Source organism: Choloepus didactylus, chromosome 2, assembly GCF_015220235.1.
Source record: "Choloepus didactylus isolate mChoDid1 chromosome 2, mChoDid1.pri, whole genome shotgun sequence".
Classification (NCBI taxonomy): Eukaryota; Metazoa; Chordata; class Mammalia; order Pilosa; family Megalonychidae; genus Choloepus; species Choloepus didactylus.
Window position 1 is genome coordinate 53,129,427 of NC_051308.1, and position 72,089 is coordinate 53,201,515.

The following is a 72,089-nucleotide window of genomic DNA, read 5'->3' on the forward strand; positions in this document are numbered from 1 at the left end:
CAGAGTAAAGACACTCAAGGTGAAAAACTATTCTCTCCTCAGTGAAGCTTCACTATTGGAGACATGCATACACATCATCCAGCAAACCCATATTACTCAGAATTTATAGCCTTGGCTAACATGAACATTCTAGAATACTGCCTTACTTCATCTGTCCCTCTGAAGTCTCACTAACTGAGAAAGGGTAGTGTTCCAAAGGCCAGGTATGTTTTTTAGTTTTCATCAGTTTCCATTAGGCTATCTTCCAAGACAGTATTGCAAGAAAATTTACTTTTATCATATCACTTATTACACTTCTTTTTTTTTTATATATCTGAGGTTGTTCTTTCAAGGATCTGATATTATCCTTTCAGGTTATTTTCAACGGAGCAGTGGAAGAAGCTAGAATGTAGTGGGCTGAGGAAAAGAAAATAGGAGATGATTCTCAGCCTTCCATCACATGCTCTCAGAATATCTGTCTCAATGCTACTCCTTTTTGCAATTATCTCTGGTCATCCTGGTTTCTCTCTCATCCTTTGAAAGTTTTAGCTCCTCACCCATGGCCAGTTTCTCCACTATTATTCCTGTCACAGTCTTTGGTGATTTCAGTATCCATATAGATGGTATTTTAAATATTTGGCCTTTCAGCTCCTTGGCCTCTTCTCTGACCATGACTTTGTCCTCCACTCTACTCTCCTAGACCTTGTCATCACTGCAACTTCTCCATAGGAGGAGTTGCAACAACTCCTATCCTTTATGTTCTTCCCTAGTACCGTGACTCCAATATCTTTGTATCTATCAGTACCTACAACCCATTGATCCTACCTTACTTTTTCATCTCCTTCTTTTCATGTCCTCACTTTCATGCTCACCCAGATTAAATTCCATGGTCCATCATTATACTCACTGCCTTCCACAGATCTTCAGCTCAGTTGTCTATTGCTCACTTTATTATGTTTGCTATACAAAACAATAATCCTGGTTAGATTCAATTCTCCATTACTATGTCCCTATCTATGCAGCTGAATGTGGCTGGAGGAAAACATAGCCTTCAATTAGTCTTCCTTTAATGATCACGCATTTCAAGTGGACCATTATCATGCCCTATATTTCTCTTATATTTGCCTAGTCTATTTACTCTCCCATTCATCTAAATGACTATTTCATATTTTCAGCCTGACATTGAACTTCTGGCACCTCCACCACTATTCTCAATCCTGTTTATAATTAGTTGAGAAAATAGAAGCAATCAAAGAGAAGTTCCTCCAATTTTCATTATCACTCCATCCAAATATCTGTATCTGGCCAAAGTACAGTTAGTATGGTAATACTGTTCACACTCTATTATCTAAAGTTAACCTCTCCATTTGTAACCTAGATCCAGTCTGCTTTCGCTTGTTCAGGACCATCACTCCAGGAATTCTCTCTCTCCAGCATCATCATTTTCCTCCTCTCTAATAGATTTTACCATTAGAATGCAGACAAGTCATTTCTCCAAATATAGTAGACACATTCTTTGTTCAGTGTTTTTTTCCCACTTAACATTCCTTTTCCTTGAAATGCTCTTTGCCCACATCAAAGAACTCATTTGACCTTCTTAATGAAGGCTTCCTTGACTACTATTTAAAATTGAACATCTATTCAGAACTTCTTTTCCTCTATCCCTGCTTTATAAAATTTTTTAATTTGTATTTGTCATTTTATTGCCATCTGACAATCTGCTTATTGTCTCTCTCCCATCTAGAACAAAAGCTGCATGAGGGCATATCTGTGTATGGCTGTCAGTTTATCACTGCTGTATCGCATGACCTAGAACAATGTTTGATGCACAGAAGGTTTTCCATAATTATTTGTTGAGTGAATGACTGAAGTGGTGGGACAGTTAAGGTCAACCATGCTTTCATAAAATTTGGTAGTAAAGAGGATGGAGACAGTTTTAAAGGGAAACATGGATGTTTTCAGGGAGGATTTGTTCTTTTTAGATGGAGGGTATGGCAAACGTCTGTCACTTTAACTGGGCTCCTTCCCCTGAGAATTGGTTCCAGTTTTTCCTTTGGGGAATCCTCTGTTTTCCATTCTGTGCATGTGGTTCAGGTAGGTTTGTCAACCTTGACACTTTTGACATTTGGATGGGATGATGCTTTGTTTTGGGTGGGGAATGAGGGCTGTCCTGTGCACTGAAGGATATTTAGGAGAATTCCTGGCCTATACCCACTAGATACCAGGCATTTCTGACTGTCTTCTTGGGGGCAAAATTGTCCCAGTTGAGAACCACTGAAGTAGACCAATCCTACCCCCAGTTCCAAGGCTTGGAGGTAACTCAGACATTGCCATCTGCTCATTCCAATGTCCTGGCCCTAGTGCTTGGTTCCAACTGGAGCATGTGTCCCTATATGGACAAAGCAGAACAAATGAAGGGAATTTTGAAGGAGTTACTAGACAAGAGAAGCCCTTTGTGCTAGAATGCTAAGTTGAGTGGATGTATTTAGCATTGCCAGCAGATATTTTGCCACTTTGTAGAGAATGCCTGCCAGAGAATGAAGGCAGCAAGGGAAAAACAGGAGATAGATTCCTGAGGACATGATTTGAACATCTGAATCCCATTTTGCCTCGGCCAACTATACCCTTGGACTTTTCTGTCATGTCATACAATAAAACCCCTTTTCAATCTAAGCCAGTGTGTGATGGATTTAAGTTACTTGCAGCTGAACAGATCCTGGTCCAGACGGTTTGTAGAAGGACAGAAAGAGCCAGTGAAGGGAGAAGGTATAACTGATGGAGCAATGTCCTGGAAGAGGCAGAAAGGAATGAAAAGAGAACTGCAAGCCCATAGAAAGTGGTAGGGAGACATGAAATAAGGATGAATGAATATAGATAAGCTTGCAGGTAGAGGGAAAAGAAGTTGAGGAAATTGCCTCTTGAGATTTTCATCATTTGCTAAGAAGGAGGGATGATGGTAGAATAGAGACCTTGAAAGTTAGTTAGCAGTATGTAGGGGAATGAAAAGGGCACTGAATGTGAATGAATAAAAGATTGAACAACATAAATAGCCTAGAGAAGGTGGGGAGAATAAACACATGGTAGCTAGTCAACAATATTTTCTCAATAGGTAAAATATTGGAATTGAGAGAAAGGACATCTGGATTTAGGGTATTGGGAGAAGAAGAGTGGGCTGGGGGAAGGTGTTGGCTGAACAAATATAAGAGAAAGTCTTGAGGGTGAAGGAATTGAGTTTGTAGGTTGAGAATTTGGCTAAAATGACAGTGTGGAAACTAGAATGAATAACTGTTAAGTAAGTAATAAATCCTAAACCCTAAGACTATGTAAGTTATTCAAGAGTTCATTGACTTCAGAAAAAACATATAAGGCAAATGCTTTTTTAAGGATAGAATTTATTTGATTGGTTAATATATACATTATTAAATGAAATTTTACAAGCAACTAAAACTGACAAAACTGGCAAGAAAACATCCAAAACCTGACCTGTATACCAAAAGTTCTGACTCATAAATTTCAAAATAAATTTGTACAGGTAACTTGTGCAAATTGCAATTACTGAGTGATCATGGAAACACAAAGTATATATTGTGAGAAAAACTCAAACCATGAGGGGATCAAAGGGGAATGTTCAATCATGTCACAGAAGGAAGCTACTATTTAAAATAAAGGCAGACTTCCCAAGCAAAGCAGTAGGCACAAGAATCACCATTTTACTAGAGTAACAATTCCTCTAGTATATGGTAACAGTAAGTTTGCTGTAAAAATAACAAAAAAGGGGGGCCGGCTAGGTATGAGGAAAGAGGTAAGAAGGACAGCACTGTTAACGCCTTCCTTAAAAGTAGGTGTCACTTTCAGAGCCGCATGTTGTTTGTAGCCACAGCCCGGCTCCAGGCACATTACAAATGAGGCTTCAGAATGTCCTTGAAGAGCAAGTGGCAGTGAAACTCGGCTCCCATCTTTACGATCAAGCAAAATTTCTTTGTTCTGCTTGAGAATAAGGGACAAGTAAATACTTATAGGAAGTTATAGCTTATGAAATCATTTGAGTGATTTGAGGCCAGATAAATAGGCTTGTTGATTTGAGAGTGGCTTCTTTCCAATGATGTACAGTTGGATTCCAAGCAACAAGAAGCACTGAAAGAGAGAATTGCTGTTGAGGAGGCAGCATGAATAGCAGCTGGACAGCACACACTTTAATACAAGGGTTAACATTCTTTTTTCTCTCTCTTCATAATGATAAGTAATATAAATATAATTCTATAATACATCATATATAAATAAAATTCACTCTCTAAAGAAATTATATTTCATATATAGATATAATTCATTCTTAGAAATTATAACTCCTGCACCCAATCATATCACTGATTAACATACCATTAAGACCTTCAGGCAACATGACCTGGAGCAAATAGTAACTGTCATATTGGCAGATATGAATTAAAATAAATGAGGGAGAAATGGAGGCAGGGCTCTCATTCTTAGTCATTCATGTCTTCATTCAACAAATGCTTAAGCAATAGCTTTACCTTGGGCAACCCCTGGTTTGGATTTAGAGATCACTGGCATGGTCTCCCCCATCCTTCCTTTTCCCTCTTTCTGTGACTCACCAACAGCAAGTAACCTTTCCGTCCTCATGCCATGGCAGTTTTTCTGTACTTTGTTTATGGTAGTTATTCTGATATGTATGACTTTATTTTTCTTATTAAAATAAGTTCCAAGAGGACAGCAGTGGTAGGTCACATCTATCAAAATGTTTTGTTTGTGTCTCAGCATCTCTGAGCTCCTCGCCTCAACACTCACCTTTGGCCTAGTTAACAAGCAGCCCCGGGACATAAACTCGCCCAGGGCCCACCCCACATCTGCAGCTACCACCCACGACCCCTCACCCCAAACCCACAGCTGTTAATAAATGATAAACAAACTATCCCCACTGCCCCCAGACCCCTCAGTCCCTTCACTTTTTTGTGCGTGTTTGCTTTAAACTAACCAATCCTTGACTCCAGCAAGAGCTCTACTAACCTCCACCCCTAGACCCCAGTAAAGGCACCAGCCCTCGAGTCCCTCTCACGCTGCCTATGTGCTGCCCACCTGCCAGATGAGCTACCTGAGCCGATGGCACTTCCTGTCGACCCCACACGGCACCCCTCTCTCTCTGGGATCTGTGAGTACCAAGTATTTTTTCTCATGCATCATGGCCTCAGTTTCCCGTTGTGTCACACCTGACGTCAACCTGGACCCAAATTTAAAATCTAACTTAACTAATTTGAAGCAAGTGATGCAGTGAGCAGGCTGTGTTGGTCACAACCATGGGGAATGAAGCATACTGCCTTTTGGCTTCTCTTGCCTCTAACTGCTCTGTTAGATAGCTAATATTATCTGGGAAGGGTCCATGGCTTGCTGAAATACATCCACGTTGCTTTGTGCTGCCGCCAGACACCTCTGCTGGGTGTTGCCGCAGCCTTGCTCCCCCAATTGGTGGTCCTGCTGATAGGTGTCCTCCCCAGGGCAAATGGCCAGCCCTACTATGGCCAGAGTTCTCTCCTGTACGGGAGAAAACTGGCATTGGGTGACAATGACACAGAGCAACATTGGCTACATAACAGAGGTCTTGTTGCAGTTCCCACGGCAGGAGCCCCCAGCAAGGCAGGAGGCGGGCACCCCCCAACCCAAGCTGGGACTCCTGAGTGAGGCGACTAGGGCTACATGCACATGGACCCACAGGGAAAGTGCTAGACCTCCCGGCACCACCACTGCAGCCAGAAGATTACTGTGGGAGATCCAACTACTGTATCTGTGGACCCAGCTTCTAGCTGGAGCGTTATCCCCTCCACAGGAAGCACAATGGCACCCCACAAGCAATGGTGCTATAAGGGTCTATGATCCTTATGTTGTCTCTGTCTCCACTGCTATTGCTCTTTATCCCCTGATCCCATGGGATTGAGAGGAACTAACCCCTGGTGTGAGGTGGCTAAGGAACAACCAGGCAAAAAAGAAGGGGCTTGAGCCTATTGTGCCAGCACCCATTGAAACACCAGAGGAAGTTTCTAAGTTGCTCAGTTGCTTAAGAAATGTAAGACTCCCAAGCAATGTGCATGGTCCCCACTCACTGCTGCTGCTTATCAACACGCCAAAGCCCTGGTGTGGTGCTCCCGTGCTCTGGGGCCATGCCTAATGATCCCGCCACCATCATGGAAGTGAAACAAACCCCAACACCCACGAGGTTGTTTGGGACACCCCAGGGAGAGAGATGGTTGCCTATGGGTCCAGTCTGCAAGAACCACAAACCTTCCCCGTCACCATGTGTGAGGTCAAGCAGGGCCCCCAAAGGGAGACCAAATTGGAAACTAAAACTCAAAATTTTACTTGATTGGCAATTTGAACCATACTAAAAATTTTGTTCAAGGGGGAAGGAGAAAGGGCAGATTGGTTGTGGAGAATCTTCAATGTGGAGTTCTAGTTGCTACTCTCATCCCAATAAATGAGGCAGCCGGCTAGTATCACTAAAGACTCTAAGCCTCTCCCCTACTAACTTAAATATTTATAGCTAAAAAAAAAAAAAAAAAAGACACAGGGCAGATGACCACTGGCAAACAAAGAGACCCGAATACTTAACAAGACTAAGATAATGCAATGGGCATAGCATTTCTTTGAACATTCAGATAAGAGACCAGGAGCTCATCTCCAGCTCTGAGGATGCCCCCTTTGATACTGAGTCATGGAAAATATTTTTACAGGGTGCCCTCTCCCCCCATATTACTGGGCAGCCTTGCTCAACCTTATAGGCCTTGAGTGAGGGCTACCCGTGAGGGTATGGATGGGGTGGAGCTACTGGCAGGACATGAGGGGGGCTCACATCAGAGTCACAGATCCTGGCTTATCAGGCTGGGGTGGCCACCCTACAGGGGCCCCCACCTCCTCCAGCATAGCAAAGACCCTGTTCCCAGGGCCCCTGGGAGTTGTGACTATTGGAACAATTTGTATTAAACAGCTAACAGAAGTGGTGGCACCTTGTACTCTTACTTTCTCCACTAAAGGTAAAGGTATTGAAGCTTTAGCATGTGGCTTGGAATAAAATCACATCTTTGGCTCCTTTGGTGGGCCATGCCAAAAGGGGCTCCGATGGAACTGCCTCTGCTAATCAAAGTGATAATTACTGCAGTATCACCTGAAACAAGGTAGTGCGGGGCTTTGGCCTATAATCCAAGATCACCTACAAGAGGAAATCACTATACTTACCATCTCCCCATACAACAGCCTTACTTGGCCAGTTCTTAAAGCCTTCACCAATGAAGGGCAGTGAACCATCAATTATGCCAAACTTAATGCACAAGTTCTGCCCATCAAAGCTCCTATTCCTGACATAATCTAATTAATAAAAGATATACACAGGGGCATGGGCAATTGTGACTGACTTGGCTGACATATTTTACTCAGTGTAAATACCAAACGAAACAAAACAACAACAACAAAAAACCCAACTGTTGTTGCTACCAAGACCTTAATACAATGGTCTTAAAAAAAAAAAACAAAAAACAAAAAGAAGACTTAATACTGGCACTATATAGCTGACATCTGATCAAGGGGCAACTCTAAAGAGGGCCATCTTCAACCCTTGGCTTCCTACAGCCTATTTTCAACACAGCAGTTCAGGTGATCATGCCACTTTTCTGCTTAAAACCCTCCAATGGTTCCCATCTCAGAATAACTGCCAAGTTCATAACAGTGATCCACCATGGCCTATAGAATCTTCCCCTCACCCCCCGTTATTTCTCTGATCTCATCTCCTACCAATTTCTCCTTGGTCAGTCCACTTGCGGCCACACTGGCCTCCTTGCTGTACCTCCAACACACCAGGCACACGCCACCTTAGTGTCTTTTCACTTACTCCTCTCCTTTCCTGGAATGTCCTTGCTCCATGTGGAAACATGGCTAGCTCTAGACTCTGCTCAAATGCCATTTTCTTAGTGAGCACTTGCCTTGCCATCACCCTGCTCTCCCTACCCCCTGCCTGCTTTATTTCTCTTCATAGTACTTATAATCTTCTTTATTTTATTATTTAGCTTGCTATCTATTTAAACATTTGTTGAATAGATGAATGGTTAAAAAAAAAAACCAGGTATCTAAGTTGGCAATATGAAGTGGGTAAGTTAACAACTGCTATGCCTGATTACTAAAGACATGTGCAACAGTCAGAACCATGTATATTTAGTTCTTTGCTTATTGATAAACATAAACTGAAGGAGATTTTGACATGTAAGTTAATAAGAATATTTTAATTTCATTAGATACCGGTTTGTCTTCTGGTTAGCTTGCTGGGTCGTATAGATCAAGAGAATATACTTCTCGTGTTTCTGGATGAAAAGTTCCTTTTTTAGGGCCTGCGTTTGTATAATAATTGCTAAATGAAGAAGGAAACAAAAAGGAAATCTTTACCCATTGACCATGAATACTATGAAGATGTAACAGTTGTTGGCCTACCATGAGTCCCAACACATGGATTATCTCACTTTATCCTCTTAAATGTCCTATGAAGTAAATGTTATACCCCCCATTGTTTTAGAAAGGCACATACAAGTAAATAACTTGCCCAGCTTATATGTGTCAAGTCAAAAGTTGACACTTGGCAGCTTTAATCCAGATTCAGCGCTTTTAATGACTAAACGCTTTGACCCTCAAATACAAAAAAAAAAAAAAAAAAATGGAAAAGAAACTTTTATTCTAGGATTTGACCATAAATTTAACCTTTTAGACAATCTTTCAATCCTACTTAAGAGGAATATTTTCTATTTGAGGATGTTTTCACTTTTATTCTTGGGAAGCATTTATTTACTGTGCTTCTAAAACTACTGACACAATGGTGAAAGATAATAAAATGTGATTATACCATCACATAGAGCTATGAAATAAAGTATTATATCTTACTGGGGAAGGAAGATTGCAGCTAATGTCACTTATAGCATGTCATTCACTACCATATTTAAGAGATCAATTTATAGAAAGATACATTAATGTATATTAAGAATATTATAAAATGTAAATTTGAGATCAAGCTGAGACTTAACTTTATTAAAATATATTAAATGGCTAGAAAATAATAGCAACTCTTTGGATGGCTTTTAAAAGTATTTGATTTTGTAACCATACGATCATTTTAAAATGATTTATTACTCAACTTAATTACAAAAAGTATTTAAGGTAACTCAAATATCTATAAAAATTATAGAAAAATAGGTTAGAAAATGGAAATAAGTGAATGATACGTAGGAATTTAGTTTAACGTATTTGTTCTTATCAATTGAGGTGCTTAAATATAGTCTATGATATAATTAAGTTAATATATTTAATAATTATACTGGAACATTATTAATTATTTGAGCTTATAAGCATTCCCAAAGTTTGCAAATTTTCCTACACATGCAATGGCAATACTCTGATAACAAACTTAGTAGCATGAAGGAAAAAGAGAGAGAAAGACCACATTTCCTATTTATTTAAGTTTCTAATTACTCTTGGCTAAAATTATCTTCTAACTTCCTCTGAGAAAGGACCATGAATATGATATCCAACTTTTTTTTTTTTTGAGACCCTTTTCTCATGACTTCTGTGAATCTACTCTCCTCTAGATTCCATCCTACTTCTGACTGTTCGTACCCTTCCTGCGTTTTCAACTTTATGCTCCCTCTGAGGTCTTTTCTCATCCCTGTTTTTGCCAAAATGTTCTTTTTGGTCCATGGAGTCAATTGTGATTTAAGTGTCACCTACCTGAGTGCAGGCTCCTCTCCTAAGTCTACATCACGGGTGCCTCAAAGGAACAAGCCAGAACTGAACTCATCATCCTTCCCCACAAAACTGCCCCCTCTTCCTTTAGTGAACCACTGGGTCCACTCACATTCAGCAAGTTATTAGACTTTAAAATCCTCTCTTCTTAATATGGAAGATACTTCTTATATTTGTTCCATCCTCTTGGTCCCTTCCACTACTTTTGTTGAGGCCCCACTCTTGCCCTATCTTCTGAAAATGCAAATCTGAACACATTATTTCCTTGCTTAAAGTCCTATAGGATAAAGGCCAAACTTCTTGTCATGGCAATGATGGCCTCTGATGATCTACCACCTTTCTAGATTTCCCCAAATATGTTAAATGGAGCATCAGTACCCTGGGATGTAAAAGCTTTAAGTGAGAAAAAGAGCTCTGTAGTCCAATTCGTTTGGGAAACTCTGGTTTTCAAAAAAAAAAAAAAAAAAAAAAAAAAATCAAACAAGCTTCTTTACTGTAAAACATTAAATATCCTAATGATTATTGTGAATCACAACAAGAAAAATCTGGTATGTAGTGTTTCCCAATCTTATTTGCCATAGAATTCCCTTTCCCCTGAAGCCACTCACAAAACCAGGGTTGTGTGGCATACATTCTATTAAACACTATAAAGCACATTTCCCATTGTAAACCGTGGCTCAACCTGCCGCACTTAGACCCTCTTTGGCCTAAAACGAACAGCTCAGGTTCATAGATGCTGTCATTACTTAGTTTCAATGTATAGCCAGAAGAAATGATATAACAATAATTTTTAGAAAATATAAGTTTCCTACTTAGAAGACTTGATAACTCACTGAAAAACTACTCAAATTAGTAATTGCATGAACATAAGCTTTCCTGGATATCTTCTGAAATTAATTACAAGACATCACCAAAAAATAATCCTATTTAAAAGAGCAAGAAAAAGAAGATACTTAGAAATTTATGTGGCCTATATGAAGTGAACCATTTAAATGAGAGATGCAAAACAACAACTTGAATCAGTCAAGCATATTTCAGGAAGGGAATATTGAATGGTTTGAACAGGTCAGTTCTTCCCAATTACATCTAAGGTACTTCCCATCAAAATTCAAACATTTTTGGGTGGGAAGAATGAATGATTCTATAGTTTATCTGTAAAAATGAACAAAAGAAAACTTCAAAATAGTCTAAAAAGGGAAAAAACTGAACTCAAAACTATTATGAAGATATAATTGTAAATAGAATATTCCTGGCCCATAGAGACAGGACATCAGTGGAACATAATCTGTTCCAAATCTATGTTAGATATCTCTGACATCAATCCCATTTTAAGGAGGAATTGAATGGGGAAAATTTATTTGGTAAAGGAAATTTTATATATCAATGGTAAAGGCATTGTTTACTTAAAATAGGTTTTGGAAAAATTGTATAGGAAAAAAAATGCAAAGTGAGTTTATATCACACACCATAGCACAAAATAAATTCCAGATGGATTCAGATGTTAAAAAAATAAATTAAAAAATAAATGTAGGAATATATCGTATTTCTGGATAAGAAAACATTACGTAACAAAACACTGAAATCTAGTAATTATTTAAGTAATCATCAAAACAACATCTGAGTGAGAGAAAAGATTACTTGAACAAATGGAAAGGCCTACTAGGTTTGTGAGAGAGAAAACAGTGTAGTGAAGAAGTCATTTTCTCACAAATTAAAGATATAAATGCAGTCACGACATGTTTGCTTTTAGGAAATGACAAATGATTCTAAAAGTCATTGGTAAGAGCAAAAAGAGGAGACCAGAGGGGAAAAATTGTAAGATATTATGGTGAGGGGATTCTTGCCCTACCAGATACTATGGTAGAATTAAGCAATACTAACTGAACACGGAGATTTGTGATGGAAGATCAATGGAGCAGAAAAAGGGGTCCAGGACACAACATATCAAATATATTAATTATTTGATGCGTGATCAAGTTAGAAAAAACTGGAAAGGCACTTGGCAATATTTATCAGGCATCTTAAATACTCATATACTTTGCCGTAATTTAGCAATCTATCCTAAGAGATAGGAAGTGGCCAGAGATTGGGCAATTGATGTGTAAGGAGTACAGAGTGTTCCATAAGGTTGATTGTAAAGGTTCAGAGATGGATAGCACAATAATGTGTCATAGGAGCACAATACTGTAAGTGTACTTAACAAAGCTGAGTGTGAGTATGGTTGAAAGAGGAAAGCTAGAGTTGTGTATGTCACCAGAAGGAAAGCTAGAGGTAAAAACTGGGACTGTATAACTTAGCAAAACCCAGAATGGATAATGATGGTGGTTAATTGTATAAATATAGGAGAGTTCTCACATGAACTAGAACAAATGTACACCACTATTACAATGTGTTAATAATAGGGTGTTATATGGGAAAAATACAATGAGTGTAAACTACATTCTATAGTTATCAGTAACATTGTAACACTGTTTCATTAATTGTAACAAAGGCACTATACTAAAGCTAAATATCCACAATAGGGGGATATGAGGGGTATGGGATTTTTTTCTTCGGAAGAAATGAGAATGTTCTCGCATTGACTATAGTGGTGAATGCATAACTATGTGATTATACCAAGAGCCACTGATTGTACACTTAGGATGGATTGTATAGTATGTGAATAAAACTGTTTATGATTTTTAAAAAAAGAATCTATCCTAAGAAAATAACTAGAGGTTGGAAAAGGTTTATTCAAAGGTGTTCCATATAGCTTTATCTATTATCAAAATAAACATGGAAGCAACCTAAAAATTCCTCAACACAGACATGTATATATTTTGAATAAGATGTTATTAAATAACAAAAAAGACAACATGCTTAAAGTCATGAGAAATACATGCATTAGGCTAAATAAAAACCTTAAGATAGGAAATTATAATACAAATATTCAGTTTAAAAAGAGGAAAAGAAAGAATAAAGAGAAAAGATCAGATGGAGATATACCAAAATATTTGTAGTATGACAACAAGGATTTAATTCTTTTTTCCTTTTCCTTTCAGGATATATATCTTTTTCCAATTGTCATCATTGCAATATTCATTTCCTATAACATGTGCTTCTGTGTTTAGTTTCAGGCAAGAAGCCAAAAAACTTTTGTGCATTTTGGCCAAGGATACATTCGAACTTACCGTTCTTTGGATTTTAATAGCATCCATAAAGTGACAATAACCAAGAGGATAAGAAATACTGAACCTGCAGATATACCTAGAAAAGAAAAAGTGAATATCACATGCCAGAAAAGCATGCCCTATATTGTTTTGGTGGGGAAAATGTTACAGGACATTTACACTTAAATCATTTCTCAGCCATAAATACTGAATTTCTGAATGATCATATTTGGGCTTAGGGTTTGCCTGATTTGATCTTGTCTATATATAATCTAAAGCATCAAGTATATGACCACGGGGTTCCAATCAAGTTTCTGTTGAGCTTTTCTGTTCCTTTCAGTAACATTCTTGTCACTGAGGTGGAATTAGGAGCACAGGACACCAGCATCCGATGGTTCTAGAAAATATACATTTGACTCTCAATTGTGAAATATATTCTGCTACAGCATTGAATAAACCAATGTCTTATGATCATACCGAATACAAAGAGTTAATGGAAACTAACCTTTCAATTAAACAATTGGGAATAGCTGCATGTTTTAATCATTTACCCAACTTTACCCAAAAAGTGACATTTTAAAAGTATAAAGTGCACATAAAAAATACCCTGAAAATGACAAAAATTATAATTTTTAATGAATTAAAGTGAAAAAAAAATAGTACCTGAGTAGGATATAGGGATCTAATTATATATTTTATAAAATACCATGAGAGGTTTTCTCAAGTATTTAAGAAGACTTACCAGCAAGAAGAAGAGTAACTGGGCCTAAGGAGAATACAAAATCATGAAAGCATCAGTCTAGTAGCATAACTCAATACAGCCCAAAGTTAGCACTCAGCTCCCTTTTGAATCTATTTATAAAAACTTACTGGAACCCTGGGTTGTACCCACTTATATAATAATACACTATACTGTTTTTTTATGTCACTTTAATTAGATGTTTTAGGGTAGTCATGTATGGAAAAACCCAACATATTTCTAGCTTTATTATCAGTGAGTTCTCAGGTTAGAATGCAAATATTAACTATTATAACAGGCTAGTTAACATATTTTTGGAGCCCCCTGCCAAATCAGTAAGGACTTATAAATCAAGATTCAGCAATAAGGGAAGTCTCAGCAGCAACTCCTGTAAAAATGTAAGGTTTTAGTTTTGCATTTGTGCCCCTCTTAAGTTAGTGCTCCTGTCTATTTTCTTTTCTTTTACTTATTTCCCCTGTCCTCAGAAAGTTTCGCTTTTTCTAGACTAGACGACTGACTTAAAATTTTTTATTTTATTGGTCCACTGGTCACACGCCTATCTCAATTTAAAACCCAGGAGTCCCCAGCCTCAAGAGGAACCCCATCATTCTCTTCTTTTCAGTGGGACAGGTAAAGGCTGCAGCTTCCCACTCGAAGCCCTTGCACTCACGGGATTTGCAGACAGCCAGGGGAGGGCTCCATCGTTGATCCTCCTGGCACTGGCTCTGGGGACTTCCTTCCAGAGTATACCCATCTTCACACTCCAAGGTGACAGTAGCTCCATACTGATACATTTTCCCAGGCTCCAGCCCCTTCTGGATTCCATTCATAGACTCGGGGGAGCTACAGTTTACCTCTGAAATTAAAGAAGACTGATTGAAGCTGTGTCACATTTTGACTTTTTATCAAGGAAGAGAACCTGCCCTTAATGGAAAGATTTATGAGATCAACGCATTTCATTCACAATAAGTAAGACCTCACTGAAATACCATAAGACAAGCTCCTAGACACACAGTCTTTTGTTGTCAGCCATCTAGCTCAATCATTCCTAGATAACTTAAGCCAGATTATTTTCCTGCTTTGTGTTTCCGTTTCAATGCTAACAGTGTGGGATAATTTTAATACTTTCTTAGAGAAATGGTGAGGATTGGATGGGTAAATATTATGTATTCTAAACTACTGTTTCATCTGCTTTTACTCTTACTCTCTAAGTCTTCATACATACTTATGCTTCCTCTTAGTTTGAATCCTGACTCTAGCTCTTCCCAGCTATGTGACTCTGGGTAAGTTACAAAACTTTCCAGGCCTCCGGGACCTCAACTGCAAAATATGGATAATAATGGCACCAATCTCATATGGCTCTTATGAAGATTAAATGAGATAATGCATGTCAAGTGCTGTGCACAGTAGGTGGCCTACAGTAAAATGCTCAATAAATGTTAGCTTACTACTCATATTTCATTTGTATTGTTTATGATATCGAAAACAACACTGAAACTTTTATAAAATATTTACCCATAATCCCACCACCACTCAGAGGAAATACAATCCAAAGATCTTTGTGCTTTTATTAGTATTTTGTCAAATGCACACTGACCCTAACTATAGCCCCAGTGTAAATACAATTAGTTGTCACATTTACATAAGCACTTCAACTTTTTATATTTAAATGACTACATAAGCGATCACTCACCAGAAAAAATATAGCCTAAGCCATTTTCCTATTTTGGGGGTGTTCTGATGCCTTCCAATTAATATATTTCTTTGGCTATTTTAAGTTAATAGCACCTGACTGGATATCTGGATATATTTATTTGGGACTAAATTTGACTTAGAAATAGGAAAAGAAAATAGACAAAGCACCTTTACAATAAGGAGCAGATGGGCTCCAGGTTCCCTCATGGGTGCAAAGGAGACGGGCCTCTCCCTCCAGCAGGTAGCCTTGGTTACAGCTGTACAGGATCGACATTCCAGGGGAAAATCGAGCAATGTGTTCACCACTGTGATGCCCATTGGGGATCTTATGTGGAAGCTGACACCCTAAGACAGCTTAGACACCAATAAGAAAAGATCTTTAATTCAGCACAGAGGAACGCATAGCAAACACTATCTCTAGTTGTGAGGGATACACAAAGAAGGCACACAACAAGCCAACTAATTAGTATCTTGAAACAGCCCATCATTCCACCCAGACCCAGTAGAACTGGACAGGGATCTGCATTTCCTACCTCTCTCATATATGATCAAAAGAAAATTGCCAAAAGTGCGACAATGAAACATCAGTAGATGCAGCCCACAGTTTTACTCTATCAACCAGCAGTATTCTTTTCTTTTTCCTTTAAACAGCAGTCAGGTGTAGTCTAAGGATCACACATTCAAATGCCTACAGGAGGCAGGAAGTGAAGCAGCCAGGAAAGGCAAATCCTTCTAAAAGTGGCAGCCATCACTCGGCTCAAGTGGCTGATGCCTGTCATATGGGCTCCCCATTCATTTTGGGGCTGTGGAGGTGGGTTTCAATTAAAATAAGATTACTGTGCTGGACAAACAATTCTGTGAGCTTAATTCAGATGCTGGGTCACGAAATGGTGGCCTCAGCTGTTGAGAGTCAGGAATAGGAATAAAGCTACCAAACAATAACTGAAAGTTACAAGAAAAACAATTCAATAGGTTTGTTGAAGGGCAGCTTCATTCTCCAGAACACCCAAAGTTCTTCTGGATGATATTATAGACTTAAATATAAAATGATCAAGCAACATTACCACCAAAAATTTGCAAAAAGAAAGGTATGTTGATTTTTCTTCTAAATCCATAAAAAAAAAAACTTTGGGGATTCTGTTGATTTGAAAGTTAACCGTTATCTTTCCATAACTTCAACAAGCTTAGAAAGGAAACGTAAAAAAACAGAATGAGGTAAGTAAAAAGATGAATAAAAAGCAGTTATTTTGTGTTACAACCTACTTGCCTCGGCTTCTAATGCTTTGTCTTTAGGCATAAAGGCAAGTGGATATTCATAATGGCAAGTGGATATTTTTCTTTCTTCTGTACAACCTCCCGGACTTTATCCCCTAAGTTACCTTACCCCTTCTGATACAAGTTGGTACACCTGGAACCCATGTATTATTGGTATGACATCTTATCAAGTGACTGCCATTCATGATGAAGCCGGAATTGCAAGCGACATGTATGATGGCATTGTGGGGGTATGAAGAATGAGTTTCATTCAGCTTGAATCCATGTTTGACTTCTGGGTTAGGGCAGTGAGTCACAGGAGGAGGTTGGAAGCACTCTGGGGGATGTCCACTCCAAGATCCATGTCCTTTGGCATCACTTATGCACCGTATATTTTTCTCTCCCATAAGATCAAATCCTTGGTCACATTCATAAGAAACTTCATTTCCATATAGAAAGTGTCTGGCCATCACGTGTGTGTGACTTCCATTGGGAATCTTTGGTGGAGGTGGGCACTGAATAACTGCAGAAGAGATTTAGGGGATTCTGCTTCAGCTGTACATCAGGGTGGATGATATTCATTCATATAGAAAGGAAACTAGCAATTGCAGATATTATACATAATCAGAAGATTATTTGAAATTTGGAAACTGGATTATGCTTTTTTTAAAAGAGCCCTATTAAATTATCTAATTTTATGAGTATTGCAATAGTAATCCCTCCAAAATTCAGAAAATATGGTAAAGTATTAAGAAAGAAATATAGCTGTGTTCCCATGGCCTAGAAGTACAGGCTATATATTTTTCTGTCTTTAGCAAATTATCAGAGACATGGCAAATTCTTCGTTCTTACTTGACAACTCTGTTTCCCAATGCCAGTAGTGACAAAACACTGAAAGATGATTCTCATCCTACTTATACTGAGGGAGAATGCATAGACTGTTGAGGTAGTTGTACACAAGCCCTTCAGTGGCCTGCCTTCACCTAACCCCCTACTACCACCATCAAGTTATTTTCTCACTTACCCTTACAAAGTGGAATCTTCCGGAACCAAACCCCCTTGTCAGCATCTCGACACTCCTCATAAGCATGTCCAGTCAACTGGTACCTACAGGTAGATTATAATATATTTCCTCTTCCCAGTAGCACATCCCTACAACCTAGGCTCCTCAAACCACAGTTACAGAGGTGCTTCTAAAAAAGAACTTTGACAGAGGGCAGTTAAAACTCTTGGTCTTCCAAGAAATAGTAAGAAAACCACTTTAGACTTCGAGTCCACAGCAAAGCCATTTCCATGTAAAAAAAAGACCAAAAACTCAATGGTACTAGGTAGGCCTTTGGAACTTCATATGCTCCATGAGTGAGATCATGAAGAATCTCTAAAGGGAGTCACCAAGACAAACCGAGCGTGGAGTTAATGCAAAAAACAAGGTAAACCTTTTCTCAGAATGAATCATCTCATACTCACCCATCTTTACAGGACGTATTAAATGGTACCGCAGTGTCAAGTGGAAGCTCTTTATGTTGTTCTCTCACAGGTTTACATGATGCTTCTAGAGGAGTAAAATTAGAATTACTTACAGATACCACACATCAAAGAGAAAGACAACTCTGGAACTGAAAGTACCTTCACACCAAGGGGCAGAAGGTCTCCAAATTCCTGAAGGCATACACTGAACGGATTTGTTTCCCACAAGCAAGTAGCCAGGGTCGCAGGTGTAGACAACAGTCATTCCAGAGACAAAGAGCACCCTACTCCCACCTGTGTGTTGACCATGGTGGATCACAGAAGGTGGCTGGCAATCTGAAGAGAAAACTCCCCACATAAATATCAACAAAAACAAGTTTATCCTAAAGAACATTACATATACAACAATTGACAACAGACAATCTGAAACTTTCAAGCCAAAGACCACACAGCTCTAATTTATCACTGAATGCTTTCTACTCTTTTGAAGGAACCAAGCACCATTAAAAAGGTCCTCTCATTATCCACCCTGAAAATATCCGAGACCAAGGGAACATTTACACAAAGAACATACACAACCCACAGAGAACATTCTATTACAGAGGGGAAGGAATGGGAAAGCAAGCTGTGCCCCTTGCCTTTTTCTGTAACTCTAGTTTTGGGTGGGAGGAATTAAATAAATAAAATAAATAAATAAATAAATAAATAATCTCTTTCTTGACCCTGGAGTTCTCACCTTTTTCACAAACTGGTACTTCAGGTTCCCAAGTGTTATTGGCTTTGCAACGAATTTGACTGCTGCCCTTCAAAGTAAATCCATTATTACACTTGAATGTCACAGTGTCATTGTAGAAGTATGGGGCTTCCTTGCCAGATATCTTGTATCCATTTATGATGTGGGCATGTGAGCACTGAACAGCAGGGAGGGAAAGTTCACAGAGAGGAGCAGGGCCACTCCAGACGCCCCGCTCTTGATCATTGCTTAGACAACGGATGGTGCTCTCCCCAATGAGGTTGAATCTCACTCCTCTCTCTGGCCCGGGGTTACATGTATAAGTGACTGTGGTTCCATATGTAACATCCTCTGAGGAACTCCCAGTGTGTTTCCCATTGAAGATACTAGGAGGAGGTGGGCAGGTGATTTCTGGAGAGATTAAAAGACATTGTAGAACTCTGCTACTGCACTGGACACCAAAGGATAGAAACAAAGCTGTTTCCTGGAGGACATGGGTGAGTTGTGATGACATGAGTTATCTCAAAGGTCATTATGTTTGTAAAATTTAATTTAATTGATTTCACAGGAAGGTTTTTTTTTTTTTTTTTTTTTTGCAATGGCAATCTTTGTTAAAGGAATGTGTTGATCAATATCATATTGTAAGGTGGTAAGGATAAGCAGTAAATTACTAATTGAAATAAGAATGCTTTTTTATAACCAGTATAGAATAAAAGGCATGTAGGTGGGATAGAAGTATGATGTTTTGAGTTCCATCTTTGTGCTGAAGTGATATAATTGTTGATATGATCATCCAAGAATATTTACTGTTAATTGAGCACCTACTTTGTGACTGGCATTTTTCTCATGTATAAAGTAGAGATAGTACCATTTAATTCTAATAATTCTGAAGTCTGTCATCTTATACCAATTTTATAGATGAGGGACTTGAATTTCAGAGAAGTTAAGTAAATCTTCCAAAGTCATACAACTATTAAAAAATAGAAACAGAATCTGAATTCAGATCCAACACCAATGTCCCTATTCTCTCTGCTAAAAGCACAGCATACTCAAAATTAATGATGGTGACTCATATACTTACAGCCATCATTATTCTTATAAGCCTAAATCACAAAAGACAATCAGTAACTAAGTAAATTTAACTGACTGCTATGCCTTGAAGTAGAAAGAGGTTGACAACAGAAAGACATAGCAAAACTGTACAACTATAACTGTTGACAAAGTTAACAAAACAGAATCTAATATTCTTACTCCTATAACATGGTAAAACAGAAATATGCCAGGAAATGCATAGCTCTCACATTATTTCATGTCCTCTCTCTTTTTGCAACTCACCTTTACAAAGACGTATCTCCATAACCCAAGGAACTGTGTCTTGACACAGCTGATAAACACTCCCATCTAACTGGTACCTAGAGACAAAGAATCATGTAATTTTGACATCTGGTGACTACTAAGCTAAGCAAGAGCTGTTGGCTCAGAAGGAGACTCACCACCTTCAGGACAAGAAGCGATAGGAACAAAAATGCAGTCAGCACCAGTGCCATCTGTCTACTGCACAGACTGAGTTTCCATGCATGGAAAAATAGCATTATCAACAATTCCATGAACATATGACAGGGAAGGGTCTTTGAGATAAATAAAGCTTGCAGCGTGCACTGAGAAGCCAGATGTGGTTCAGGCTGAGACGGCCCTCACTCACCCTTCATCACAAGAAGAGATAACATCTGGTCTAACAAATTGATCCAGGGGTTTTTTAAAGAGTTGCTCTCCTATAGGTTTACACTCTGCGACTAAGAAAAGAGATCAGGATGAGAAATCAGCTCAAGGCAATCTCAAAAACCAACAAAACATCTACATTTGAAGCCTGGCACCTTTGCACTGGGGGACTGTGGGCTCCCACACCCCTTCAGAGGTACAGTGTACAGATTCTTCTCCCACCAACACATAGCCAGGATCACAGCTGTATTTTATGGATGTTCCAGGGTCAAAGCGAATGAGGTGTCTATCTTCGTATTGGCCATTGTGGATTTTAGGAGGGGCCTGGCATGCTAAAGGCAAGGAAAGAAAAAAACTTAGGTTTATTAACAACAACAAAAAGAGAACTGAGCCAAAGAAATTGACATTAGTACTACAATTCCACTCTTTTGCATGGTGCAGAAGTCACCTCATAGCCCAGTTTGGTAATTTTAGATCAGTGTTTCTCTATATCTTTTTCTTTTCTGCACTTAGGCTGCTGCAGATTTTGTTAAATTTACACTCAGTGCTGTAACTGCATGCCTTTCTCTTCCCTTCTTAAGGAATCCTCTTGAATGCTTTTTATGGGAGATCTTTTATAGCCCCGGAGTGGGACTTTGCTGACTTCTTTTTAAGAATCACTATTAACGCAAACAAGCACTTTTCCCCTCTAAAGAACACAGGCAACTTAGGAGTCCCTCGTGTTTTTTTCCCAAAGATATTCCCACAAAATGAAACAATGGTAGGGGGTAGGGGGGACTTAAGAAAGTTCTCTATATAATTTATATTCATTATATTTAGTGTAAACGAAGGTAGTAGAAACTAGAAAAGACCCTGCTTAAGTCTATATTTCCCTCCTCTAACTTTTCAAAAGGATGAATCAGTAGCAACTTTTGTGAACACTGGAGCACCCACCCTTTTCACAGACTGGTGCTGATGGATCCCACGTGCCTCGGATAGTGCATCGGATTTGCCTGCTGCCCTTTAAGGTGAAACCAAACTGGCAAGCAAATACCACAGTGTCGTTGTAAGAGTATTGATCCTTCTGCACAGATAATTTATATCCATTTCGGATTCGGGGCTGTGGGCACTGAACCATAGAAGTAGAGAGTTCACAGCGTGGTGCAGAACCATTCCAGCTTCCAGTCTTCTGATGATTGCTTATGCAACGGAGGGTGCTCTCCCCAATAAGGATGAAGTTCACTCCTTCTTCTGGGCCAGGGTCACAAGTGTAAGTGACAGTGCTTCCATATGCCATGTTCCTTAAAGAAAAGCCTGTATGGCGTCCATTGCTGATAGGAGGAGGTGGTGAGCAAAGAATTTCTAGAAAAATTACAGAAAGAAATGAGAAGATGGTGGGTGTACCGCAAACAAAGAATGCATCGGGTCTTGTCTGGTACCACTCATATCCTAGGTTCAAGGACAGTGACATATGAATCACTGTTGAATGAATCAAGGCAGATAAAACAATATCATTTAAAAGGTAGCGCTTTTAAACTTCATTATTGAGTATATCTTCTTTGCCGAACCTTAGCTTTCTTTTACAGATAATCTCCGTTACATAACTGGTTTTATACTTAGCAAGTCTACATAGCTTCCAGGGAAGGCAAAGACCAGGAACCCTGTTTTAATTGAGTTAGCAGAGAATACAAAGTTAACGAAGGATGCTTCACTAAAGACCATATCCCTTACAGATCTCTAGACGAGATCCTGGCTCTACAAAGGTCAGTATAGTACTGACTAAACCAAAAGCTTTTAATCAAGCGGAGACTGTCGTGTCCTGCTGAACCTCTGACCAAAGAACTAACTGTAAACCACAGTTGCCTTTACTGACCATCACATACTGGCGTCCTGGTCCAAACAGCGCGCTGGCCAGCAATTACACACTGACTAGACGGCTGGCCTCGTAACCGAAACCTGGAGACAGAGGATTGCAGTTACCAGCTAGAACTGTTAGGATGAAGCCTCTCTTCTAAAAATCCAAGACGAGGTCAATGTGTTCATTTGTGTGCACCTACTCTTTTCATCAGTTTTCTTTCTCACAATCTCACCCAGACTCTCCAGACAGTCCTTGAGGAGGCTTCTACAGGTTTCACAGTTCACGCCATGCACACATAGTCAAATGAATCCATTTCCATAGGCCCACCTGACACTCACCCTTCGTTACAGGAGAAGTTGACAGTTACGCCAACCCGAAGACTTGAAGGCCTCTCTACCTGCCCATTGGAAAATCGTCCTGGAGGTTCACATCGTGCCTCTAAGGAAGCAACCCAAAGATGAACAAAGTGGGGCAAATAACAGAACAGCCCAGATTCTTAAGGAGGATTGTAAATTTAGGGTACCTTTGCATGTGGGAGAGACAGCACTCCAGGCTCCTGAAGACAAACAGCTAATGGTTTTTGCTCCAAAAAGCAAATAACCAGGTTCACAGCTGTAAGTCACAGATGATCCTGGAGCAATAGGGCCTACATCCTCCCCTGTGTGATATCCATTGGAGATCATGGGAAGCGGTGGACACTCCAAGGGGAAATCTTTATGCACACAGAAAAAATGTCATCAGGTTTAATATTCATCATAACCTAGATTCTAACTTAAGAGCCACATCCAAATAGTAACAAATGCTCTATGATAACCAGTGGCCATTATTTTCAACTCAGTGTTTTGACAATCACCCAGTTGTGGTTTATTTGTATCCATTTCATACTGTGAACAGTGTACTATTTTTCATTTTTAATTATACTTTATGAATTACATTTACCTTATTAAATACCAAAAAAAAAAAGAGTTCACTTTTGCCCACACTCTAACCATAGTCTTAAGCCTACTCTCTGTTCCAGAATTGCCATGTTATCATCTGGGGTGTTTTCTTGACAGCCATTTATAGTTTAGTGGGGTCTTACATGTGATACACATACATAAGCACATACTGTGTCTGAGTGTATATACCCAAGATACATTATTCTATACCTTGCTTTCTTTTCTTAATAAGCTATGAGATCTTTCCATAGCAATACATACAACTCTACATAAATCTTTAGAAAGGCTTAATTTTTTTCCATAGTATGATTACTCCATTTTGTGAATATCTTAAAAAGACCTTCCCTACATCTAAGATTTATATATATATATTTACTCATGCATATATACACATATACACATTATATGATATATAATAATTTAAGTTTTTCAGCTCTTTAATCCATCATCAATATTATTGTTTATTAAGAAAAGAGATACCTAATTTTGATGGTTAATTTTTGTAAAAATTGTCAATCCCTCTAATTGTATAATTGAAATTCAGATTTGGATTTCAGCAGCATCATAAACCAAATAAAGTGAAAAAGAAGTGAAAAATTTACAGTAGTCCCGATTCCCCAAGTCATTTGATTTGAAATGTTATTGCTTGGAGGTAACTTGGGAAAATAGTGGATTGCCTTAGAAAGTGGCTAGAGAGGCTATAGAGAGCAGGGGCATATCATTTGAGCCAGACCATATTAAAAACAGCTATTTACAGATGAATTTTACATCCGCTGAGTGAATTTTTTTGCTATTAGAGCCCACATAATTCTCATTCTCACAGTAACCCAGATAATCGGTCTAAAACCACTGAACTCCTGCAGCCTCAACAACCTATGGCCCCCATCCTGTGAGACTCCTTATTCCATGCAATTATTAGATATGTTCAATTACATTTTTTCAGTATACTTTAAATGTCTTTGCTCATTTGATGTTTGTAGAATAAATGTTTATACTCCTCCAAGACAAAGAAAAATCAGGAAACCTTCACTTTTGCCCCTTCCCTGGCTTCCTTTCCCCACCTTCCTCGTTCATACATCTACACACTTCTTCTTCAGAACAATACAAAACTCGATCTGCAAAGAAATTCAAGAACCCAACCTCTCAACTCAGTTCCATTCCTGTACTCACCACTCTCACAGATCGGCAGTGGTGTCGGTCCCCACGTTGTATTTGCTTGGCACCAAACTGTTTTGTTTCCTTTCATGGTGAAGTTGGTATAACAGGTAAATGTCACAGAATCACCATGTCTATATGGTGGTTTAGATTCTTTATTTCTGTATCCCCCTGGTACCATGGGCTCAGAGCAAGTAGAATCTTTATTGTGATATTCACATATGGGAGCAGCTTTATCCCAGATTCCATTCACATTGTCTTTAGTTATACAAAAAATAACTCTGTCTCCAATGAGGCGGTGGGTTTTCAAACATGTATACTTTACCACAGTGCCAATAGTTATGGTCCCAGCAGAACTGCTTGTCCGACCGTGTGTGATACGAGGAGGAGGACCACAAGAAATCCCTGGAAAATAGAAAAGGGACCATGTGGACATCTGAGTAAAAAAATATTAGTGGAAACCACCACAAAAACAACAAAAACATTCAAATTTAGATAAGAGACCCAAACAGAGGTCATGTTAATTCTTCAGAGACAGGCTTAGACATTTTTATAATTTGTTTCTTACTCATGTTCCCTGCTTATCCCCAAGCTCCTAGATTCTTACCTCTCACTTGATCTCCAGCAAACAAATTCAAGACAGGACCCTAAGCACAATCTTGACCCAACAATGACAACGAAACGATGTATGGAGCAGTTCCAAGTGGAATCAATTTTAATAATGAAACAATAGGTAAATTTAGCACATAAAATAATGTTAAGGGCATGTTAATTACCTGCTGATTGCATGTGGGGGAGGCACCATGGACTAATGAAATTTTAGCCCAGTAACCCTGATTTCATATCCCCACTGTCATTCAATGGCTGTGTGATCTTAGGCAAGTCTTACCCTCTCTAAGCCTCCGTTTCTTAGTCTATAAAACCATTCAAGCTACCTCAAAAGGTGTGGTGAGAACCCAGGGAGATGAAAATACACGAAAGGAGCTAGAGCAAGACCTGGAAAGTGGTAATTATTCAATGCCTATTTCCAATGCACATCTAGGGCTACAGACAGTGTGGCCATATTCAATCCTGCTACTAAAGATACTGCAGCCTCACTACAGCTAGTTTTTTCCCCCTTGAGTTTGGACCCCTTTGAAAATGCCACTGGAATAATGACCTCACACACTTCATGTATTTGTCCTAATAGGCATGAGGGATACTCATTGTTTATAGCTACTTTGGTATATCCACATGCTTCCTGAGTGAGTCTCAGAATAAAGAGAAAATTACCAACCTCCACATCTTCCTGTTAATTTCCACTTGACTCCAAGAGGAGCCATTCAGTAGAGGGATTGGCATAAGACACAGCCAAACCATATAGCACATTAGTGCTATACTCAGTTTTAGCAGGGGTAACTTTTAAAAGCCTTCATCTTTATACATATGGAATACTTCATAAAATATTTAGCCGAATGAATAAATTTAGCTAGCACTTTGTGATTTAAGTTAATTTTATTTTTGAATAACTAATATTCAGGTGGTTCTAAATTCAAAGAATACAGAGAGTATACTGGCAGGAAACTTCCTGACAAATGCCCATCTGTGTTTCCTTTCCTGTTCTACACAAATGGTTCAGCTAGCTCTTTTGGTCTGCATTCTAGAATGCACAGAAGAGTGGCATGCATATGGCCAAAGCACACACATGAACATGACATTATAGTAGATGAATGCATGGGAGCACATCAAAAATCAAGGGACAAGATCCACAACTTGATTATTTCTGTTTTCTACTCACATTCACAGACAGGAAACTTATTATTCCAGAGTACTGTCATTCCTTCTAGGACACATTGACTAGAAGATTTGCCATTTAACCGGAACCTTAAAAAATAAGGTGTAACAAATAGTCACCAGAATAAACCAATTCCTAGTTTCATGGAATGAATCACTTCTCTCAAAGATAAGCATTAATGATCTCTATTTGTAAAGCATTTCTGGCTTAAGGAAAAAGTCCAAGATTGTTTGTGATTCAGCCCAGCTAGGGTGTGATTTCAGACCAGATGAAAACACAAGGGAAAAAAAAAAATCCTAACAATTATATTCTCTTTTTTTCAATTATCCCTCTCCAAATGTCAAGATTCTCTTGACCATCTAGAAGGAGGAAAAAACCCCACAGTTCCCAGTAAAGAAAACCTCAAAGACCTTATTCCCCAACTCACCCCAAATGCTCCTCTTACTGAACCCACATCATCTATTTATTCTCCATAACAGGAGCCTTAACTCTTTAACAAAAGCTTTGCTTTTTCAAATGATGAAAGGGCAATTCTCAGCCTTGGCTGACAAAGCAAATACAAACTTGGAGAAAACCGACAGGATTTGACTAATGACAGAATTCTTAACAACAAAATGGAGAGAAAGAAAAACAGAGCAAATATTTAACTTTCTTTAGAAATCACACATTGCAATAATGTTCAGCTGTGGGTCCTAAGTCTCCGCTCAGGCCCCTTTACCTCACACTCACCCCTCATCACAAATAAAGGAAACCTTTGCCCCAAGCTGGAGATTAGGAGGAGGTACGATGCGGCCATTGAGAAGTTGGTTTGGAATGGCATCACATGATTTCACTAGGAAAAAAGGAGAGAAGGCTAGCATAGGAAGAGGAGTCAGGAAACAGCTGAGTTTCCTTAAGAAGGAGTAGAGCTTTAGGCACCTTCACATTTGGGAGCTGGGTGGCTCCAGGTTTCCGAGGATACACATTGCACGGGATTAGTTCCAGTGAGAGTGTAGCCAGGGTCACAGCTGTAGGACACTTCCTGTCCAATTGGAAAGAATTCCTTATCCCTGTCATTATAATCACTGTGATTCATACGTTGAGGTGGTAGACACCCTGAGAAAAGAACAGGATCAGAAGACCTTTTATTCCTGAAATAAGAACTTTCTTCTCTAAAACTTAAGTAAGCTGGGGGTTGGTAAGGGTGAGAGGAAGGTGGAAAAGTCAGCTCTCCTAAGACTAAGTTTCCTTTGGGTGAGATAGAGTGGGGCTATACACAACTATCTGTTTCCCTACTTTGATCTATCCCAAGAAACATACCCACTCATCATGTTCCATCTCACTTAAAGACATTCTCTCACCAGTAATGTAACCAAGGGAACCAAACTTTGTCATATATTTTCACCAGCAAAATCTCACTCTCTATTCTTGCTCTCAAAACAAGGTTGATGGTGTTTCTGTGCTTTGTAGAAGGGGCTCCCAATATTGCCAGATTCTCAGTAAGTCAGATGTTTCTCAGTAAGAGTAGGGGGGATGGAGAGAATAAGAGGGGGCAGAGATCCAACCTACATACTAGCCTTCTTCCATAAAGGCTACATTTTTAAATATGAGAATGTATAATGTCTACATAGTTTGAATCAAATTCTGACCTCAGCCAATTTTTCAAAATTGCATTGCCAGTGGGATTGAGAGTTCATTTTATCCTCACTTAAACAAAATCTTATTTCTATTGTCATAATTTTATGAAAAAATATCTGATCATTGACTTTGTACCATTTTTTCTAATTTATCCTATATGAATACAGATAGTAGAGTATATATTAGATCTAGCACTGAATCAAGAATGTAATAAATTTCCCACTTCTTCAACATTTAGATAATACTTGCAGTTTACTTTCAAATTCTCCAACCAGCAAATCCAACAACCTATATCATCTTCCTCCTCATGATCCCATAGGTGCCACATGTCTATCCTTCCAAAGACCTTATTCCATTTCTATGTCTCCAAAGTTTCAGCCCAACTCACCCATGAAGCACCTTGGCAGTGGAGGATTCCATGTGCTGTTTGATTGGCACCATGTTTGGCTGCTGCCTTTCATGATAAAACCAGGTTTACACTTAAACATCACAGTGTCATTTAAAGAAAAGGAACGTCTAAATCCAGATTCCATAACTCCATTTTCAACTTCTGGAAACGGGCATTTGACTTCAGTAATACACTGAGGGGGAGAGCTGCTCCAGATGCCAACTTGATTGTCTCTGCTGGTGCAAAATATTGACTTCTCACCCACAAGGTCAAACAGCTTTTCCCCATTCTTTCCAACATGGCACTTATAAATCACCACCATTCCATAGTGATAGCTCTCTCTACTGCTGCTGTAAAAGTCCCCATTGGAGATGGATGGGGGTGGCTTACAAGGAATAGCTTTTGGGGTGGGTGAGAAAAGAAAGAAAAGATAGAATTTACATTTCATACTTTCCGGGAATCTTGTCTTCACTCCTGCAAACCAAATCTCAATTCAGCCTACAAAGTACCTATATTACTGAAATTCTGAATTCTAATCTCAAATACAGACCTAAATTGGAAGTGGCAAAGTTGGAAGACACATGGAACTGGCCTGATGAAAACTCAAAGAGCTATGAGCTGGTCACCAGTTCCCACTTTCAGAAACAGGAAGGCGCCTAGAGTGGCTTACTTTTTGTGAGGAACATAGTTGGCAGTGTGTAATCTCATGGTTTACTTTAGATTTAAGCATATAGTCAATATAAAATAACATCGTCAAGGAGAGTAATCAAAGGAAAGTGGGGGTGGGATGGGAGGGGGAGGTGGGGGAAGGCATGCAAGAAGGTGCAAAATCATAGCTCTGTGCCCAGAATTACCGAAACCAAGTATAACCCTCCTGAGTACTCATTTTGATGTATAGACTCCAAACTTTCCTCTAGAAGGGGACAAGAGGATTTGCATAAGGTTCAAGAAAGAGATCATTTTACTCACATTCACAAAAAGGTATGTCCTTATCCCAGATTACCATATTATCTGAGAGAACACATGTAGCAGATGAGTCACCAATAAGTCGATATCTAAAGACAGAGAGTTGAATGATCATCCCCCAGCTAGGTTACCATTTTAGAAAAGCCCAGTTCTCTCACCACAGAAAGAATGGCATAGAATAGAATATCATTAATGATGGGTAGCCATGACATGTTAATGTCTCATATAAACAAATCAACAAACTAAAGCCAAATGAAATTCCTCCTGGTTGGTAGCAATGGAGCTTTGAAATTGGGAGAAGAGTAGTCAAACTTTTTTCTGGGATCCTGTCCAATGTGTAATCCTGAAGAGTCACCTCTGCAGCAGATCAGGGAGCTCATTCTCTTTTTCCTTATTTGTTTTTAAGGGTAGGTGGCAATTACTCAGGTCTCTTTTGGAAGACTGCTGGGTTGTAGTTGGAACTATTGTTCTAATACCCAGGTACCCTGGAGATGTCTCTAGCCAACTCACCCTTCATCACAAGAAAATGTAATTGTTGACCCAAACTTGATTCCCTTGGTTATAACCACAGAACCATGGAGTGGTTCTCTAGGATTCTCACATGATTTACCTACAAGGGAAAATAAACAAAACAAAACAGGATTGGGGCTGGGATTCAGGAGGTTTTTTGTTGTGTTTTATATTAAACCCCAACCTGACTGTACTTGCTGACTAGCCTACTTACATATATTCAAAGAAATTTATAACATTTACAAAATCGCTACCTTCCAAAGCATCAGTTAATTCCAAAACACTATTTGTTTAAAGCACACAGTCTGTACGTCTGAGCACAGATGCAAACTTTATTTGTGGTCAACCATAGCTTATAATTTCATTTCTATTTCCCATTTTTATGTTCTGTCAGTTGATGGCATCATCTACCATGTCTCCTGGGCTAAAAGACCTCACAGTCATCATTTCCTTTTTGGAACCTCCTTCTCTCACCTCTGCCCCCCTTCCCCTACATTCAGTTGGCCACCACATTTTAGTAACCAGACTCCAGAAATCTTTCCCCAGACCAATCATTTTGCCACTGCTGCAATCTCTCTTTGGACCACCGAGTAACATAACTCGCCTGTTTAACTCTGGTTTCCCTTTGGTCCAGTACTTCTACTACAATGCTGCAGTATTTCTGAAGCACAAATATGATCATGCCACTCCCCACCTTTAAAAACATACAATGGCTTTCCATGGTTTATGGGAAAAACTGTAAAAGCTTGATACAATTAAGCTCCAACCCACTGAATCAACTGATAGTCCTCATCACACGCCCAATACTCCAACCACAACTGAGTTTCTCCATTGCCCAAAGACATCATGCTCTTTCCTACCTCTCCCACTTTGGCATATGCTTTGCCCCTGGCTGGGATGCCCGGAATAACCACAATACTGATCCAGTGTTTGTCTGTTTAGTTCTGTGTATAAATGGAATGTTGTGGAGATGAACCCTCCCTGTGCCCACCGCTCCCCTTACCCCTGGTCTGGCCACTCAGGTGGAAGCAGGACTAGTGAGGAACCCTCAGTTAAAAACAGACAATTCCCTACTTCTCCTAAATAACATTTTACTATTTAACCTCTGTGATCTCACAGCACTTTGTCTCTAGAAATAAATTACATCACAGTAAAGTTTTGTTTACGAGTGAGTCTTTACAACTAGATTAGGAATTCCTCAAAAGCAGAGACTATAAGATTAATTACGTCTCTCCCCAGACCTATAATCTAGCCTATTATTCTGTACTAGTAATTACTCAAAAATATTTCTTGGACTGAGTGGCGGAAGAGTGAGGCAAAACTAATATTCCTTATAACTAACTTCTAACCTCTCTCTAATACAGTGTAAGGACCATAGAACAAAGTTATGGAGATTACAGGATAAACAGTGTTGGCCAACCTGTGACAGTTCAGCCCCTACTTCCAATGCTTTTAGTAGTACCAGGAAATGTGGAAAACCCAGGAGCTCCCTCACTTGAGACAAATCTCTAATTTACTGGGTTTTTGTTTTTGTTTTTTTACCTTGAAAATAACTAGTTTTCCCATACAGAAAGACTGATAGACCAAATGATGCCTCTATTACAGAATTACTCACGTTTACAGAATTCCTGAGCATCTGACCACTGGGAGGTGTCTAGGCACTTGATAGTAAATGACTTTTTCATATACCCAGGACGACATTCATAGTCCCATGATGTCCCAACAGGAAACTCAGACTTATCAGACTCAATTTTAGGCTTAGCAAAATCATACCTTGGCAGGAAGTTACACTGACCTAGAGACAAAGACCATAGGAATATCAAAATCTAAAACTTCTGTCCTCCTTCTGTTTTTTCACTGATTATCCCGACAACTTTATCTTTAGAATATAAGTATAAAATGGGGCAACACTTTCTGGAACAAAGAACATATTGTAGTCTATGGATGGCTGTTTAGAGAAGTAACCACAGAGGTTCAAATCCTTTTAAGGATTGACTTCAGAGGAAGGGCTGGAGGGAATCATTCTTCACAAAATTCCAGAAAGATCCCGAAGTTGTCCCATCTTCTTAGAACCTTAACAATAAAAACCAGAGTGGTTTTCTGGGATACTATAGAAAACTAAAGTACACTAGAGGCCTTGTAAACTCTGTACATGTGATCCTCTAAAATTGCTTTAATGAATTAATATAATTATCTTTGCATTAAGCCTTTAGGGTCCTAGAGAGAAGAAAATATGTTTATTCAATATTTCATTCTTTCAACCTAGAAAAGTGATATATTCCTTAAGAGAAGTTAGTAAATACTTTCTGGTGGGTACTAGATAAAAGGAACTAGGCATTTCAGGACAGTTCCCTGTGACTTAAAATAAAAATGATATCAATAATGAAATAAATCTTATCCTAGCAAATGGCTAATGAACTGTCATACCCATATACTTGAGGATGTATCTGGAAAAGTCATTTTCTGGGTAAGAGAGAGCTCAAGTTTGCACTCCCCAAATGTAGGTGCAAGGTACAAGAAGTTAACTGTTCTTCCTGGACAAAAGCCTGGGCAAAAAGTGCCTAGCTGTGAAGTCGTCATAGAATATCAGTATATTTGAATACCAAACTTATAAATCTCAATCGTTCTCAAACAATTCAGAGAGAGGTACAGGCAATGGTCAAAGAATAACATGGACTAACTACCACAAGAGTGTACACAGCTTTCCCAAAGTTGCAGCCAGACTCAGCCCTTCCTTAACTCCACACTTCTACTAGAGAAGATGCATAGACTACATCCAAGGATGGCCATCACTGTTGGGATACAGATCTCACTGTAGTTCCCCTTCTTTTCTTCCCCCAACTCCTTTGGTTTCCTCCATTAGCACCTGCAAATGCTACCAAACGTCTGCTCTGTGAAAGACTGCAAGACTCTATATGGAAAAACAGGGATTGGCCTCAATCAAGACCAACTTCATGATCCCGTTACTGCTTGTATCAGTTTGCCCTAATCAAGTGATTTATTCTGCAATCATACACCGTGAATAAGGACCACAGCAAGTTATCCTCACAAGCTGAATAACGAACTTAAATTCATAAGATCTAATCAGTAGCAATGAAGGAGTTCAGGATGGAACCAAGCTCTGGAAGCAGCAGAAATAGAATGGTACTTCATAAGATGACCTTGCAAAATGAAAGGACACAAAAATCACATTTTCTGAGAAATCATGGGAAATGCTCATCCCCATGATGATACCAATACTGTTTCAGGAATGAAACTGCCCATATCCCAGGTCACAAGGCAGAATTTCCAGAGGTCGTGTATTCTTCCATCTCAGAAAGGAAGGTTAGTCCATGAATCTTTAGGTAATACGAATTTTCTTGAGGATCATTAACCCTGTCCATACCTTTCTAATATCAGGAGTTAAAATCAGAGTAGACAATGACTGGATCTAAACAGAAGACGTCCTGAAGAAGATGGTGACAATACTCTCATACACACATCCCTCAAACCAGGTTAAAAAGCTAACAAGGTGAAGCCTTTTCTAGAGAACAGAGATACATTTAACTATTCGAGTCAAAGCAACTTTACCTGGAATGGCTTAGAAGAAATCCATTTGTGATGAATGAAGAACAAAAATATAGGATAATAAAAACAAAACCCAAAACAGAGGACAGAAAGCAGTTAAGAGGACAAATTATCATTGGTAATGAGAAATATTATAAACAAATTCTTTAATCCTTTGTTTCCTGGCCATTTTATAAATCAGTTTTGAATGAAGGTTATGCATATTAACCAAGATGCCATCATAAGCACAGGAAGTGCATCAGTCAACTCCACTCTCATGGCATTTACATTTCAACAGAGGAGACAGACCTTAAATAAATAGCATTAAATAAACAGATGGTGGTATAAAGGAAATAAACAGTGATGTGTCAAAACACAACGTACTAAAGTTAAAAAAAAAAAAAAAAAAAAAGAAAAAAAAACACAACGTACTGTGTAAGGAAAATGTTCAAAAATAGACTGGGGTGATGAATGCACAACTATACGATGGTACTGTGAACAGCTGATTGTACACCATGGATGATTGTATGGTATGTGAATATATCTCAATAAAACTGAATTTAAAAAAAAAAAGATAACCCCACAAACCATCCTGGAAACTTAGGCTGAAATCAACACAAATGCAATAAACCAATAAGAAGTTAACCCCATAATAAAATTAAATTGGGTTTTAATGAGAAACAAACAAACAAACAAACAAAAACATAACTCACTGGGAGAGGGAGGGGACAGGGTATTATGCAACTTCAATTACGATGGCTAAGGAAGTTTTATGAAGAAGTGACATTTGAGTTGTGACTGAGGATTAGAAGGAACCAGCCAGGCAAAGCACTGGGTAAAAGCATTTTAGGCAGAGGACTAATAGCAGGGGTGGATTTGGCATGCTTCAGGAATAGACAGATGGCAAGTGAGGCTGGAATTTAGTGAGCAAAGCCAAGTGGTATGAGAGAAAGTTAGAAAGCTCAGTTGGTGGGATCATACAGGGCTTCTTCCACCAGAGTAAGATATAATCCTCAGTGGGAGTCACTGGAGAAGTTCAGCAGGAGAGTCACATGGCCTGCTTTACATTTAAAAAGAATATTCTAGCAACTGAGTGGAGAATGGATGAGGTTGCTACTTGTAGAAGCAAGGAGTACAGTCTAGAGGCTATCATAGTAGTTCAGGCACAAAATGAGGCTGGGTGCATAGAGAGGCAGTGAGAATTTGGAATATATTGCAGAAGTAGAATAGGCAGAACTTTCTATTAGATGTGGGGCCAAGGAAATAGGAGGATTCAATATTTACTTCTAGGCTTTTGACTTGAGCTCTCCAAGTGATGGTGATACCATTTACTGAGATGGAAAAGTATGTATGTTTGTGCATGTGGAGTCAGACTTTGTACCTTTAATACATTTACCAGGCACCAGATGGAGATGCCAAGTAAGGAGTTAGATGTACAAATCTGCAGCTCAGGAGAGAGGTCAGGGCTATAGACAGTAAGTTTGAGTTATCTACATGTAAATGGCATTCAGTAATGAGAACTCCTAGGAAGGTCTAGAGAATGACAGAAGTGGCCCACAGCTGAGCCCCAGGACCCTCTCATATTTAGAGACAGTGAAAAAGAGACTAAAAGTAACCACAGAGGTACAGAAAAATCAGGTAGGTGTATACCATTTTGGAAGTTCATGTGGCAACTGTTTCAAGAAGGGGGAAGTAGTCAGCTTGTTGCTGAAAGACTGAGAAAAGTAAGGATGGAAAAGTGACCATTGGACTTGTCAGCATGGAAGTCAGTGGTGGCCATGCCAAGAAAAGCTTCAGGCAAATGGTGGGGACAGAAGGCTGTCTGGAGTGGGTTAAGAGATAAAGAAACGTGAGGAAGAAGTCAATGGAGGGTTTTGCTGAGAAGGATGAGAAGAGGGGCAGAAAAATGGAGCTGCACTGGGTCATGAGAAGGTCCCTCCCCCCAAAAAGGATGTCCTGGGTCATATTTAAATGCTGGCAAAGAGTATCCAACAGAGAGGGACAACTGATGACAAATGACACAGGACAAGTAAAGTCCTTGCAAAGGCAAGAGGTCATGTTATATGATCATGAAAACAGAAAGAGGAGTTGGCTTTGGTCGGGAGAAAGGATACTTCCTCCATTGTTACAGGAGGAAAAAGAATATTCTTTCAACACATATTTGTTGAGTTAGTAGTTACATGCCAGTGCTAGGGATTCAGCAGCAACAAGACAGATAAAGACCTTGCTGTCAATGGAACTTGTATTCCAATGAGGGAGCAAACAAGCAGGTAAATAAATAAAAAAGTTTTAGATGGTGATAGGTGCTCAGTTGAAAACAGAATGCTGCTGGGTAATAGAGCTACAAGCCTGGGATACAGGAGTACTTCAGATACGAGTCAGAGAAGAGTGACAGTGGAGCTGAGAACCTAGGGTCCAGAAGGAGCCAGGCAAGGAACCATCATGAGGAAACCCTAGCACAAAGGCTAAACAAATCTGCCAGTGTTCAAGACAGAGAAAGAAGGCCAACGTGGCTACAGCAGAGGGAGTGAGGGGGGAAGCACAGAGAATTCAGAGGGCAGTGGCCTTGTAGTCAACTGTAAAGGACCTGGTTGTTATTCTAATGTGATGGGAAGTCCTTGGCAAGTTTCAAACAAGGAAGAGACAGGATCTGATCCTGACGGAGGTAGGTTTATATATCAGGTGAATGGAAAATGAGGGAATTCCTGTTTGATCGTTTTGTTTTCTCAGTGTAAATTAGGTGAGGTTGTCAGTCCAGACAGAGTGAAATTAAGAATGTGAGAGAATTGAACTGGTTTGTGCAAAAAGACAAATGGGGGGTGGGGGTGGGGTATTCTAAAAAGGAAATTTGCTTCCCCACACGACTTTGCCCATAGCAGTGAGCTCAACACACACTTGCTTCAGAGTCTACCAGAGTGCTTGTTAAAACTTCAGCTTCCTGGGCCACACCCCAAGTCTATTAATCTCGGGGGGTGGGGGGGAGACCCAGGAATATGCATTTTAAATAAAACCCTTAAGAGTTTCTTAAGCACTATCAAGTGCAGGAACTGGCCAGAGCCAAGAGGTAGGTCTGAGGAGAGTGCACTGGAGGAATAAAAGTCATGAGGGGAAGTGGGCAAGGCATGAGCAAGGGACAATAGAAGATGGGCAGTGCCTACATGACAGGAAGCAATGCCAAAGCAGGAGGGGCATGTTTAGGTGAGAGCAAATTAAAAAGTGCTTCAAAGGATGAAGAGAGTAGATTTTATCCTACAGGCAGTAGGGAACTCTTACAGATTTTTGAGCAAGGGAGTAGAATAATAGTTTTTTTGTTGTTGTTGTTAATTTGGGCTTTTGCAATTGGAAAGGATAAAGAGGCAGGTATCAGAGTGATCTGTAAGAGAAGAGATTGTTACACAGGACAATACAATGCTTAGGTTTAGCATATTAGTTTTAAAATGATAAATAGACAAATAAAATAAGCAAATTACCTATAACAGATGAAACGTACACCTGGTCTTCCATGTGTCTAGCGTTAAATCACCCAGACAATGGTCCTGCCGTGGTAACATACTTACAGGGAATGATGAATTGGCAGGACTGATGAAGAATGTAATTTTCAATGGATAATTTCCTCTTTGAAATTTGGAATTGGGAATGGAATGCTACTGAACAGTCAGGTGTGGTGAGTAGCCACATGGAGGTGTTAGAGAAAGTTGTGACTGTGCGTTTGTTCAAAGGGAGTAAATATGTAGAAAAAGAAAACAGAGATGGTCAGGGATTGGAGAAATGTTCAGTTAAATGTCAGGAGAAAGTTAACTGTCAGGAAAGCAGACAAAGTAGGTTGCAAATAGAACCAAATATATGCGATATCCCAGATAACTTAAGCACTGGTTCCATAAGAAGAGGCCCACACAAATAGCCTTATTACAGATATATTACTAATATCTAATTTCATCTGATATTTGGGGCAATTCAGTGAGGTGGTAGGATAGCTTGTCACTAGCTTCATTTTATAGATGAAGAAATTGAAGATGAGGGAGCTAAATGACTTGCCTAAAGTCACCCAGTTATTGAGGTTTGCATATGGTAAACTAGAAATTCACTTTACCCTGGAGATAATTAGAAAATTAGACCCATTTTACAGCTTACCCTGGAGATAACTAGAAAATTAGATCCATTATAAAATCAAGAAACTCTAATCATAACAAAATATGATATTTTAAAATTAATCCCATCTGAAAAAAATTATAATAAATGTTGAATGAGACCTTCTGGAAGCTCATGTCATTAGAGAAGATAAATAATATGGAAGAGGATTGTATTTGTTATTCATGTCTCAGCTCTTCCAAATAATTCCAGATATTTAACGTTTAAGATCTCTACCAACATCACATCAAAGTTCAAAAAATATGAGAACCATGTCTGGAGACAGACATCATTCTTTTTATTTAGGGAAGGGGGCGGGAAGTTCTGCTGCTTTTACTGGGCGGAGGTCGGTGTATACAGAAACACACCCGCGAGACAGAGCGTGCTGCTGGAGTGTCTGCACAGTCTGGGAAGTTGTGGTTACACGACAACATGGGCGCTCGCAGACCTCCGAGGTCCAGAGCTGTGAACACCCTTTTGCATCCCCGGGAGCGGGAAGTCCAGAGAGGACAGAGCGAGCAAGCAACGAACCACACCGTGCATCATACAAGGACTCGCTCTGGTGCAGCCTTCAGTTCTGGTGGTCCCAGCTCCTGGGAAGAGCGAGTGGGGGAAATTCGGGACCAGATCTCGGGGAATCTACCAAAGCTAGCCAGAGGCAGGCAAGCTTCGGCACAGCACCCACCTTCTCGCCTTTGACTGCCTTCCCTGCCCCAGTCGCATCCCTACCTCCGTGCTCCCCCTCCCAGCTCACCGAAGACCCCTGGTGCGAGGAGAGCTGAGAAAACCCAGAGCAAGCCCGCGGCGCCCATGCCACTGCGGGAGCTCCAGCGGCGCGATGCGTTCCGAGACCCGCGAGCCTCCGGCAGCTCCGGAAGGGCAGAGCAGGGGCGAGAGACAGCTGCAAGCAACAGGATTTGGGCTGTTAAATAGCTTCTGGCACCACGTGCAAGGTTTGCGCGCACACCTGCGGGCTGCCAGGGGTGGACCCCGACGCCGAGCGATGGAAGAGGCGGGGCGTGGCAAGTGGCCGGCCGTAGGTGGTGGGCGGGCCGAGCAACTCTGACCCGGCCTTTAGCTCAGATTCTCCCTAGTGCCGTGGCTTTCCAACTTTTGTGGCCTTGCAACCCAAGTTAACCCATTTCTCTCTCTCTCGAGAACTAAAACGAAAGTTTCATAAAATAGTACTTACCCTTACACAATCTGCAGGCTTTCTATTCTATTCTTTTTTTTTTTTTTTTTTTTTTTTTTTAATTCGGGTTTGGATCCACTAAACTGATTTCGAACCTATTAATAAGTGCAATCCCAGTTTGGAAAAAAGCAGTGTACTTAGAGAAGAAACTTGTGAACAACAGTCTCCTTGTTATTATGTCTTTAGTATTTTGAAGTAATTTCTACAGCAAATTGCAGAATAGTACAAAGAATTCCTATATATCCATCACCCCACTTGTTAACATTTCATATATTTTCTTTACTATACACATGCATATAGATATATGATTATATAATAATAATTATGTAATTATTTTAATTGTTATTTTGGAACCATTTGAGATAAATTACAGGCATGACACCCCCTTACCTAAATACTTCAGGGTGCATTTCCTAAAAACAAGGACATCCTCTTACATAACTGTAGGACAATGATCAAAACCAGGAAATTAACCTTGATAGATACTGTTATCTAAGGTACAGACGATATTCAAAATTTGCCAATTGCGTCAATAATGTTCATCATAGCAAAAGGAAAATAAACTTTTTTTCTCTGGTCCAGGCTTATTCCAGGATCACACATTGCATTTAATTGTCATGTTTTTTCTCCCCCTTTCAACTGGAAAAAGTCCTCAGTCTTTTTTGTTCTTCATGATCTTGATATTTTTGAAGAGTATACCACAGTTAATTTTGTATAATGTCCCTTAAATTAATTATCTATTGCAGCATAACAAATTACTCTAATGCAAGAATAAATATTTATCTCACACAGTTTCCATGGGTCAGTAATTCGAGAGCAACTTCCCTGGGTGGTTCTGGCTTGGGGTCTGTCATGAATTTGCAGGGAGGAGACGAGCCAGATCTGCAGTCATTTGAAAATTTCACTGGGACAGTTCCCTCACATGGCTGTTGGCTGGAGGCCTTAGATCCCTGCCATGTGGGTTTTGCCCTAGGGCGGCTTGAGTGTCTCCATGACATGGAAGCTGGGTTCCCCCAAATCAAGAGAGAAAGGTAGAAGCTACCATGCTTTTTATGAACTCACCTCAGAAGTCACACTGTGTTATTTCCACAAAATCTTACTGGATACACAGATCAGCCCTTCTCAATGTAGGAGGGCACTGCGCATGGGTGGAAATACAACTAGGAGGGCTGGGGACCACCCGGGGCCCTCCTGGAGGCTGGCTACCATATCCCTCAACATGGGTTTGTCTGATGTTTCCTCATAGTTAGATTCAGGTTATGCATTTTGGGCAGTAACGCTATGGAAGGGCTGTTGTGTTCTTTTCAGAGCATTATAGCAGAAGGCACATGAGTTTGTGTCCACTGGCGGCATTAACTTTGATCACTGTGTAAAGGTGGTGCGCACCAGGTTTGTCTATTGTAACTGTTTTCTACCTTTGTAACTAATAAGTATCTTTTAGGGAGAAATTTTGAAACTATGTAAATATCTCATTTTTTCATCAAATTTTACCCACTAATTTTAGCATCCATTGATGATTCTTCTCTGAATCAATTGTTACTATAATGGCTGCCAAATGATATTTTTCTAATTCAATAATTTCTTCTAGATTCATTAGTTGACCCTCTACTGCTGAAGAGCTTTCCCTTCTCCCCCATTTGTTTACTCGTTTATTTATTTATATCAATATGAACTTTATATAGTCAGTGGGTCATAATCCATTACTATCATTATTTATTTTGATGTTAAAATTGTCTCTGATTTGACCAATGGCAGCCCTCAAAGTAACTTGTGCATCATTTAACCTATTCTCGTTATTCGTTAAGTATTTCTTTACTTTCTGCAGTAACAGGATACCCCAGGCTCAGTCCCGTACTTTTCCAGCCCCAGTCCTGAAACTTGCCATTTCTCCAAGGAATGTTGGTTCCTTTCTGTGGAGAACAATACTTAGAAACTAAGCACTGGATGCTAAGTTTGTTCATTGCTATTGGGCTATCTTTGCTTCTATACCCTCTCAGCAGACAGAGAAGGAAATAGATGTATGAATGTCTATTCCTGTACCTATTTAAATCTATTTCTCTATGAATTGATATCTAAATTATGATTTCATATCAGCACTTCCAATTCCAATCCAATACCAAAATATTCATTCTATCCTTCCCTCTTTTCATATTTGTAACTTCCTTCCCACAACAATGAGACCTCCACTTCCCATTATCCATACTATATTTATCTATTTGTTCCATCCTGGAATATACAGAAAGTTGTTTTAAAATTGCTAACCCATACAATGAGGAAAAGAAAACCTACTAACTTTTATAGTTTTTTTTTTTTGTCTTTAGCCTGAGAGTATAAAAACATCATTGCTGCATTCAGAAGCTACTTAGGTTATTTCCCTTCAGTGTGGTTATATTATTCATTTGAAACATAGTTAGATTCATTTTTCTCTTTTTATTTCATTTTAGTCCCCCCTCCATCCTTGTTTTTTTTTTTTGTTTTTTTTTTTTTGGCATAGGTGAAACCTTAGCATAGTTCCAACCATCAGAACTGTATAAGACATGATGAGAGTTTCCCTTCTCCCCATCACTTCTACTCCCACTCCCTTCCTTTCTATTCCATTTGTACCCACCCTTATGTCAGTATCTGTGGTAGTTTGGAGCTGTTATGTACCCCAGAAAAGGCCATGTTCTTTTAATCCATTCCTGTGGGGGCAGACCTACTGTAGGTGGGAACTTTTGATTAGGTCATTTCAATTGAGATGTGACCCACCTCATTCAAGGTGGGTCTTAATCCTTTTACTGGAGTCCTTTATAAGAGGATAAAACACATAGAAAAGCTAAGAGATGAAATTCAGAGAAGCACCCAGGGACACTCACAGAAAAAGCCCCTAGTGAAGCTGAGAGATAAGGACACACCAGAGAAGCTAAGAGAGACAGAAGCTAAAAGAAACACACAAACAGAAGCTGGAAGCAAGGAAACCCAGGAGAGAAGGACCAGCAAACACCAGCCATGTGCCTTCCCATGTGACAGAGGTGTTCCAGATGCCACAGGCTGTCTTCAGAGATCAGGTATCATCCTGTTGATGCCTTGAGTTGGGACATTTTCATGGCCTAAGAACTGTAAATTGTAAGTGAATAAATCCCCATTGTATAAGCCAACCCATTTCTGGTATACTGCATTCCAGCAGCTTTACTAAACCAAGACAGTAACCAATTTCAGTAGTTTCTGGTTTATCTGTCTTCTTTCTTTTTGACCAAGTGAGCAGACACGTCTTCTTATTTCTGTTTCTTTATTACATAAAAGAAGGCATGCTATAGATCCTCTTTTGCACTTTGATTATTCATTTAACAAATATGCAGGAATTTACTCCATGTAAGTTCAGATATTCCTCATTCTTTTTTACAGTTGCATAGTACTTCAGTGTGTGGATTGCCATAATTTATTCAACCATTTTCCTAGGTATGGACATCTAAGCTGTTTTTAATATTTTGCAATTCCAAGCAATGCTGTAAAGAATAACCTTATGCATATGTATTTTCCTCTTGTTGAAGATGTTTCTTCAGTGCAAATTCCTAGAGGAGGGATTGCTGGATTAAACAGTAAACACATATGTAGTTTTGTTAGTGCCAAATTACCTCAATAATAGTTGCACCAATTTACATTTCTACCAGTAATGTATGAGAGAACATTTCCCCAGATGAATCAAATGTGTTGTCATAGCGTTTAATTTTAGCCAATATGAGAGATGAGAAATTGTACATCAGTATAATTTTAATTTGCATTTCTCTTATTATGAGTAAGCTTGAACATATCTTCATAGGTTTAAGAGTCATTTTTATTTTTATTTTTATTTTTTTGTGAATTCTATCACTTTTTTTGTCTTGTTCCCCTCAATTTAAAAAAATTCTTCATATATATATAATATATATATTACTTGTTATATATATATATATTAGGATCATTAGTCCTTTATCTGTGATATACTTTGCAGATATTTTCTCCCAGGTTTGCAGTTTTCTTTTGACTTTGTTTATGGTGTTTTTGCCTTGTAAGTTTTTTGTTGTTGTTGTTGTTTTTTAATTTTTGTATTGACGAGTTTATCAGTCTTTCCTTTTATTGTCTGTAGGTTATGAGCCTTTACCTAAACCCAGGGAATAGAGTCTTTCATCCATGCTTGCTTCTTGCACTTCTGTGGTTTCATTTATTTCATTTATTTTACAGTTAAATCCCTGATCCATTTGGTATTGATTCTTGTACTCTTTCTTGGATTTTTAAACTATATTCTTTTGCAAATAAAAGCCTCCCACCAACACCAGAAACCAAGTCCTTGGCAGGTATGTGTGCTTAGTGTCCAGTATCTTACAGTGAACCTGTTTAAACCTTTGTCAGAAAAACAAAATCACTCATTTCTGCTCCAAACTTTCCAGTAATTTCCTGTCTCATACAAAGGAAAAGCTAAAGTCTTAATTCAAACCTACATGGTCTCTGGTTCCTTTAACCTCTCTGGATTCATCTTCTGCTACTTGCCTACTCTTTTTCCCCCATGGCCTCTGTCGCTCCAGGATACACTCCCGTGGTCTGGCTGGTCTTTTCCTTCAGAGCATCTCACTTGCTCTGCCTGGAATGCTCTGCCCTGGACATCCAAATAGCCAGTCCCTCATTTCTTCCAGTCCTCACTCAAAGGACACCTTCCCTGTGAGGTCTTTCCCGAACATCCTTTCTTACATTTTTATCTACCTTTCATTTATATTACTTTTCCTGATATGTTATTTTTCTCTTTAGCACTTAACCCTCCTGAACATATTATCTGTTTTACAGTTGTCTTGGTTTTGTTTGTCTCTGTCTAGAATGTAAACCCCATAAAAGCAGGATTTCTGTCTGTCTGTTTTTCCTTGACCACACCCTTAGTTCCAAGAATATTGCCTGGTACTTAATAGACACATGATAGAAATTTGTTGAATGAATAAAAACATGAATTTCATGAGGAAATGGAGATTCTGCTCAGGGTGATCACCCTGGCCTACAATTAATACATTAGGTATGCATTGGAATGATGTTGTCATTATTTTATAATAAACAAAATCCAGAATACATATGGGTTTTGCCAAGGGACTGATTAAAAGTATCTAAATAAAGCTGAAACTGGAGCAGTGAGTTAAAGGCAGGTTGCCCTGAGAGCAAATGTTAATTTTACTTCAGTGGAGAGACTAAACTTTGTGTGTAGGTACTTGCACAAATTAGAGATCTGACCTAAAGTAATTGAATTAAGCTGGGTAACCTGCAAGGGGGCTATTGCGGTCTTCTGGCTTCCAAAACCCTCTTTAGAGGAAGTGCTCTCGGAGGCTGTCATCTTTTTCACAGGGTAAGATAAATCAAATATGAGCTCACAGTCAAAGGATTTAATAAAATTTAACAGCCATAAATTAAAAAAAATAAACCCTTACTAAATGTAATTAGAAAGGAACTCCTTTAACCTGATAAAGGTATTTGCAAAAAACCTACAGCAATTATCATTCTTTATAGTGAAATACTAGAAGCACTATATTTTAAATTAGGCTTGTTTTAAATCCAAAGAAGGCAGGAGGCTTACTAAAAATGCATGCCTAGCAATAAATACAGCAAAATATGTGAAGAATTTTTTTATGGAGGAAATTGGGAAGTATTATTTATAGAAATTGAATTAGACCTAAATATATGAATAAATAAAACATTCATGGAGAGGAATAATAAATAAAGGAAATATATTGGCTCTGTACAAGCTGATCTATAGATTTAATGAAATTTTGGTAAAAATTTCAACGTTTTTAAATGAACTTGGCAATGCCATTCTCAGTACATAAGGAAAAGCAAAAAGACAAGAATAGCAAAAGAGATAGTTGGTGATACTTGTTCTATTAGGTATCAAGACTTGAAAAATTCTTAATAGTACAGTGTACTACTGGTGGATGGATACACAAATAGATTAACAAGAAAAAAAGAGAAAGACCTGATAGATAGAAAGTAGATGTATGATATGTGTAGTAGTGCAGATCAATGATGAAAGATTGGGCTGTTCAATAAAATACTGTTGTGACACTTAGTTATACAGAAGGAAATAATGAAATTGGATCCTGAATCCACTTACTAGATCACTTCCTAATGGATAAAAGCTTAAATGTGAAAGGCAAGACATTAAAACTTTTATAAGAAAATAAATGAGAATATTTCTATAATCTTGGGGTAAGGATATACTTCTTATAATAGACATCAAATGGAAAAGACTGATGAAATCAATTGTATTTTAAAACTATCAAAAGATACTATTAAAAGTGTAAAACTACATAAACTACATAGGACATTTGCAACACATATAATTAAGAAAAAGATTATCATGCAGAATATATAAAGAACTCCTATATATCAATTAGAAAAAAAATCCTAATAGAAAAATGGACAAAAGAATGGAGTTCTATTTTTAGTAATATTATGTCACAGCTTAACTGGACCAACCATTCCATTTAAAATAATTCTCAGTGCTGTTATATGTGTGTGTATGTGTGTGTAGAAATATATATGCTTATGTTTATAAAATCAAAATATATAAATGGAATTATCATGGAAAAATAAAAGAGAAAGTGGTAGTTTGGGGGTATGGGAGAATTTGAGCCTTTATTCTAGCGTTGAAGCTTCAATGGGCTGAACCCTCAGAATAAGAGTGAATCAGAGGTACTCTCACCCTTCCATCCTTCATTCCCAGGAGTAGGATGAGGAGACAGGAAGGGAAACCTACCAGCTAGCCAACCAACCAAACAATTGACCAACCAAGCAACCAAGCAACCACCAACCACCAACCAATTGACCAACCAACTAGCAAGGCAGCCAGACAACTGATCAACTGAAAAAAATCTATCCTTGAGTGGTTGAAATCACAAGCCAGCCCATTAGCAGATTTGTTGCCAAAATTCACATTACTTCAGTTTAAAAACATACTTGTGAATTTATTTTAAACTAAATTAAAGGAGATCCAAATTTGTAATTCAACGGATTAAAAACAAACAAAAAACACTAAAGTATGCAACAACATAAATTGTTGAGAAGGAAATCGAGCACAGATGTTCTGAGCCCTTGTATTGTCAGTGATTCAGAGAAAGTTATCCGTTAACTTCAGGGATGATTAATTTTGCATTTGGTGAGCTTTGGGTTAACTACTAAGAATATTAAAAAAAAGTGTATAAATTTTCAAATTCTCACATAGTTAAAAGAGGAGAATGAATGATAAAAATCTCAATCAAATCAAATAAATCAAGAATCAAATCAAATCAAAATAAATAAAGAAAAGAGAGAAAAGAAACATGAATCAGGGAGGACAATAGAAACACAAGTAACATTGAGATACAATCCCGAATGTTAGTAATTATATTAACTATAAACAGGAAAAATTTCTCAGTTAAAATAGTGTAAATTAGTTTTTTAAAGATCCAAATGTATGTTGCTATAAGATATCAATTAAAAAATCTAAGGATGCACAGGGTACTCACATGCAAAAGAATGAAATAGAACCCTTTCCTCATGCAATATACAAAAATTAACTCAAAATGGATCAAAGACTTAAATGTAAGAACTAAAACTCTAAAACTCTTAAAAAGAAACATGACCTTAGATTTGGCAAAGGATTCTTAGATATGACACCTAAAATACAAGCAACAAAAGAAAAAAATAGCTAAATTGGACTTCATCAGAAGTAACAACTTTCTTGCTTCAAAGGACACCATCAAGAAAGTGAAAAGATGACCTACAGAATGGGAGAAAATATTGGCAAATCATGTCTGATAGGAAATTGTGTCTAGAATACATAAAGGATACGTACAACTCAATTAAAAAAAGACACCCAGCTTAAAAATGGGCAAAGGATCTGAATAGACATTTCTTCAAAGAAGATATAAAAATGGCTAATTCCACTCCTAGCTATCTACCCAAGAGAAATGAAAACATATGTCCACACAAAAACTTGCTCATGAATGTTTATAGCAGCAACCCAACTCAAATGTCCATCGATGGCTGAATGGATAATAAAATGTGATATACCCATCCAATGGATTATTATTTGGCTATACAAAGGAATGTAGTACTGGTACCTGCTATCACTTGGATGGATCTTGAAAATATTATACAAAGTGAAAGAAGCCAGTCACAAAAGTTCACGTATTATATAATTCCATTCATAGGAAAGTCCAGAATAGTGAATCCTATAGAAACAGAAAGTAGATTAGATGTTGCTTAGGGCTGAGGGCCATGGAGTGATGGGAAAGTGAGGAGGGGGGTGATAGCTAAAAGGTATGGGATTTCTTTTTGAGGTTATGAAGTTGTTCTAAAATTGACTGTGGCAATAGTTACACATAGTGAATATACTGAAAACCATTGAATTTGTATACTTTAAATGGGTGAATTGTATGGTATGTAAATTATACCTCAACAAAGCTGTTTAAAAATAACCTGAAGATACAGAAAATTTGAAAGTAAATAATGAAACAATACATACTATGCAAATACTAGTTAAAGAAACATGTGCAGTTATAGCAATCACTGACAATAGAATTTAAGGCAGAAACATTATTGGAGATAAAGAGAGCCCCTTAATCATAAAGAAACAATTCAGTGAGGTGATATTATGATTTTAAATTTTTATGCTTATAATAACATAACCTCAAAGTATGTAAGGCAAATTTGATACAATTGCAAGAATAAAAGGACAAATTCCAAGTTATGTGAGATTTTAATTTATCTGTCAACAATTGATAGAATAAGTAGACAGAAAATAAGCAAATACATTGAAGATTTGTACAACATGATTAATGTGTGAAATAATGGTCTTTGGAACACAGTACCTGTCAAATGCAGAACACACCTTTTCTTTAAGTACCCAGAGCTAATTAACAAAAATTGATCACAGTCTAGATCATAAAGCAATTCTCAAAAAGCTTCAGAGATTGAATTCATGTGGAGCGTGTTCTCTGCTCTCAATGCCATTAAACTAGAAATCAGTAACTTAAAAATAACCCCCCCCAAAAAAAATCTGTAGGTTTGAAAATTAAGATAGACATGCCTAATTACACATGGGTCAGAGAAAAAAATCCTAATGGAAATTGATGTATATTACTATGTATTTCCAGCTGAACCATATCGGGAATGTCATATATTAAAATTTGTAGGATGCAGTTAAAGGACATTCTAGAAGGAAATTCAAAATCTTATATGGATATGTTGAAAAGAAGGGTCTGAAAAACAGCCATCTTAGGAAGTTAGAGAAAGAAACCAAGGAAAGTGGGAGGAAGGAGAAACCAAAAATGAGAGTAAAAATCAAGTAGTAACAAACAAGAACCAAGTTTTTTTTTTTTTTAAGTCTAATTTGACAAATGTTCTGTGAGAGTAATTACAGATAGAGACAAGGATAAAAACTAAAGATGAGTATTATGAATGTAAAAGGGGTCATAGCTGCAGATGGATCAAGAGCTGCTAAGTTTGTTGTTGAATAAACCAATCCAGAATTGCCTAGCCAAATGCTTCCCCATCTGTGATTCACCCAAAGGTATTGTCTATGACTACGATCAATTTTGGAACTTTCAAACTTCTAGTGAGTTATAAGGAGATTGACCAGGTGTCCCTAAACTATTTCTTCCTAGTCTCACTTTCTTGCCGCGAAATCATATTCATGCTCAGGTTACCCTTATATCATAGTTGTGGATGTAACCCTTACTCTAGCACAGGGCAGTTGTCATTACACAAATGGGACCAAGTTCATCTGCAAGTTGCGGTTTTCAATGTTGATGTGGTCTTGTTAGGAATTGCCTAAGAATGTGGCATGAGCATGACAGAACTCACAGAAAACTACAAGACAAGAAAATCATTCTCTATGAGACTTAATTTTTCTCAACTTAAATATTGTTTACAATATGTTATGTTGTCCTTGTCATGACTCTAACAGAGTTTAAAAACTGCTGCAATGTTTTATAATCCAATTAGCTTACATTACTTTCCTTGGCATGTGGGCCCCTTGGATATGATGCAAAGTCACATATAAAAAATTAAAAATTGATTCCTAGAGGTTTCCTGGAAAAAAAAATCTGATCAGTTAATCTAGAAGCAGAAGAGGAACTGCTCCCCATGGGGGGTTTCCACACCAGCTTGGGAGTGTGGAATGTTGGACTCTCAATAGTGAAAGAAGTTCATTCAGGAGTCTCATAAGGAAGAATGTCCTTTCCCCTCTGGAAAGCAGAAGCAATGTAGTAACGGAATCAGTGGAATCAGTGAAATCAGTGCAGGTTCTGGCTGTGGCAATTCCTCCCCCTACCCAACCCCATCCCAACTTCTTGATTATTTTAGTGAGTGGCCAGTTAAAACCAGCACCCTTACAGTAAATTACTTCAGAATATTTCTATTGTGTAATGTCAATCAACGATCTGTCCACAAAAATGGTCAAACACCTATTTGCAGTTCAGAATCCTGAAACCAGGTGGTGGTGGTGATGGTGGTGCAGGCAGTGGTAATGGTGCTGGTGGTCAGGAGGATGGGGGACGGGAACGTCTACAGGGCTTTCCAGGCCAACTCTTTGCAGGCATTTCATCACCTTTTCTGTTTCGTTTCACGGACGTCAAGGCAGAAAGAGATTTTGCTGCTATTTGAAATTGCCTTCCTATAAAACTCATGGATTTGTGTATCATATTTTACCCCATTTAATCTACTTCAGAGCCTCTGTGTAGAGGGTACAGAGACTTGATCACCCACAGTTTTCAGGGATGGGTACAGAGCACCTGAATGTCATCCTGATGCCATAGGGAACAAAGACCAAGTGCTGTCACTTGTGGCACCCTCTCCCTGCCTCCTGGGGTGGCTGGGATTAAGAAGAGTAGTGAGTAGTGGAAGAGGGTGTCCTTTCGCACTCCTTCCAGACTTCTCCACCCTTTCTTAATAGCTGCTGTGTTTCGGTTTCTTGGGGTTTATCCAAATTCCCGTTTAGAAAAATCCTTTGGCTTCAAGAAGACAATGCCTGTAATTCTACTTTTCCCTGACATCTGGAGAAGTCCTTTAGCTCATCTTCCTTGCCTAGAGTTCACTTTTTTTTGGTGTGTGAATTTTTCATTTATTCAAATTTTGAAGACCACTTACAGGAATACATAGAGCCAAAATGGCTTTTTAAAAAAGAACAAGAACAAGAAAAATATATTAGAAAAGAAAGTCAAGGCCAGGTGGAAGACGGAATGCAGAAATGCAGTCTGTTGTTGGCAGGTAGCTGTCTCATCTAGGAGAGAGAGCTGCAGAAGGCTTGGGGCCTCAGGAAAGTGTTTACTGTCAGACCATCGGAGGCCCATGTTCCTTGTTATCCTCCCTTAGATTTTAGTGCGATACTTCCGGCCTATTTGAGCTATGCTAAGAGCGGTGTTGTAGTGGCCGTAGAGGCTCAGACTCTGCAGTTATCACAGAGGCTTCAGTGGAGACTGTTCTCCGGGGCTGCAAAGTGGGCTGTGAGTATCTCTGAGACTGTGAAGGTGCTGGGGTGGGCACCAACATGTCTGTGACGATTGACATGGTAGTCACAGATATTACCTCAGAGATCACTGTCGTCTCAGACGCTGGGTGGCTCTCAGAGTCTGTGGTGGAGAGTGAGGTGGTCCCAGAGCCTGTGAGGGAGCCCACTGTGGACACAGGTTCTGCAGTGTTCTTTGAGGCTATGGTGTTCTTTTGAGCTGTGATGGTCTCAGAGCCCGTGGTGGTTTCAGAGGCTGTAGTGGAGGCTGTGGTGGGCACAGAAGCTGTTGCAATCTCTGCAGACATTGTGGCAGCTGTGGAAGATGCAGACTGCAGTTGTCACAGAGGGTTCAGTGGAGAATGTTGGGTTCTCTTGGGCTGTGGTGCAGGTGTGGTAATCTCTGAGCATGTGGTGGAGGCTGGGGTAGGCACTCATGTGCCCGTGGTGGTGGTTGTGGTAGTCAAAGAAATTATAGTGGACAACATGGAGGTCTCAGACCCTGTGTAGATAGCTGTGGTGGGGCCTCGAGTTCACTTTTAAAAGAGCATTAATGAACTACTTTACTGATGTCAATAAATTATATTCCAACACCCAAAACATAATTTCATTAAAAAGAAATCACTTTCCCTGGTTTACCCAGCAATTAAGTATTCTAAAAAAAAAAAAGCATTTACACTGAAGATTTGAGGATTGAGGAAAGACAGTTGATATGCCAAGTTATATAGATTATTAGCATTTAATTTAAATATATATGTAAGTTTACAAAGAAGAAGAAAAAAGTGAGAGTTTAAAAAGGCATTTCTAAGGTCCAAGAGCAACTGGTATGCTTTTAGGAAACAAAATGTTTTTTGTAAGTTGGAGTTCAATTTGTGTATTAAGAGGAATTAGAAATAATTATTCTTAACACTGGAAACAGAGAAAGAGCAATCAAATGAAGCAATTTTGAATGTCATCAAAATCTATAAGCTATAAAATTAGTAATTAATAGGACAAATAGTATAATTAACCCACTGAAAATTTAATTTATTTGTGACAGGAATAACAATATACATAAAATGTTGATAAATTTAAAGCAATTTTAACACATCTCTAAAACCTTCAAATCAATATGCTCACTTGAGTTCATAGGGTTTGAAGGTTAAAATAAAAGCAGTTTCCCTAAGTTCAAAAGCAATAAAAACTATGACAACAATAAACACAATAAAACCTTTATTTTATAAGCATTTTCAAAGGTCCCTTTTTAAATGTCTTAGATCATCAAGGTAATACAAAACAATTTGAGGTCATGCTATTTTCATATATATCTGGTAGAAGAAGTAGCTCATATTTTTGCAAATATAGCAAATAAATGAAAAGGACAAAAGTACAATTTCAGCTTGTAATCACAGGACAATAGGAAGTCAATATACTGAAGCACACACAACTATAATCTCACTTTGATTCCAATTAGTATGGAACAAAGATAAATAAAATCAGTGGTGACAGCATATAGGAAATTTAGACAAACTATCATTCCCAATACTCTAAATCTCCCAGAAAGTCTATAGACATTCTTGCTACTTAACATATAATTTCATGTGGTAACTAGTAGCCACTTCAAGCTCCATTGTCAATATTTAACCAATAAAAGAAAGTAAAATCTTCCTTCCTTCACAAGTTTCAGAAAACAGTTTATTTCATGCAGGAGTTATATAATGCTTGACAATATTAATGAACCATTGTATCTAAACGTTTTCACTACAGCTATTAGTAACCATTTATCTTATGACACCTTGGATGTTTACAGCCACCATAAATTACAGGTAATTTATATTGTTAATCATACATTTAACAATTTTACTTCTCGACAGCACTTTGTATAAAAAGTAGAATGAGTAATAAACTATGGAGTTTCTGTAAGATATTGTAGTTGGAGTTTTCTCTGAGGAGCCTTTGCTTTATAAATCACACTACCTCTTTGATTGGTGGTTTTGTAAGCTTAGCAGCAATTCATGAAGATTTGTTGATGTACTTTGTATCATTGTACAATAATCTCTAGAACAGGGACCCCTCTAGCCTCATGTAGGGGAATCAGGCTGGACTTCGGTCTCTACTGTAGCTTTGGGGGACAGCAAAACCTACATTATCCCATAAAAAGGCTCTGCTTTAATAAGTTTTATTTAGTTTATTGCTCCTCTCTACTGCATTAATTCTGATTTTTTTTTTAATTGCATTACTCCTTTCTCCTTTAAGGTTAGTTATTTCAACTGCTGAAAATTCATTCAATTGTCAAAAAAGTTTTGCTATGTTTCTCCCACTTGTCTTCACTTAAATCTATTGGGAAAAATTGGTTTCCCAGTTTCAACATGTAGCCTTGCATCACCCAGTTTCTTCTTAGCATATCTTTTTCATGGCTAATCTGCTTACTTTTAGTCCTTTCTTTCTCTGGTCTTGAGATTCTCTGGATCTGTATTTATGGCTTTATGATTATTTCTGTCAGCACTAACATATTACAGAAGGGAAAGTCCTGTGGAGTTCTGAGTTATTATCAAGGAGCTTAACATTGTTGTAATATTGATGAAATGAATGGATATCAATGATGGCTGTGGGATTCACCACTCCAAGGGTTGGGGTCAGTGGTCATATTTGGTGTAATTCAGTTTCTCCTATGCTCATCTTTGGCTTATCAGTGGTTGAAGGATCTGTAACTCCTCACAGATTATGAGAGAACATTTTCATCCTACTATCATATGCTGCTCCATTCTGTTGCAGTTTAAGAGCCAGTTTCCCATGGGTTCTGACACTGGAATACAATTTTTTTTCTTTAGGGGAAATCATAGGCAAGACCAGTTCTGATAACTTTATATGTTGATGTCTATTTGCTTATTTTCTCATTTATTCATTCTAAAAATACTGATCGAAGACCTAGTGTGCCAAGCATATTCTAAGTGCTGGGAATGTAAAAATGAGTAGAACAGACAAAAAATCTCATTCTACTGCAATCAAGTAATCCCAAAGGCTTATTGCAGGCCTCAAATCTCCGTGAATAACAGAATTTTTCTGTACATGTTCCAGCTCCCAAAAGATTTCAATATCATTGAACCTTATCTTATTTCCAGGAAGTACTTTATGTTGGGGTTGATGATAGTGCAAATCCCCTCTATTTGTCAGATCCATGATGAGGCAGAATTTATCTGGTAGATGAATGTGGGATTCATAAAAACAACAAAGGTCAACAAAAGTCTTCATTTGTTCATGAGAAGGAGGAATGCTTTTTCTCAAATATTTTTAATTTTTTTCATTTCAATCCTCTTCTTTCATAAAGCATTTAATTGCTTATTTTTTCCATTTCTGCTTTTCTCTAACAATATAATTTATCATATACTCCTTCAATCATTCTACATCATTTTTTTTTTAAATTTTATTTTGAAATAAATTCAAAATTACAGGAATAGTTGCAAAAACAATACAAACCCCATACACAGCATACCCTGACCCCCTCCCCCAACACCCCGATCCATCAACTTTAACATCCTGTCACACAGCCATTTCTTTCTTTCCCTCCCTCCCTCCTTCCCTCCCTATCATCCGTCATCTATTGCTCTGTCTTCTGAACATATGAGAGCTAGCTGCACACATCCTTGAACAAACACTATAATTCACATATACAATTCCCATGAACAAGAACATTCTTTTTTGCAATCCCATTAAGCGCAGTTAAGAAGTTCAAGAAATTCAACACTGATACAGAGCTTACATTCTATATTTCCTTTTTTTTTTGCTTATGTCCCAACTGTGTCCCTTTGAGCCTCCTGTCCTCCATCCTCAGATCCCATCCAGGATCATCCTTGGCATTCAATTGTCATCTATTCAGACTTTTTTTTTTTCAACTGTGGAAACATATATACAGCCTAAATCTTCCCATTCCACCCCCTCCCTAGCATTCCATTAGTGGGATTAATCACATTTAGAATGTTGCAATGCTATCACCTTCCCACCATCCATTACTAGAAATTTCCCTTCACCTCAAACGGCAACCCTACACTCATTTCTTAACTCCCCATTGCCCCTTCCCCCACTTCTCATAACCCATACTCTACTTTCCATCTCTGGTCATATTCTCTGATAATTTCTTTGTGTTTACTGTGGGGCTTAAATTTAACCTCTTAAATCCATAACAATATTGGTTTTCTTTGATACCAACTTAACTTCAATAGGACCCGTAAACTATGTTCCTATACTCCTCCATTCCCCTGCCTTTATATAGTTCTTGTCAAAAATTACATATTTTACATTGAGCCCAAAACCACTGCTTTGTCATTAGAGTTTATGTATTTTATATCCTGTAGAAAGTAAATAGTGGAGTTAAAAATCAAAAATTATTGACTTCTATTTGTATTCCATTGTGGTCAGAGAATGTGCTTTGAATATATTCAATTGTTTGTTGTTTTCTTAATTTATTGAGGCTTGTTTTATGTCCCAGCATATGGTCTATTCTGGAGAAAGTTCCGTGATCACTAGAGAAAAATGTGTGTCCTGGTGATTTGGGATGTAAGGTTCTATATATGTCTGTTAAAATTCTCTATAACTCTCTCTCCTTTCTTTGTTTCTCTGTTGGTAGGGCTCCCTTTAGTATCTGAAGCAGGGCAGATCTTTTATTGGCAAAATCTCTCAGCATTTGTTTGTCTGTGAAAAATTTAAGCCCTCCCTCAAATCTGAAGGAGAGTTTTGCTGGATAAAGTATTCTTGGTTGGAAATTTTTCTCTCTCAGAATTTTAAATATGTCATGCCACTGCCTTCTCACCTCCAAGGTGGCCCCCGAGCAGTCACTACTTAGTTTTATGTTGTTTCCTTTGTATGTGGTGAATTGCTTTTCTCTTGCTGCTTTCAGAATTTGCTCCTTCTCTTCAGTATTTGACAGTCTGATCAGAATATGTCTTGGAGTGGGTTTATTTGGATTTATTCTATTTGGAGTTCGCTGGGCATTTATGCTTTGTGTACTTATATTGTGTAGAAGGTTTGGGAAGTTTTCCCCCAAAATTTCTTTGAATACTCTTTCTAGACCTTTACCCTTCTCTTCCCCTTCTGGGACACCAATGAGTCTTAAATTTGGATGTTTTATTTTATCTATCATATCCCTAAGATACATTTTGATTTTTTCAATTTTTTTCTCCATTCTTTCTTTTGTTCTTTCATTTTCTGTTCTGTGGTCCTCTAGGATGCTGAGTTGTTGTTCAGCTTCCTCTAATCTTGTATTATGAGTATCCAGAGTCTTTTTAATTTGGCCCACAGTTTCCTTTATTTCCATAAGATCTTCTATTTATTTACTCTTGCAATTTCTTCTTTATGCTCTTCTAGGGTCTTCTTTATGTCCTTTATATCCTGTACCATGTTCTTCTTCATGTCCTTTATATCCTGTGCCATGCTCTCATTCTTTGACTGTAGTCCTTTGATTAATTGTGCCAAGTACTGTGTCTCCTCCGATCATTTGATTTGGGTGCTCGGGATTGGGCTCTCCATATTGTTTGGTTTTATCAAATGCTTTAAGATTTTCTGTTGTTTTTGGCCTCTTGGCATTTGCTTTGCTTGATAGCTGTGATCTTCCAGGACCACTGCTGAGGGAAGGCTGTGCTACGTCATAAGTGCGCACCTTCCCTCAAGGGAAGCCCCGGGCCACCGGGCCGTGCAGTGGCACTCCCAGCCTGATGCAAAAATGGCTGAATGGGGCATCTCAACCCCCACTTTTCACACAGCTCCGCCTTCCCAGCTCTGGGACAACTAGCTGTGGGTGCACCCAAGGCCACTGTCCATGGCTGATATTGTGACGTGTGCGCGGTGCTGTGGGATACACTCCCCGTCAGACTGGGTTTCCTGGCACGACTCTGGGCTGTGGGTACGGCCCCTGGCAGGAGTATCACCAGCACGCTGGGAAGCTGGTTGCTAGGAGCACAGTTTCTTTCTCCTTTTGGCTCTCCCCTCTGTCCCTCTGTCCCCGGGACAATCAGCAGTGGGTGTGGGGAGGGCTGTCCTCCACGCCAGACACCAAGGCATTGGCTACAGCCTGCTACTGCCGTGCTTCACTGCACAGTTCTCACTGTCATAACTGCAGCTGTGCCTGTTTTTTTTTTTTCTTTTTAAAAGAACTAGTCCATCTCCAAACGCTAACCCGCAGTTTCCCCACACTGCAGCACGGCCGCGGGACTTTCAGCTGGCTTACTCACTCGTTTCAGAATGCAGACTCCCGGTTTCACCAAGAGCACGGTCCCTGTGGTTTTAGCAGAACTTGTCCAGCTGGTGCATCGCTGGAAGTGGTATTCTGGGTCACTTTCTGGTTTTTATCTAGTATTTTTCACGGAGGTGTTTTTTTGCCCTGTCTCACCTAGCTGCCATCTTAGGTTCTCTCCCCTCTATGTTGTTTTTAATAATTTATTATCAAATGGGTATTTAATTCATCCTGCATTTCCAGTGATAGATAAATTTTCGAAATATTTTCTCTTGAAGATATCATAAATTTCTTCTTGACAGGAGAAAACTGCATAGCCAATAAATGTATGAAAATATGCTCAACTTTGCTAGCAATCAAGAAGATACAAATTAAAACCATAATGAAATATTATTTCACACACATCAGATTTGCAAAAATTTAAAAATCTGAAAATACCAACTATTGGTGAGGATGTGATACAAAGGAAACTTTCATACCCTGCTCATAAGAAACTAAATTAGAGCTACTTTTGAGAATAATTTGGCCATATCTACAAAGCACATATGCACTGACCTAACAATTTCACTTCCAGGGATATACACAGGAGAAACTCTAGCATGGATGCTGCTTTTACACAAATTTATATATTTTGTACATCAGTGGAAAAGGTTGAATTAAAGGTACGTGTATCAATATGGATAAATCTCAAAAGCAGACCCTTGAGCAAAATTGGAAAATTGCAGGATACATGGAGGGTGAAGCCATTTATATAAAAATCACAAGTGTGCAAAACAGTGCTGTGTATTGTATATGGTCACATTCAATTTTAGTAAACATAAAATGTACATGCAAATGATGAATGCCACATTGGGATAGTGTTATCTCTAAGAGGAAGTAAATGGGATTGAAGAAGGTTGTACACGTGGCTTAAATTCATATCTGTAATTTAAAAAAAAATCTGAAGCAAATGTATAAAATGTTAAGGTTTGACAAAATTTGGTGTTAGGTTCATACTTATTCATCATCTAACTATTTTTCCTCTATGTTTAAAATATTTTATAATAAAAAGAGAAAATATGTGTCAACAGAACAGAGGAGGTTTGCAACAGAAGGTGGAGAACCTGGAGTCAGAGACAAGACAGTTGGCAGCATGGCTCCCGTCTAGTCCAGTGAGGCAACAACAAACCTGCGGGGGTACAAATGTCTCCTCACCACAGAGCTTTCTCATCAACTCACTCCAGAGCCCAGATCAGTGGCTCTGTTTTGGGAAGTTGACATTTATCCCACACAAAACTCATATTCTAGATCCTTTTAATTTTTGCAGCTCTACCAAACTGATTCTTCTCTAGGCCCCGTGTTGAGTCCTGGGACATAGCCTTACAAAGGATCATTAACTTCTACTTACCCTCTGGGTCTCAATCTAGTCCTTACTTCTTCCTAGAAGTGTTTCTGACTCCTTAAGCCCAGGCCATATGCCCCTCCATGGGATCCCATAGGACTCTGGACTGCCCCATATCCCAGGGTTTTTCATTTTGGAATTACCTGTTTACTTGTGTGTATTCATTTTTAGACTTTAAAATCTGTGAAGGAAAGCTAGTCTATTGACCAGCATATCCCCAGTAACTTGGTAATACCTGGTACCAGAATAAGGGCACAACGGATATTTGTGGAAAAAGTAATTTTTTTCTATACTAATGAGAAAGGATTTGGAATTTTGAAGGTAATGATGAGATATCTAAGTTGATTTATTTATACAATTGACAGCCAAGAATGCGAACCAGGGATCTGAGGGAGAAGACAGAATGTAAAATATAGACTTGGAATTTGCAGCCCAGAGAAGCTATGTAAAGTGACAAATAACAATGACTTCTTTGGGTAAATGCACATCAAGAGAGAAGAACAGAAGCCCAAGGACTGTGCTTTGGAGGATATCCTTTGCCCAGTGTGAAAAGGGCTGTGGTAGATGATGCTATAACCACACGTGTCCCTTGGCACTTCACCTCCACACTCCTAGAGATGTTTACTGTAGACATTGGGACTCTGCCTGCAGGCTTTCTTGTCACCACAGGGACAGACTGGTGCAGGGCAAGTTGGAAATGCTTGAGAATCACCTTCTTGGAAGCAGGCCCCAACTAATGATAGGCAGGGAGTTAGTGGGAAAACTTCCCTGCCCCTCTGTTGGGATCAATTTGACGTGTGTTTTCCACTGTCCCTGAGTTCCTCAGTGGGATTGAATGTCAGTTACCCTTCTTTGTTTCACTCCTCTATGTCCTTACTAGTATTTCCTGGAATCACCTCCCAGATAGACTACTTGCCCTCAAATCTGCCCCTGGGGGGACCCAAATCAGGATAGAGGCCAATGAGCAAAGTATGTAAGGGTAATTTAAAAACTGAGTATCAAGGTAAGTCTGTGACCTACAGAAGCATTTGTAAAGGAGAATGCCCTTAATCATGTCCAAACTGCATTGGGCTCCATGGTGGGATCAGGACAACCCAAAACAACTGTTTGAGGGCTAACAGGGAAAGAATCCTGCGAAGACAAGGAGGAAGGTCTTTTGTTGGCAAAATTGACAATGAACGCAGAATTTTTTTACTTGTGGTTCTGAAACCATCTGTTTTGGGAAGTTGCCATTTATCCCAAACAAAACCCACATTCTAGATCTTTTCAATTTTTGCAGCTCTACCAGACTGATTTGGGATTTGGAGTTCAACTGTATTGTCCCAGTCAAATTCTTTCTGGTCCATTTTCTAATTCTACACTTAAAAAGTATAAAATTCCATAGTACATTCATTTTGATAAGGTCATTACACATTAAAGGTCATTACACATTAAACAGTGTATGTTTTCTTTCTGATTCCAACAGCATTTAGAACAGGGAATGATTAAAAGCACTAATCTAGTCTTGGGGGAGTAGAGGAAGATTCCCAGTGGATTCACGAGAATTCTAAGTTGAAACCCAGAAGAAAAGTAGGAATTGGCCGAAAGAGGGGTGGTGATAGGTGGTGGGAAAAGGAGTTGGAAAAATATTTTAGGGAAGGGAACAGCTTGTTCAAGGACAGCAAATCTCCATCTTTCCTAACAATTTTATGATAGAGTAAAACAAAATTTTACTCATTAAGCTCCTTCTACTAAGCCTCCAAATTTACATCATATATGGTATTTTAGTTTCGTAGGCTGCTCAAGCAAATACCATGAAATGGGTCAACTTAAACAATGGGAATTTATTAGCTTATGGTTTTGAGGCTAAAAGAAAGTCCAAATTAAGGCGTCATCAATGCGGTGCTTTCTTCCTGAATGGCAAGGCACATGGCGGCATCCCCTGGTCACTCCCTTCTCTTCTGGGTTCAGCTTCTTGCCTCCTGGGGCTTTCTCTCTGTGTGAATTTCATTCTCTTATAAAGGACTCTAGTAATAGAATTGAGGCCCATCCTGATCCAGGTGAACCACACTTTAACTGAAGTAGCCTCATCAAAAGATCCCACTTAAAATGGGTCCACACCCACAAAAATGGATTAGATTTAAGAACGTTTTTCTGGGGTACATACAGCTTCATACCACCATATAGCGGCTCTCACTTTGGGCCAATAATTCAACTGAACTATTTAAAAGAAATCTTTACTTTTGCACTTTATGAAAAAAATTAAGCACATAAACCACTCTTCTTGAAATATTTTGTGGCCTTCTTAATCTTTATCCAAATGCAAAAATAATTTTCTTATAGTTATTCTATTAGTTTCTTATTGCTACTGTAACAAATTACCACAAACTCAGACTTAACACAAATTTATTCTCTCTCAGTTCTGCAGGTCAGAAGTTCAAAATCATTTTCACCGGCTCAAGTCTGAAGTTGTCAGCAGGGCTGGTTCCTTTTGGAGGCTCTTAGAGAGAATTTGTTTCTTTGCCTTTTTCAGTTTCCAGTGGCTCCTTCCCTCATCTTCAAAGCCCATCACTCCAATTTGTTTCCGACACCACATGGCCTTCTCCTCGGACTCTGACTCCTCCTGTGTCCCTCTTATAAGATCCTTTGTAATCACATAGGGCCCATAGGATAATCCAGGAGAATCTCCCCAGCTCGAGATCCTTAACTTAATCATATACATAAAGTCTCTTTTGCTATAAAAGGTAATATATTCAGGTTCCAGGGATAAGAATTTAGAATTCTTTGGGGGACCATTATACAATCTATCATAGGAAAAACAATCCTTTATGTTTTATGTTACTTTATTTCTTAAAATTACTTTCATATCAGTTATTTCTTTTAATCCTCACACCTCTGTGAAATATAGGATCATTTTTCGCTTATCCTAAATCTTTAACTTTTTCTCATGTGACTTTTTCCAGTAGTCACATAAAATTCTATCAAATTTATATTCCAAAATGTACTTAACCATTTATCTAATTTAACTATGGTGCTGAACTTCTGTCAAACAAGGCTGAATGACAGCTAGTTAAATTTTAGGTTTACAGCATTTTTATGAAAGACTTATTTAATGACAACTCGTTGTTTTCCAATTTGATATGTTGACCAAAATCCTAATTTCCTTATGTGTGCCATAATAGTGCCTCCTAGACACCACTTTATTTGAATACTCTCCTAAATTTATCCCAGTTTTAACTTTAAAATTCCTCTATGACATTAAATTATTTTAGTATCAAAAGTGTGATGCCACTATAGGGACAGAAGGAAATCCAATACTTTTCATATAGGTTCCGTTCTCACCCCACTTTTGCCCAAATATTCCACAATGTCTTCTATGCTTCTAAACATTTTTCTTTGCAGGATCATCCTCTTTGTACAGTCAGTTGCTGGCTCTTTTCCTATTTCTTTTATTCTATTTATGACATAAACAGCATATCAGTAACTCTAATCCAGAGATCCCAGATTAAATTTTCATCCCACTTAATTAAGCATCCACTCCCTTTCTTTTATTCTTGATTTGCCTCAATCATTGGATTCCCCCACCAGTGACTCCTAAGTGCATGCCTTCTACACGCAGAACAAATCACCACCCAGTTCTTATTGTCAACATGGAGTATATTTACTGTTAATTACATCTCCACTGCCTACTTTCATTTATATGGGGCTACTTTTTTTCAGCGTGGTGTCTTAGGTACATTCGCTTGAACATTCTTCTACAGCCTGGAGGTTCAGATTCTAGACCCAGTTCTATCAGTATCGAATGGAACGACTTGGGACAAGTTACATTCCTTCTCCAGACCTTTCCTTCCTCAGTACTATACAAGATTGATGTATTGAAAACAGGCCTGCAATCTCATCTATAGGATTTCTGTCTTTATCCAAGGCTTTTCAGTTCAGCTATCCTTGCTCTGAGGAAACAAATTACTCTCTGAAGTCCTGGGGCCACCTGTTTCAATACACACAGTAGAACCAGATTCCAGAAGTGGACAACAGATAATGCATAAACAATTCCTGAATGTTTCATTAATGCTGACTAAACAGTGTTTGTACTTCGTGAACCTTTAATCATAAGCAATTTTCTAATATGTTTTTTAAATGAGTGGCAATCAGACAGTATAGTTGGATATCTGGACAAAAGATCCTTTGCTCCCTTTGGAAAATCCCTGTATCTGGCCAAGAAAGACCGGTGCTTTCTGCAGGATGATAAGGGAGTATTTATGATATTTAACTCCGGGACTTCCATGACATCTCACAAAAGTCAGTGTTCTTAGTTAATCAAATGTAGTAAATATTTGCTTATTAAATTAATCCTTCCAAATTCTCTTTCAGGTCATATTTTTTGTATCTTTATATAAATTAACTATGTTAATGACAAATTAATAAACATAAATTAAATCTTAACCTCATTGACTATTTCATTAGATGATTTGGCCAATAACATCATCTTTGGAATAATAGGGTTTAGAATTGGAAGAGACTTTTAGAAATTATAGAAATTACATGGGTTAGTGATTTCCAAACATGGCTGGTCATCACAATCTCCTGGGAGTGTGTTAAAGATACAGATTCCTATGGCTTAACCCAGTCCAAGTAACTCGGATGCCCCATGGGAAGGATCTTGGAATTCATGTTTTAAATGATCTCTACAGGTGATGATTTTTATGTAGTCAGCTTGGCACCAATACTTGAAAAACTTTTGGGGGCCCCTGAACATTTCAGTCCTCTGCCTTATGTAAGACTCTCTGCTTTAGTATCTTCCCAAAGAGCTCTACCAGCTCCCTGTTGACTTGAAATTTGTTAAGGCATTCTCTTGTTACTTGTGGCACAAAGACAAAATTTACCTACCTGCTCTTTTCACCCATTGGCCTTATTGTGTCCTACCATTGAGAACTGTGCAGCATGAATCTGAAACTACTTTACATATTGGGCACCAGCCATGATGTCCTTCTCTTCTATAGGCCAAGTAATTTACTTCTTTAATTCATTATACTATGGATTCAAGTTCTTGTACCATTTTCTTTACTCATTGCTGGATACAATTTTTTCATGCTCTTTCCAAAGCATGTACCCTCAACATTGTGCAGTGTAATCAGCAAAAAAGGAAGATGAGATTATCACCTCATTTTTCCTGAATAATATACTTGTATTAATCTTGTCCAAAATAACATAAGTGATTTATCCTGTTCCATCACATTATTAACTCATACTGAGTCAATTAAATCCTGAAATATTTTTAACTCATGCTACTTTTAAGCTTCATTAGCTCCCACACTGAACTTATACATTTGAACATCTGAAACTTTTTGAAAGTTAATGAATTAGTACCAGTATTAATAATAAATGCTGGTTATAAAATTAGTGACAATGCTTAGCAAATTATAGTTAATTAATAAAGTACCAGTATTTATAGTTGAACTTGTGACATTTCTCCATGTTAGATTTGACCTCATGTTTCCCTAGGTCTGTTACTACCTTGGGTCATCATTCTTTCAACCAGCTCTGGCTATTCATTCCTACTTCACATCAATCACAAATTTACTATCAATGTCTTTAATGATTCTTCCAAATCACTGAGATGGCCAAAGTTAGGACTCTATTTGGGGTAAATGACCAATTTCTAGGAATAATCATTTTAATGAGTTTAACTTCAGCGCAAACTCATAGATCATAGAGGTGATTAACAGTAGTGTTTTGCAGTTGTTGGACTATGTCTCTAATCATATGGACTTTAAAAGGGTTTAATTTCCTCTACCTGGAATTGGTGAGTCTTTTCATTATCTTACTCTAGATACTCTCTGGCTGATCAGACTTACATAATTAAATTCACTTCCTTCCCCCATGTGTTTTGTTTTTTTTTATTTCTTAAACTCTCATAGGAGTTCCCATAGGAAATAGGAAACAAGGTACATTGCACTTGCTTTTCGATTCTTCTTTTTCTGGTCCTTCATGGGTTTAAGAGTGTTTGTGAAAAAAGCAACTTTGAAAGTTAGTTTTTAGTTTCTGATTATTTTTGGTTTAATAATAAGCCAATATTAGGAAAAATCAGGTATAAGTCTAATAAGTCTACATAAATGGTCTTTAACCCAAAACCAAAAGTGTTTTGCTCTGTGGCACTTGAAGATATAACTAGTATTAAGTTAGTTTTAGAACTTCAATAGAAATTTGAAGATGCCATGTCTAATCAAAAGTTCTTTTTACCTGATTTTATAAAGTACTTTCAATTTTTTCTCTTCTTCTGATTCCTATTGCCATTTATGTAGTTTCCATCATCATCATCTCTAACCCTAGACTTCTACAATTGCTTCCCAAGATATCTCTTTTTTAGTCTCCAAAACTCAGATATGGAGGAGACTATAAATGAGAAAACTTTGAAATCAGTATTACAAATAATTATGCCATTTTACAGTAAAGTTTATCATACAATTTGAGTAATGTTAAAATACAATTATTGTAATCTAAATGTTACTCTTGTAATAGAGAAATCTTGGATTAGGCCCCTTTATTTAAGACAACCAAAAGACAAATTAATGGAATTGTCTTAATATTCTAAAATTATTCAAAATCCATAAGTTAAGTACATGAAATGTAAGTTTTGCCTCCACTTGTTTATACTGTGTCTCCCTATCTTCCAGCACTCAACCTGGTTTCTTTGAAATTTCTAGTTCCAGAAGTTTATATTCAGGAGTTAGAAGTCAGAGACAGTGGTTGCCATCCTTGGCTAGTCGTCAGAATCATCTGGGAAGCTTTTTAAAATATACAGTTTCCCACGGCCCACCTGAGAACTATTGAATCAGGTTATCTAAATTTGTAAATTTACAAAGCTCTCAGGTGATTTTGATGATCAGCCAAGGTTGAGAACCACAGCTTTAGGAAGTCTGGTAAATGGGTAAGAGAAATTTGAATGCCATTGAGAGGAAGTATGCAAACCTAAATATACATTTTTACAGTTGCTACCAGGTGATGACATGTAAATTAAGTCTATGAGAATGGATTCAGAGACTGAACATGCAAACCTATTCCTATTGGACTTATTTTTTAAAATAGTATAAGCCTCAAGGTCAGGTTTAAAAATTATAATTATCATTATATCAGAGAACTCCAAACTTGAATAACTCCCACTTTCTTCTTTCTCTCTTTCAGAGGACTGCCATAGAAAGTCATACTATAGGTTGTATTTGTGGTACTGTAAATTCAGGGTAATAAATTTTAAGTGGGCTCTCAAACTTACTTCACAATTTTTTTCTTTACACTCTTCACCTCTCTAACCACATTTCCCCTTTTCTGATTTCCTACCTCATTCTTAGTAGATGAACTTGCCTCCTCCTTCTCTGAGATCTTTGAAGCCATCAGAGATATGGTATCCCAATATCCTGCTACAAATCCTATGAGTCTCCATCTGCATCCATCTTTTCCTTCTTCTCCTTTCTCTTCTACTTAAGGACAATACTTTCACCTGTTTCTTGTGTGTCTTTTTTTTTCTCTCCTGATTTCTCAGACTCTTACATTACTAAATAATTCCTCTTTCTCCAGTATGTTCAACTGCTTCCTAACACTGAGTCATTCCCAGTGACATTTAAACATGTTAAAAATGTTTTAAAAGCTTTTTTTTAATCCTTTATACTCAGACCCCCTGTGGTGGTTTGGAGCTTTATGTGCTCCAGAAAAATGTGTTCTTAAACTTAATCCATTCCTGTGGGTGTGAACCCATTGTAAGTAGGACCTTTTGATGAGGTTATTTCAGTTAAGGTGTGTCCTACCTCAATCAGGATGGGTCTGAATCCTACTACTGGAGTCCTTTATTAGCAGAATGAAATTAAGACGGAGAGAGAGAGCACCACAGGAAGCAAGAAGCTGAACCTCAATTGAACCCAGAAGAGAAGGAAGTGACCAGGAGACACTGCCATGTGCCTTGCCATGTGACAAGCTAATGACCAAGGACCACACCTTGATTTGGACTTTCTTTTAGCCTCAAAACTGTGAGCTAAGAAATTCTCATTGATTAAGCCATCCCTTTGCATAGTATTTGCTTGAGCAACCAAGGAAATTAAAACACCTCTGTCCCCACCCCACACCACCCCCAAGCTGACAAACGTTCTCCTTACTTTCAGAGGCAAACTTCTTAACCTCCTGAAAGAGTTAAAAATGTTCTATCCTTTTTAACACCTTTTACTATGTCTCAACCCACTTTAATCTGGCCTCTTCCTCTTTCACTAAGGTTAAAAATCAGCTTCATGTTGCCAAACCCAATGAACATTTTTCAGATCTCAGGAGAATGTAACATGGTTAAACACTCGGTCCTTCTTGAAACACTTTGTTCTGCTGGCTTCCATGGTACTATTATCTACTGATTTTTAGCTAGCTCTCTGGGACTCTTCCTTTATATGTATATTTAAAACTCATCCTCCTCTACCTGGGCATTAAATGTCAGAGTTCCTCAAGGCTCAAACCTGGGCTGTCTTCATGTTTTATTTTATCTCCATAGGCAAACCCATCTTCTACCAACTATATATAGATGACTTAAAAATTTCTAAATCCAGGTCACAATTCTCTTCTGAGCCTAAGACGCTTATATGTCTTATTTGGCATCTCTAGGTAGACATTTCAAGCTCAATATGTCAAATTCTGAATCCATGGTCTTCCCTCTAAAGTCTGTTTGCCCTCTTCAGTGTTTCCAATTTCAATGAACAGTACCATCATGCATTCAGCTGCACACTTCAGAAATCTCAGATTCATCCATGAGAGCTCTCTTTTTTCACACTCAGTATTTATCCATTTTTAAAATCCATCTATTTTTAAAATTCTAAATATTTCATCAATCCATTAATTCTTTGTCCATATCTTCTGTCACCAGATTCCTAACTACCATCATCTCTCAACTGAAATAATGCATGAGTATTTTGTTTCCTTCAACTCTTGTGCTTTCCCCATTCTAATCCATCCTTTATATCACACCAAGAGTTGTTTCTTCAAAATGCCACTTTCATTTTGTTCTTCTCCGCTAGAATGTTAAGTCTCTAACTCTTGTTGAAATGATGAAAACAAGAATGTTGCCATTTCCACCCCTTTAACCAATCCCTCAAGATTTAAAATCTGCAAAAGCTTTCCTTTGTTTTTAAAGTAAAGACCAAAATCCTTAACTTGATCAACAAGAAGCTGCTTTGTCTGCCCCCTGTAAACCTTTCTAGCTAACCTGTGTCCCTATCCTTTCTTTCTCTCTGTTCCTTAGTCAGGCCACAGAGGTTTTTGGAATGGAGGAGTGATCAAGGTTCTACAGACTAGATAAAGGCAGAGAAGAACAGAAAAGTTATATTACTGGCCCTGCCAGGTGAAAGCAAATTGCTTCTAGTTTTTTTAACTAACAGGTAATAAGAAAAATAATTGCTAGATCAACAGCTGCATGGCAAGTAAGAGGGGTTGTATTGATTTGCTTCAATTGAAGTAATTATTTCATTAAGTTAATAATAATCCAATATCTTTTTCATGACCATTTCTTCTCTGCACAGGTTAAGGAAGTGAGTTAAATGGAGATGCTATAAGAATCATAAGCTCCAAATTCTTAGGGTCTTTGATGGTAGCACTAATCTCTGTAATTACTCCAGGAAAGTGGTATTGTTTATGGTTTACACTTTGGGTAAGTAGAGTCAGTTCAAGAGGCTTCCATTTGGCCTTTCCTATCATAACAGCCCTCAATTCACAGACTAGGGAAACAATATTTGGCTTCTGCCAGTTGTTGAATGTGTATATTCTAACTATGTATTCCAAAATTGGGGAAACAGCTATGAAATGTGTTCAGAGAGCACATGGGACCACTCTGATATGGACCTGAGCCCAAACTCTACTGATCATTCATCTATATCAATAGGAGAGACAACCTTGATCAACCAATGGAAAGGAAATCTGTAAGTCAAATGATTCTGATTATTGCTTTGACACTGTTGCTAATTGCAATAACCCCACCCACCAAATCTCTGTTAAATAAGTGCTACCACTTGGCCCTTACCACTTCAGGATTCAATCACCTCCATTGAATTTCAGGCAGCCTTTGCAATGGCAGAATTTCCCACTGTCATTTCTGGCCTGCAGGAAAATAAAACCTATTACAGAGGACTTCAGGGGTGCTGATCTCCTTTCACTAATGTATTTCTCAAATTCTTGGAAAGGTAGTATTCTCTGAACTCTCCCATGGGACATAATTGGGTGACAGGTAAATAGGTTGTACAGAATCCACTTTGGAATTCCAATATCCCTTAGTGTTTGAATAATAAGAAAAAACATATTTACCATGTAGTTACCATTTCAAGTGCTCTTCATTCCTTTGTATAAATCCATATTTCCATCTAATATCACTTTCTTTCTGCCTAAAGAACTCCTTGTGGAATCTTGAGGTTTTCCAGGCTAGCTTGTGAGAATTGGTACTATTCCTGGATTTTGTGTACACCATGCACTATCACTGCTAATTCTTATGGGTGGCTTTTTCCCAAGCCATTGTTATTTTTCTCACATGCATGCATTGATTAGTACTCAGCTGAATACTCAGGGGGCCTTCAGCAAAGTTCCATAGTTCTCTTTTTGTGCAGTTCTCTCTTCTCCATGTCTCTGTTCTGGGAACACTACCTGCTTTGCTCCCTTGTTCTCCTCAGATTTTTAGCATAGTCTCTTCAACTATGAGAATCTGTTGGACTCTACTTGAGTTCTCCCTCTCCATGCTGTAGCCTGAAATTCTTTCAAGACATTAAGGTAGGGCAATTATAGGGCTCATCTCATTTGCTTCCCATATCACAGGGATCATTGTCCTTTGTTGTCTGATGTCCAATTCTCCACACCATTGTTTTGTGTTTTGTGCGTGTTTTTGGTTGTTAAAGATGTGAGAGAAAATCCAGTCCCCGTTCCTCCATCTTTTCTGGGAGCAGAAATTTCCCTAGGATTTGGATACCTTCTTCTACAATATACCAAGGAAGTTTTGGCATCTCAATTTTATTCAGTGTAGGTTTCACTCAACCAGTGGAACAAACTGTTAATGCCTCTCCAAGCTGCCTAAGTTAATACATTGAATCCAGAATCTCTAGTTAGTGCATCCGTGTTAAATACAGCAGACATATGACATTTCTTCCACCTGATTGAACGCTGTCAGGATGCACTCCCATTCATATTTCCCAGGTTTCTGAGGACATCAATTGAAGAAAATCTTGACATTCTTTTCATATATATAATATATCCTCCCAGATTACACATGCACTCAGACCTGGGAACTTACATAATTTGAGAATGTATATAGGTCTAGAAGCAATGAAAGCTTGTAGAAGTGGTCTTGATGAGGATCAGCATTCCCCTATTAGATTAATTTTTAGAGAAGTTCATTAAGTTTCTTAGAGAAAGTGAGATTAATTTATTCAGACAAGGGAGGAAAAGCCACTTCAACTGGCAAAGGAGCATTAGCATAATTTGGATTGATTTTAGGGTTTAGGCCCCCATGAAAATGTGGGAGGAGCTGAGGAAGTGAAGGTCTAGAAGAGGAGGGTAATCAGAGGATCAGAGAAGCAGTCACTGATTAGTTCTCCTGAAGCACTGATACAGAAGGACAGGTCGGAACTTGTAGGGAAATCAAAGATGCCAAGTACAAGTGCTCCTGAGGTAGTACTGCCAAGGAGGAGTCTTGGAGAAGTCGATGGAAGCTGTTGCATCTATGGGTTTGCAGTCAGGTACCTGGTGGTTGCCTGAGGTGATGTTGGTCAGCAGGGCCAGCAGTTGGGTGGACAAGGCATCTCTGCACTGTCCATCACCTTTAGTGCCTGTGATGATTGACCATGATGACTTCCAAGAGAAAAGACTCTGCTTTATTTCTGCCTTTCACATCTGTGCAAGATTTTCTTTTGACCAACTCTAATCTGGAACCATATTGAGAAGGAGATCATTGGAAACATAATCCCAGGCTTCAACCAAGTTGACATAAAACAATCCAGCACAATCACTAAGTGCTAATATATAGAAAGGTATTTTTTTAAACTGTTCTAAAATAATGCTGTTGTCAGACTTTACTTATGTTTATGTGTGTGTGTTGTGTGCAGTGTTACTACATAAAAAACCATATCACAATAAAATTCCAAGAAAATGCATATATATATATTTAGAAATCTAGTGTCTTAATCTAAATGTAGACATGTCTCCCCATAAATTATTATACACAATTATGGAGAATAATTGTTAGTGGTTTCCTACAAATACCAGAGTGTTTAGGCAGCTATCAAATAAGAAAGTTCAATGACTAGAAGGAGGCTATGCATAATGACTACAACATTTCCAAGTTTACTCATGTCTGGGATAGATACAATATAGATCCAGAATCTCTAGTCCATAAAATGAAATATTTCATTAAATCTGAAGAGGTTGGTGTGAAAATGAGAATGCCCATCCTCCACAATTGCACAGGGCACAATTTTGCATCTGTTCATAGAGCTCCTAAGCATGGAGTGACACAGCTTTGTCCAGTGTATGCTAAGTAGCTGGAATTTGAAGCAAAGTTACCTGAGTATTTTGTGTGTGTGGATTGTTACTACCAGGCTCCAGCAGGAAAGCCATTTAAAAATGTGCACTTGAAAATGATCACAGTGACTCTTGCCTGGGGTTGAAAAGCTAAATTCCAGAGAATTTTAGAACCACAAAGTTAATGCCTTGAGTTATAATATTTTAGTTTGGACTAGGTTGGTGAGAAGGTATCAAAAATACTCAACAACTTCCTACAGCACAGCTTCTGATAACAACTACAAGAGATATCAGAAACTTCTATCACCAACTGCAAAAGACTGCTGAATCACTCAATCCAAATCAATTCTAAGTACCTGGAGTTAGTCAGACCCCATAGGTTAAGGGCAATCCTCTACAAGATTGTCCTTCAGGTACCAATCACAAGTTCAGGGTCTCAGGCAACCCTCACTTCTGACCAGTTGGCTACAAATTTGAGGGTTCCCACCTCCCCACTTGGGTTTGATAATTTACTAGAATAATACTTGACTCACTGAAAGTGCTATACTTATGATTATAGCTTTATTCTGTTAAAAGGATGTAAATAAGAAGCCAAAAGAAGAGATGCATAGGGTGAGGGTCTCAAATGCAAGCTTCCCAGTTGCTTCTGTGTCATTCCCTGGGGACTTAGAAGGCATCATCCTCCAGGCAAGGGATGTATTTTCTCAATCATGGAAACTCACCAGAGCTTCAAGTGTCCTGAGTTTATACATGGTTTCATTTCATAGGAATGACTGATGGAATCAATACCCCCGTAGTTGAATTCAATCTTCAACCCCCTTCATATCCCAGAGGTCAGGGAGGTGGGGCCGATGTGAGGTGGCTTAAAGCTCCAACCCCCTAATCACACGGTTGGTCCTTCTGGTGAAGCCAGCCCCCCCACCCCCCAAGACTCTGAGTGTAGTTTGTCCTCCTGTCATTCATTAGCATATGAACTATCAGGTATGGTTCTTGGCCCACCATGAAGAACAAGAGACATCCTATTACAGGAAATTCTAGAGATTTAGAGGTTGCTTCCCCAGGAATGAAGGACAAAGACCAGTCAAGTTTTTCATTATATCACAGTTTTTGGTCTTGGTTGTGTGATTAGAAGTTCTTTAATCACTAAGAGGGTTTTTGTCTTTTGGGGTTCCTGAAAACAGAACCACAAGTTCCAGCTAGAATCCATGACTCAAGAACATCTTGGGAGCTTTGCTACTGATTGCAAATCTTAATAAGGAGAGTGTATTGGAAAGCTATTGATATTACAATAATGCTATGTAACTTACCCATCCTAAAATTCAGTGTCTTATCAATAAATATTTTTCCCACGTGCATGTTTCTGCTGGTTAACTGCATTTTAGCTGACCTTTGATGGGCTCAGTTGGTGATTCTGCTTTAGCAAGAGTCAGCAGGGTTCGGCTCAAGGCTATCAGTTGGATTCAAGTCTGCCCCACATGTTTTTATACAAGGTTCAAACTGAAGGTCCATGGCTACTCAGGGCTGATACAAACACAGGGTTCTCAGCTCGATGAACATAGTAGCCAATCTATGACATCAGGATTCAACGAGAGAAAGAGTTTACTGCTAAGCACAAAGCAGGAGATCAGATGGCCTCTTGGTCTAAAAATCTGTCTCCCTGGGTCTAAGGAGTTTAAGGATTTTATGGACTCAAGGGGAGATGGCGTTGTTACCATTACACTAATGAGTTTAAGCAGCTAAAATTTACAAATGTAAAGGAGTGGAGCTATGCTAGAACTAAGCTAACCATTACAAGAACAGGTTAGTTCTGAACCGAGTCAAGTTCCTTCATTAACATTAGGGGGTTGCTTTTGTGATTATAAGACTGTAAGAGGTACAAGGCAGGGCCAGTCCTGAGGTTTTTATAATTTGCAATTCAGTAGGTTTCAGTTATTTCAGGTATTTCCTTTTGGCTATT

General features: G+C 38.5%; 1 protein-coding gene across 5 annotated transcripts; it reads right to left on the reverse strand.

The window, feature by feature from the left end:
• Positions 1 to 3,357: 3,357 nt before the first annotated feature.
• On the reverse strand, positions 3,358 to 38,313 carry CR2 (complement C3d receptor 2). Of its 5 annotated transcripts, XM_037824817.1 has the most exons (25): positions 29,701 to 29,739; positions 29,194 to 29,279; positions 28,225 to 28,623; positions 27,138 to 27,314; positions 26,949 to 27,051; positions 26,223 to 26,308; positions 24,461 to 24,850; positions 22,876 to 23,064; positions 22,691 to 22,790; positions 22,368 to 22,450; positions 21,449 to 21,856; positions 20,671 to 20,847; positions 20,499 to 20,589; positions 20,132 to 20,208; positions 18,800 to 19,207; positions 18,223 to 18,399; positions 18,064 to 18,145; positions 17,621 to 17,703; positions 16,727 to 17,119; positions 15,511 to 15,696; positions 14,318 to 14,503; positions 13,651 to 13,674; positions 12,930 to 13,005; positions 8,272 to 8,380; positions 3,358 to 4,113 (listed from the first exon to the last, which is right to left on the reverse strand). In XM_037824817.1, exons 2-24 carry the CDS (start codon positions 29,228 to 29,230, stop codon positions 8,287 to 8,289), a joined length of 4,026 nt encoding a protein of 1,341 aa, XP_037680745.1. In that variant the 5' UTR covers positions 29,231 to 29,279; positions 29,701 to 29,739; the 3' UTR covers positions 3,358 to 4,113; positions 8,272 to 8,286. The 5 variants fall into 5 exon arrangements, with proteins under 5 accessions (XP_037680745.1, XP_037680746.1, XP_037680748.1 ...); XM_037824818.1 differs by lacking the exons at positions 26,949 to 27,051; positions 27,138 to 27,314; positions 29,194 to 29,279; positions 29,701 to 29,739 and having other exon boundaries at positions 18,064 to 18,148; positions 28,225 to 28,292; XM_037824820.1 differs by lacking the exons at positions 26,223 to 26,308; positions 26,949 to 27,051; positions 27,138 to 27,314; ... (1 more) ...; positions 29,194 to 29,279; positions 29,701 to 29,739 and adding an exon at positions 38,129 to 38,313.
• Positions 38,314 to 72,089: the final 33,776 nt, after the last annotated feature.

Bases quoted from the DNA above. Each gene is read 5' to 3' on its own strand.
- CR2 (XM_037824817.1), bottom strand. From the start codon at position 29,230: ATGGTAATCTGGGATAAGGACATACCTTTTTGTGAAT. The intron at 18,400-18,799 runs GTGAGAACTCCA...TTTTCTCTTCAG, and splicing joins AGTACCAGTTTGTGAAAAAG to ATTGCCAGCCACCTTCTGTG. The intron at 17,704-18,063 runs GTGAGTATGAGA...ATCTACCTGTAG, and splicing joins AATACGTCCTGTAAAGATGG to GTACCAGTTGACTGGACATG.